Source organism: Coregonus lavaretus (genome assembly GCF_964263955.1).
Source record: "Coregonus lavaretus genome assembly, contig: HAP1_SCAFFOLD_569, whole genome shotgun sequence".
Lineage (NCBI taxonomy): Eukaryota > Metazoa > Chordata > Actinopteri > Salmoniformes > Salmonidae > Coregonus > Coregonus lavaretus.
In genome coordinates, this window is record NW_028162988.1 from 32,956 (window position 1) to 105,044 (window position 72,089).

General features: G+C 43.5%; 2 long non-coding RNA genes across 2 annotated transcripts; one reads left to right on the forward strand and one right to left on the reverse strand.

Moving 5' to 3' along the window:
* Window positions 1–18,887: 18,887 nt before the first annotated feature.
* LOC311118612 lies at window positions 18,888–21,757 on the reverse strand. Its single transcript, XR_014611822.1, has 3 exons — window positions 19,712–21,757; window positions 19,424–19,495; window positions 18,888–19,227 (listed from the first exon to the last, which is right to left on the reverse strand). It is a non-coding gene; the product is annotated as an uncharacterized lncRNA (long non-coding RNA).
* Window positions 21,758–25,310: 3,553 nt separating this feature from the next.
* LOC311118614 lies at window positions 25,311–26,329 on the forward strand. Its single transcript, XR_014611823.1, has 3 exons — window positions 25,311–25,392; window positions 25,603–25,893; window positions 26,085–26,329. It is a non-coding gene; the product is annotated as an uncharacterized lncRNA (long non-coding RNA).
* Window positions 26,330–72,089: the final 45,760 nt, after the last annotated feature.

The following is a 72,089-nucleotide window of genomic DNA, read 5'->3' on the forward strand; positions in this document are numbered from 1 at the left end:
GAGAATATAAGGGTAGCACTGTAAATAATTAATAATATGCTGTCTTCCCTGCTCCTCTGTTCTTACCTCTTTCCCTTTGTCTTTTACACTTGTTCTCACACCTCTTTCTTCCTCTGTTTGTATAATGATGTGCATTGAAGTACAGATTGAACTTGTATTTGTAATATAATATTACAATTATAATATTTATAATGCATGTATTATGTATTTTAAACACTTGGATAATTAACTTATTTCAATAAAGTGTTTCATATTCTCTACAGGTTGAAATTAAGTCTCTCATTTGATGAAATACTACACCTATCCTGTATCCTCAGATCAATGCAGTTGAAGGAAATTAGATAGTGAGATTAACTGGTTTTAGAGTATTTACATGATGCATAGGGAGTGTAGTGTACTGATTTTTTGTGTTTCTGTATATATGAATTACAAATCAGCCTTTAACTAGTTAAATCATATTTGTAGTCTATTGCATAGTTACAATGTGTAACCATTGATGTCCCAGGACCAGGATTGGTAAACACTGTTGAAGTGTATAATTGTAACACATACATGCAGACACAGCATCACTCAAAGACTCGAATTTGATACTCCTGGTATTGGACATGACTGAATGTCTCACAGACATTCATACCCTAACTGCACCTTTATTTGCCAAGGTAGAGTACATGATCAGTGAATATATTCAATGTACAGGCTACAATGTGGTGATCTCATGCATGGTTTTAACTACATGTATATACGACTTGCATCCTTGGCACAAAGTTATATTATATTCTACTCAATCCATAGGCTTCATTAATGTCATTCAGACTGTTTTGAAGTTGATACAACCGGCTATGATAGCTGAGGTTCATAGCTAGGTTCTGAACTAATATTTATACCAAACGTTTTAGGGTCCATACACAGATCGGCTACATAGCTAGCTACACATCCATAGGCATACAGGTATTTTTTATCCTCCACTACATAATAAGCAATACAATTGTTAGATAGCTACGTTACTTCAGATGCATTGCATAGCAAATATCAGCAAGGCAAGCATAAACAATTGTACATTCAATTTGCACTAAATGGTTTAGCTAGCTAGATTCTTTACATCCACTGTTTCACAAGGCGACAGCCTGGTTTGCTGGTTGTTTCAGGAGTCCCTAAAACATTAAACAACCAGAATTATAATTTCATACACATGTCAAAACGCCAATAAAGCTAGCCAGCTAGCTGGCTAATGTTAGCTAGTCAGCTAGCTTGCTAAATAGCAATTTTCGTAAATTAACTTTATGACAAAAAAATATGCATAAACGTTTGTCTCTACATTAACTAACATATTCCTCTTAACTGTACATTTTTTGCATGATTCGTTATGACGTTATAATTACTTACATTTGCTTCCATCCCAGTATTGTTGTCACAACATCTTTGCTGAAGAAAGTTTACCAGCCTTGGGTCGCATAGCGTAAATTTGACACAGGGCCGGGGCGGGGCTGATGATTCGAGTAGTCATTGCAGTGAAATCTATGCCCAGCTGTAGTATGGATCACTGACTCTCGGAAAAGATAATAAACTTCATCTACTCATTTAAACTTCATCATTAGGCGACTGAACTTTGACAGAAGAAGGCAGAGTATTAGGCGACTGAACTTTGACAGAAGAAGGCAGAGTTAATCTCTCAATTTCAAAAGAAAAATGAATATTCTTGGGCTTCTTCTTCTATGGCTAGGTATCACCACAGGTAACCTATTCATTATATTAATTATATTGTGTGGAGGAATCACTTTTGATTTTGGATTTGAACTCTAGAAATAATACTTCGTGCACATAACATGGGTAATTGGAAAAGTTTTGAGTTTAGGTAGCAAATTACTTACTGACTCAATTTGTACATTAATGTCAAATGACTGTCAGTGAAATGCTAAATGTGATCTTTGTCCTCTCTCATTAGGAATCAGGGGGGAACCTTCAGTGGACCAGTATGGGTTGAAGGGGGGTTCAATATGTCTGGCTGTTCCAGAACCTCCTGAGATGATCAAAGGACTTAAATGGATGAGGAACAGTGATGTAATAGTTGGAGACAAAGAGATCTCTCCTAAATACAAGGAGAAGGTGGACTATAACAACGCAAACCATTCTCTGTGCATTAACAATCTGTTGAACACAGACAGTGGAATTTACAAGGCAAACTACCGGAAAAAATGGAATGAATCAACTACTACATATAGACTATCAGTGCAGGGTGAGTTTTGTAAGGTTTCAGTTCTGGTAATTTTGCCGTACATTTAATGTGTCTGATTAGGTTCAATAATGCATGTAGGCCTAATCAAGTTTTTGTGCTGGTAGTCATCTTTTTGTATATTTAATACAATTATAGTCTCTAGACCACTCATGGATGTATGGATCTCTTTCCCAACTCCATTGGTTCTTGTAGATCATGTTCCCAAACCAGTTATGGATGTCACGTCTCTCTTCAACACAAGTGTGGGACTCTGTGACGTCACAGTGAACTGTTCAGTTAAAGATGGCTGGATGTTGTCTGTCTGTGGCGGGGGTCAGTGTACACGGTCACAACAGTTACTGTCTCTGTCTGGGGTCAACATCATCATCTCCAATGGCAACGGGACTATCCAATGCACCACCAGCAACCACGTCAGCACACAGACCATCTCTCAACCCATGGAGGGCTGTAAGTACCATTTAGCCATCACCTTCACTGCATACCTCTATCACTGTTTAATAACCTACTAATAATATAATATGAATAAAAGTTAAATTCATCGGCATAAAAATAAAATATGACCAAAGTTTTGATATTATGATTGTAATTCTTCTCTAGTTAAGATTGGAATAATTCTGCCTGTATGAAACTATTATCTTATGAACACTTTTCTTAATCTGTGTGTGTGTGTGTGTGTGTGTGTGTGTGTGTGTGTGTGTGTGTGTGTGTGTGTGTGTGTGTGTGTGTGTGTGTGTGTGTGAACAGGTAGTGGTGAGGATTGGAAAGCCATTGTGGGTAGTGTTATTGGTGTATTATTAAGCTTAGTTGTTGGATACATCATACATGCCAGAAAAAGGAAAATCCCTAAAGAACAACATTCACTAGAAGAGGTACCTGCTATTTCATTCATAATCTATGCATTATATAAATCAATAGTTTTAAAGAACGGTCATTTGAATAATTTAAATGTTCTAATGTTTCATCTCCAAACAGGACACTGAGCTTACAACTCAGTGAACACTTCACCAGGGAGAGAGGCCAGAACCACAGCACTCTCCTGGCCAGAACCACAGCACTCTCCTGACCAGAACCACAGCACTCTCCTGACCAGAACCACAGCCCTCTCCTGCGATGCACTGTCTACTTCACTGTGAAGAACCAGCACCAGCAGAACACCTCCAAGTTGAAACAGGAAGCGCATCATCAGACATGAGAGTAGAAGCACAGAAAAGGTGGACCTCTGAGGTCACGTCATACAGTTCAAGACATTACACAGAAACTGTGGGTCTATTGCACCACCCAGTGGACATGAATCAAATAATACCAGCAGAGTAAACCTGTGCGCTTCATTCATCAACATGTCATAAAGTTGTTTTATACAAAAATCTTTATATGTGCTAGTATGTTATTACTATACCACAGAGCCCACATTTTCCTAGATTTGTGGCCAATCCCAAATTAACCCCTAGCTCAGGCTTACGCCCTATACATTGTAGAATCAGATAGTTGTACCAGTCAGCAATAATATGGTATTAGTTCCACCTACCCATCATTGTTGTGTATATGAGAGGGCAGCCTTGACCTACTCAGGCCACCGTAGACGGATTCTTTGACACATTTTATCAAGCCATCAAAGGAAAACGTGTTTATATCAATAATATTTTAAACTGGAACAGAAGTATTTATTGTCTCTGTAACAATAACCTACTACTTTTTAGTGTGCCTTGTCCTTCCTCTGAATTTGGAAGATACCGGTAGCTATTAGTTACCATACCCTATAATGTTGGAACATGCTACATAGAGATGTTAAACTTATACTCAGTGGCGGCTGGCCGATAGAGGGCGCTAGGGCGCCGCCCCCTTAAATAAAATTATTAAAAAATAAAAATAAAAATAAAAATAATAATAATAATAATAATAATAATAAAAACATCAGTATGTCAATATTTGTGTGTTTGAAATATGGAATGCACACAGTAATATGTGTAAGATATGATAGAAAATCATATTCGCAACCTTTCCTCTGCCTGTCAAACGCCTCGTCAGCTCTGGGCGATACAGAAAGTGCCCCGAGGAGGCGGGTCTACGTAGCAGTTAAGCCAATTGCTAATTTAAGATATGAATGTATGACATAAAATGTAGCTAATCAGCGATTTTAATTCGGATCCAAGGAGGGCGATTATTTTATCGCCCCAAGCTCGCCCCTGATAAAATAAGGACCAGGCTCCAGTGGCGCCATTTTTACTAGACGACAATGGCGAACGCAAACGTTACTCCTCCAAGACCCAACCCTAACTCGGTGAAATCTCTCCTCCAAGATCCGTTTGAGAGGAGAACTTTGTCAGAGAAAGTTCGGGTGAAAGAGCTGGGCCCAGATCAACCTGACCTCTCAATCAGACAGCAGGCTAGCGAGAAAGGGAAGCAGTATATGCGCGGCTTCTCCCGTAGCTGGTACACCAGGAAGGCTTGGCTAGCTGGGTGCACTGATGCTAATGCTTTATTTTGCTTTCCGTGCTTGCTTTTTAAAACGACGGGGTCAGATTCAGCATGGACAGGTACCGGAGTGAGGGATATGAAGCACCTGTCAGAGAAGGTAAAGAAACATGAGAACACCAGGGCACACATGGACAACTCTGTAAAGCTAGCTGTATTAGGAAGGGTGAACATTGCTACGCAGCTGGATGACGGCCACAGGATTGCGGTGAGGAAACACAATGAGGAGGTGGATAAAAACAGGCACATTCTATCCAAAATTATCGATTGTGTGAAGTTCTGTGGGGCTTTTGAGTTGGCCTTGCGTGGGCACGAGGAGACTGACTCCTCGGACAACCCCGGCATTTTCCGGGGCTTAGTGGATTTTGTTGCCTCCCTCGACAGTGTGCTGGAGGAGCACCTGAAGACAGCTACCGTTTTTAAGGGCACGTCAAAGACAATACAGAACGAGCTGTTGGAATGTATGCTGTCAGTGCTTAAGGATTACATCCTGGAGGAAGTAAAGAGTGCTGATTTTATCGCCATTCAAGCTGACGAGACGACTGACGTTTCCACCCACTAACGTGTTTCCAGACCATCAGAGACTCTGGGAACTTTGATGCCCCGACTGTCAGAGAGGCGGGGGGCTTTGTGAGGATGCTCGAAGACGAGGCTTTCTGTTTTTTCCTGGCACTGTTCCACAAGATCATGCCAAATGTGGACATGCTTTTCAGCCAGCTGCAGAAGAGGAACATCGACCCTGTCTTCATCAGGTAAATAACTATATTTACTATTGGCTGATAAAGATGTTGTTAGAAAGATGAATAGTTCACTTACAACAGTTTAAAAGCCTAAATGTGTCTGGTCATCAAAGTGAGTGATTATCATAGAGCCGTCACAATTATATTTGTTTTAGTATTTTAAAAGGAAAGAGAAGACATTTACATTACATTTTAGTCATTTAGCAGACGCTCTTATCCAGAGCGACTTACAGTTAAGAGTGCATACATTTTTTCATACTGGCCCCCCGTGGGAAACGAACCCACAACCCTGGCGTTGCAAGCGCCATGCTCTACCAACTGAGCTACACGGGACCACATTAGTTTTGGCAAGATCTGAAAAAAGAAGTTGGTGGAGTGCAACCCTCAAACATTGAAGAATTACAGCAGTTTGCTGCTGAAGAATGGGCCAAATTGCCAGCAGAAAAGGTGCAGCAAGCTCATTGATGTCTACAATAAGCATATGTTGGCAGCTATCTTGGCCAAAAGCTGTGCAACCAAGTACTAGCTCCAGGGTGCCAATAATTTAGTCCATGACATTTGTCTATATTTTCTAAATTACAATTGTAAACTTAAGTTTACAGAAATATAATTAAAGGTGTGGAGACCCTTTTTTTCCTCTCAAATTTCAACTGATTTTAGAAGAAATAGGGAATTATTTAAGAAAAGCCCAAGGGTGCCAATATATTTGGACACAACTGTATGCCTTCAGTCTAATTGGAATGTATGGCAGTAGAGTTGTTTGTATTTCTCCCTAACCAAAATGGCTGCCATTAGGATACCATTCAGGATTTTTTTTCACCTGTGTTACCACGACAATCACGCCAAATGAGCATTGCATTTGTGTGCTCCTTCAGTGTGAATGCGCAAATTTGATATGGGTCACATGTAAAACTGATACATAATTGATACAGATTTACGGTATGTTGCCTATATATTACTATATACCGGTATTGATGCACAGACCAGTTTGGGTTTTTACTTTACCTTCTATAACGGTATTTCAATGTTTGGTTTGTTAAATGTGGTAATGCCACTCCGCCATGTGTAACGTCCGTTTTTCTAGTTTACTCCGCAATTTGGGTCGTCTCTCTCCCTCTCTCACCAAGTACCACCCCGTCACTCAAGGAGCGCAGTTGTTGTTACTCGACCACGAGAACAAGTGTTTGTCCAAAAAGACACAATCAGACGTTGATAATAATGCAGGAAAGTACTACACAGTTTGTAATAATTATTCAGGTGTCCACCAGGTCAATTTCTAGAAGAGGCCTAGTTGTTATTGAAGATTAACTTTATTGCTAAGTGCACAGCAGAACAAAATTATGTTGCATCCCTCTCACAAATGTAATAGAAAAAGGCTTTAAAACGTAATAACATCAGTTAATTATGTACATCACAGGTTAAAAGCAGTTACTAGACATAGTTTGTGTGTATATACACACTATCTGTCTGTCTGTCTGTCTGTCTATATATATATATATATATATATATATATATATATATATATAAGTCACTGGTTGTGTGTTGAGGGGGAATTACAGTGAGTTAAGAAGTCTGATTGCAAGTTATCAAATTAAACTTTATTTTTTGGACCCAGGGCCTCAATTCCCTCTTTGTGTGGGGACAGCGCATCTGACGAGCAGCAACAGCCCATCAAGCGACGGAGGATGCTGGGACCAGGAGAACAACAGAGGTTGGCTATAGAGGTAAGTTGTGATGTAATTGTCAGTGTTTCCCCATATAACTTTTTTCAGGCCTGGTAGTATGTAGCCAAAACCCTGAACAATCAGCACCTTGGTAATCATATACTTGAGTTGGACATAGGCATGTGTCAGTCAGGATCACTTGCATCAAAATAGCTTAATTGCAAATTAAAGCTGATGATGTATCTTTTACAGGTATGTGATACCATCCTGAGTCATGCCAAAGAGAGGTTCTCCTTCACCCAGCACCTCATCAGCGCAACACTATTGCACGGAGAGTTGTTCCCACAACACAGTGTGAAGTTCCCCGATACAGCGCTTGAAACAACCGTGGAGGCGTACCCCATGTTGAACAAGGCCAAGCTCAAAACCGAACTGTCCCTCATCTATGAGAACAGTGAGTTCAAGGCTTGTAGTGGTGCAGTGCCCCTGTACCAGTTCTTCATGGAGAACAACCTTCAGAGCACTTTCACAGAGACTGCCAGCCTCCTCAAGATCCTCATCACCACACCCATGACAACTGCTGAGTCAGAAAGGTGCTTCTCTACACTGAAAAGGATCAAGACCTTCCTGAGAAACAGCATGACACAGGATCGCCTGAACGCTCTGGCCATGCTCTCCATGGAGAAGAAACTTGTCAGGGACATTCCTGACTTTAATCAAAGGGTCATTGAGAGGTTTGCCACTCAGAAGGACAGACGGGCAAAATTCCTGTACAAATAAGATGACAGACACACACACACAGAGCAGCTCTGGCCGCATGTTTCTTTGTATATAGTTGACCTTAGCATAAAAAATCCAGTTATATATGGTACTCTAGAAAGTCTTAATAGTGTCTTTGCTAATATTACTGTATATATGTTGTTTTGTATCAATTAATTGTTGCAGTTCTGGAGCACATTAACAATTAGTCACATTTAGTATGATCATAAAATACTGTATGCTATTCTTCCAGTCAAAGGTTTGAGTTCATCCACTTGATATCCATTTCTATATTATACATCCTTTTATACAGTGTAAGATTTCCTATAAACTTTATAATAATTTCATGTTATTGTCCACTTTCCACTCTGTTCTGACAGCATGCCTGTTGCGTTGCCTGTTTACTACCAATGGTAAAAAGTTCACTTTAAATGCAAATGAAAGGCTTGGGTTTGTGTAATATGTTTTTGTGTAAGAATGCCTCAACTTTTTAATATTGGCATTAAATAATTACTGAATGTTTCACTGAGCACTGCTGTCCTGCAGTTTGTGTTAAAATATATCGCGATGGTTACAGGAAAAAAAAAGTATGGCACAGCCCCACCGAGAATATTTTTCACCAGCCGCCACTGCTTATACTTCATTCTTCTGTGGTACTTGAAAGGGGCAATCTAGGATTCATAAAACAAGAAAATGGTCACCATAGCATTAGCAATTAGAACGATAGGATATTGTTCTATTTAATAGGATCTCTATGGCGGTCACCCGTCACTTGTTTTGGTAAACAATTGAGGAATAGGGCTGGAGAAATGTAACTACTCTCAAATGTATAGGCTGAGCTATGGATGGAAAGACTGACCATCCATGATATCAACATGATAGTTTTAACCATGTTTAACCATGTTTGTTTGCAATTACATTGTTTACCAACAATGGAGTAAAGCAGCTGATATTTTGGGTTGTGATGGGGTACGGCAGTTACATTGAGCTCACGAGGCATCAACCTGAACTTGCGCTTTTTTGTAAGATCATTTTTGTATCTCGGCCTTCTTGATTTTTCTCCTTTGATGACCTGTTGACCTGATGACCTGTTGAATAGCTTTTTAAGATTCTCGTCACTTTATATCCATATCAATAACCAGTTGCACACTTTTGGAACACAATGCAGTTGGAAATAGTAGAAATCCCCATTTTATCCGTTTACCTGGGTCACATCCTGAGTCTGATACAGATATAGAAGAAGGTCATTGATAGAGAATAATGTTTGTTCTATGAGCTAATATCTAAGAGTCTTTGCTGTGTGGGTTGTGTTGCCGTGTGGGTTGTCCCCAGGAGGGTCTGATAGCTCTGCTAGATACCATGTTTAGCCAGCAGGTGACTCACGTCCAGAGTGTATTATCTCTGAGGTATCCAATCTCCTCTATGGTTTACACCAGGGCTGCCCAACCCTCTTCCTGGAGATCTACCATCCTGTGGGTTTTCAGTCCAACCCTAATTTAACACACCGGATTCTACTTATTAGCTGCTCAACAAGACCTTAACTAGCTAAATCAGATATGCGAAATTAGGATTGGACTGAAAACCTACAGGACAGTGGAGGTTACCATGGTAGCGCGACTGCAGTCGTGTGTGTGTGTGTGTGTGTGTGTGTGTGTGTGTGTGTGTGTGTGTGTGTGTGTGTGTGTGTGTGATGTAAGCAGTGGTTTCTTCGTCATTCAGGTCAGGTGGGGTGGAGCAACAAAAAATGTGAGGCTCAACATTTTTCAAATCTACCAGCCACTAAAAAATGTTTCCTGGCAAAATGTTTTTCCCTGCTAAAATTACCCCAACAACAAACAAAAAAACTTATGATGTGTACTTCTGAGTGGCGCAGTGGTCTAAGGCACTGCAACGCAGTGCTAACTGTGCCACTAGAGATCCAGGCTCTGTCGGCCGCACAATTGGCCCAACCCAAAATTGTCCACCTGCCCCTTCAAGTGCTGGGAGGTTACCATGGTAGCGTGACTGCAGTCACTGCCGAAACCCAAAATTGTCCACCTGCCCCTTCAAGTGCTGGGAGGTTACCATGGTAGCGCGACTGCGGTCACTGCCGATTGAGTCTGACTCATAGAGCCTCTACTATAGAGGCGTTGTCTTCTCTTCCCTAGCAGTTGAACATAGAAAAACAACCTAGCTTGTGAACAAAACATTCTAAATATCCACGGACAAAGTCTCACTTCAGTAGACTTTATTTTCAAGTAAATTAGACCAACTTTTATGCTGTGCGCGCACAGCCCCCAGACAGGCAGCGTCGCAGCGCGAGGTGAAATAGGCCATATAGGATTCGTAGTTCTTTGACTTTGTGCGATTAATTTACCACCTATGCAGTGGCGATTTTAGCATGTAAATCGTGGTGGGGCAACCAACAAAAAAAGTGGGATGCATGCCAGCAAAGCCACTACACAACACAACACTAAACAATACATTAATTGCACTATAACGGTGACAAGCGGTGCCCACAAACTGTTAGGGTCTACTTAAAGCTGTCCCTACAGCAGTCCCAACACCTTACCACTGCTACACCTGGCTATCAGCGGAGCCTTGTCTGGCAGCCTCATTTATTGCCTTTGAAAAAACATAGCTGATATGGCTGACTTTCTTAAACAAATGTGGTTTCTACTGATAATTGAGATGTACAAACTATGGCATAAGGGGATGACAAGCTGATAAGAGGCAATCCGTAATTTCAATTAAGACATTAATGAGCGAGGTAGGATGGAGGAAGTCAATATTACTATTTGTTTAGCACTTTTGAAATGTACAGCGACAGAATTCAGAACATGGGCTGTTCTTAGTGTTCTTCCTGTACACCAAGTCAGAACCATAGGATAAAAAAGGGGACATATAAGCAGACAATGAAAGCTCTTACAATATTCGATTATTACATTTCTCTAAAACAGGCTATAGGCTACATGTGCATCACAAAGTCAGAACAGTAAGCTATATGCCTCATGTACACTACGCGGTGCCTCGCGGTGAAACACCGCTTCCCATTAATTTTCATTGGAAGGAAAGCGGTGATAAGCGGAGAGGGCGGGGACCGTTGGGCGGCGCGAACGTGGCGTGGGAGGCGGTGAAAAAATTTACAGTTGAGAGGAATATGTTTGCAGTGGCGGCTGGTGAAAAATATTCTCGGTGGGGCTGTGCCATACTTTTTTTTTCCTGTAACCATCGCGATATATTTTAACACAAACTGCAGGACAGCAGTGCTCAGTGAAACATTCAGTAATTATTTAATGCCAATATTAAAAAGTTGAGGCATTCTTACACAAAAACATATTACACAAACCCAAGCCTTTCATTTGCATTTAAAGTGAACTTTTTACCATTGGTAGTAAACAGGCAACGCAACAGGCATGCTGTCAGAACAGAGTGGAAAGTGGACAATAACATGAAATTATTATAAAGTTTATAGGAAATCTTACACTGTATAAAAGGATGTATAATATAGAAATGGATATCAAGTGGATGAACTCAAACCTTTGACTGGAAGAATAGCATACAGTATTTTATGATCATACTAAATGTGACTAATTGTTAATGTGCTCCAGAACTGCAACAATTAATTGATACAAAACAACATATATACAGTAATATTAGCAAAGACACTATTAAGACTTTCTAGAGTACCATATATAACTGGATTTTTTATGCTAAGGTCAACTATATACAAAGAAACATGCGGCCAGAGCTGCTCTGTGTGTGTGTGTCTGTCATCTTATTTGTACAGGAATTTTGCCCGTCTGTCCTTCTGAGTGGCAAACCTCTCAATGACCCTTTGATTAAAGTCAGGAATGTCCCTGACAAGTTTCTTCTCCATGGAGAGCATGGCCAGAGCGTTCAGGCGATCCTGTGTCATGCTGTTTCTCAGGAAGGTCTTGATCCTTTTCAGTGTAGAGAAGCACCTTTCTGACTCAGCAGTTGTCATGGGTGTGGTGATGAGGATCTTGAGGAGGCTGGCAGTCTCTGTGAAAGTGCTCTGAAGGTTGTTCTCCATGAAGAACTGGTACAGGGGCACTGCACCACTACAAGCCTTGAACTCACTGTTCTCATAGATGAGGGACAGTTCGGTTTTGAGCTTGGCCTTGTTCAACATGGGGTACGCCTCCACGGTTGTTTCAAGCGCTGTATCGGGGAACTTCACACTGTGTTGTGGGAACAACTCTCCGTGCAATAGTGTTGCGCTGATGAGGTGCTGGGTGAAGGAGAACCTCTCTTTGGCATGACTCAGGATGGTATCACATACCTGTAAAAGATACATCATCAGCTTTAATTTGCAATTAAGCTATTTTGATGCAAGTGATCCTGACTGACACATGCCTATGTCCAACTCAAGTATATGATTACCAAGGTGCTGATTGTTCAGGGTTTTGGCTACATACTACCAGGCCTGAAAAAAGTTATATGGGGAAACACTGACAATTACATCACAACTTACCTCTATAGCCAACCTCTGTTGTTCTCCTGGTCCCAGCATCCTCCGTCGCTTGATGGGCTGTTGCTGCTCGTCAGATGCGCTGTCCCCACACAAAGAGGGAATTGAGGCCCTGGGTCCAAAAAATAAAGTTTAATTTGATAACTTGCAATCAGACTTCTTAACTCACTGTAATTCCCCCTCAACACACAACCAGTGACTTATATATATATATATATAAATATATATATATATAGACAGACAGACAGACAGACAGATAGTGTGTATATACACACAAACTATGTCTAGTAACTGCTTTTAACCTGTGATGTACATAATTAACTGATGTTATTACGTTTTAAAGCCTTTTTCTATTACATTTGTGAGAGGGATGCAACATAATTTTGTTCTGCTGTGCACTTAGCAATAAAGTTAATCTTCAATAACAACTAGGCCTCTTCTAGAAATTGACCTGGTGGACACCTGAATAATTATTACAAACTGTGTAGTACTTTCCTGCATTATTATCAACGTCTGATTGTGTCTTTTTGGACAAACACTTGTTCTCGTGGTCGAGTAACAACAACTGCGCTCCTTGAGTGACGGGGTGGTACTTGGTGAGAGAGGGAGAGAGACGACCCAAATTGCGGAGTAAACTAGAAAAACGGACGTTACACATGGCGGAGTGGCATTACCACATTTAACAAACCAAACATTGAAATACCGTTATAGAAGGTAAAGTAAAAACCCAAACTGGTCTGTGCATCAATACCGGTATATAGTAATATATAGGCAACATACCGTAAATCTGTATCAATTATGTATCAGTTTTACATGTGACCCATATCAAATTTGCGCATTCACACTGAAGGAGCACACAAATGCAATGCTCATTTGGCGTGATTGTCGTGGTAACACAGGTGAAAAAAAATCCTGAATGGTATCCTAATGGCAGCCATTTTGGTTAGGGAGAAATACAAACAACTCTACTGCCATACATTCCAATTAGACTGAAGGCATACAGTTGTGTCCAAATATATTGGCACCCTTGGGCTTTTCTTAAATAATTCCCTATTTCTTCTAAAATCAGTTGAAATTTGAGAGGAAAAAATGGGTCTCCACACCTTTAATTATATTTCTGTAAACTTAAGTTTACAATTGTAATTTAGAAAATATAGACAAATGTCATGGACTAAATTATTGGCACCCTGGAGCTAGTACTTGGTTGCACAGCTTTTGGCCAAGATAGCTGCCAACATATGCTTATTGTAGACATCAATGAGCTTGCTGCACCTTTTCTGCTGGCAATTTGGCCCATTCTTCAGCAGCAAACTGCTGTAATTCTTCAATGTTTGAGGGTTGCACTCCACCAACTTCTTTTTTCAGATCTTGCCAAAACTAATGTGGTCCCGTGTAGCTCAGTTGGTAGAGCATGGCGCTTGCAACGCCAGGGTTGTGGGTTCGTTTCCCACGGGGGGCCAGTATGAAAAAATGTATGCACTCTTAACTGTAAGTCGCTCTGGATAAGAGCGTCTGCTAAATGACTAAAATGTAATGTAAATGTCTTCTCTTTCCTTTTAAAATACTAAAACAAATATAATTGTGACGGCTCTATGATAATCACTCACTTTGATGACCAGACACATTTAGGCTTTTAAACTGTTGTAAGTGAACTATTCATCTTTCTAACAACATCTTTATCAGCCAATAGTAAATATAGTTATTTACCTGATGAAGACAGGGTCGATGTTCCTCTTCTGCAGCTGGCTGAAAAGCATGTCCACATTTGGCATGATCTTGTGGAACAGTGCCAGGAAAAAACAGAAAGCCTCGTCTTCGAGCATCCTCACAAAGCCCCCCGCCTCTCTGACAGTCGGGGCATCAAAGTTCCCAGAGTCTCTGATGGTCTGGAAACACGTTAGTGGGTGGAAACGTCAGTCGTCTCGTCAGCTTGAATGGCGATAAAATCAGCACTCTTTAGTCTTTACTTCCTCCAGGATGTAATCCTTAAGCACTGACAGCATACATTCCAACAGCTCGTTCTGTATCGTCTTTGACGTGCCCTTAAAAACGGTAGCTGTCTTCAGGTGCTCCTCCAGCACACTGTCGAGGGAGGCAACAAAATCCACTAAGCCCCGGAAAATGCCGGGGTTGTCCGAGGAGTCAGTCTCCTCGTGCCCACGCAAGGCCAACTCAAAAGCCCCACAGAACTTCACACAATCGATAATTTTGGATAGAATGTGCCTGTTTTTATCCACCTCCTCATTGTGTTTCCTCACCGCAATCCTGTGGCCGTCATCCAGCTGCGTAGCAATGTTCACCCTTCCTAATACAGCTAGCTTTACAGAGTTGTCCATGTGTGCCCTGGTGTTCTCATGTTTCTTTACCTTCTCTGACAGGTGCTTCATATCCCTCACTCCGGTACCTGTCCATGCTGAATCTGACCCCGTCGTTTTAAAAAGCAAGCACGGAAAGCAAAATAAAGCATTAGCATCAGTGCACCCAGCTAGCCAAGCCTTCCTGGTGTACCAGCTACGGGAGAAGCCGCGCATATACTGCTTCCCTTTCTCGCTAGCCTGCTGTCTGATTGAGAGGTCAGGTTGATCTGGGCCCAGCTCTTTCACCCGAACTTTCTCTGACAAAGTTCTCCTCTCAAACGGATCTTGGAGGAGAGATTTCACCGAGTTAGGGTTGGGTCTTGGAGGAGTAACGTTTGCGTTCGCCATTGTCGTCTAGTAAAAATGGCGCCACTGGAGCCCGGTCCTTATTTTATCAGGGGCGAGCTTGGGGCGATAAAATAATCGCCCTCCTTGGATCCGAATTAAAATCGCTGATTAGCTACATTTTATGTCATACATTCATATCTTAAATTAGCAATTGGCTTAACTGCTACGTAGACCCGCCTCCTCGGGGCACTTTCTGTATCGCCCAGAGCTGACGAGGCGTTTGACAGGCAGAGGAAAGGTTGCGAATATGATTTTCTATCATATCTTACACATATTACTGTGTGCATTCCATATTTCAAACACACAAATATTGACATACTGATGTTTTTATTATTATTATTATTATTATTATTATTTTTATTTTATTTTATTTTTTTAAATAATTTTATTTAAGGGGGCGGCGCCCTAGCGCCCTCTATCGGCCAGCCGCCACTGTATGTTTGTTAATGTAGAGACAAACGATTATGCATATTTTTTTGTCAAAGTTAATTTATGAAAATCTTTATTTAGAAAGCTAGCTGACTAGCTAACATTAGCCAGCTAGCTAGCTTTATGGGCGTTGGGACATGAGTATGAAATTGTAATTAGTGTTGTTTTATTCTCCACTGCTTATTATGCAGTGGAGGATAAAAAATACCTGTATGGCTATGGATGTGTAGCTAGCTATGTAGCCGATCTGTGTATGGACCCTAAAACGTTTGGTATAAATATTAGTTCAGAACCTAGCTATGAACCTCAGCTATCATAGCCGGTTGTATCAACTTCAAAACAGTCTGAATGACATTAATGAAGCCTATGGATTGAGTAGAATATAATATAACTTTGTGCCAAGGATGCAAGTTGTATATACATGTAGTTATTACCATGCATGAGATCCCCACATTGTAGCCTGTACATTGAATATATTCACTGATCATGTACTCTACCTTGGCAAATAAAGGTGCAGTTCAGGTATGAATGTCTGTGAGACATTTAGTCATATCCAATACCAGGAGTATCAAACTCCAGTCTTTTGAATGATGCTGTGTCTGCATGTATGTGTTACAATTATACACTTCAACAGTGTTTACTGTGGGCCCCGTGTAGCTCAGTTGGTAGAGCATGGCGCTTGCAACGCCAGGGTTGTGGGTTCGTTTCCCACGGGGGGCCAGTATGAAAATGTATGCACTCACTAACTGTAAGTCGCTCTGGATAAGAGTGTCTGCTAAATGACTAAAATGTAAAATGTTTACCAATCCTGGTCCTGGGACATCAATGGTTAAATCAAATCAAATGTTATTGGCCACATGCGCCAAATACAACAGGTGCAGACATTACAGTGAAATGCTTACTTTGAGCCCTTAACCAACAGTGCATTTATTTTTTTATAAAAAAGTAAAATAAAACAAAAAAGTGTTGAGAAAAAAAGAGCAGAAGTACAATAAAATAACAGTAGGGAGGCTATATATACAGGGGGTACCGGTGCAGAGTCAATGTGCGGGGGCACCGGCTAGTGGAGGTAGTTGAAGTAATATGTACATGTAGGTAGAGTTAAAGTGACTGCATAAATAATTAACAGAGTAGCAGCAGCGTAAAAATATGGGGTGGGGGTGGGGGGCAGTGCAAATAGTCCGGGTAGCCATGATTAGCTGTTCAGGAGTCTTATGGCTTGGGGGTAGAAGCTGTTGAGAAGTATTTTGGACCTAGACTTGGCACTCCGGTACCGCTTGCCGTGCGGTAGCAGAGAGAACAGTCTATTACTAGGGTGGCTGGAGTCTTTGACAATTTTGAGGGCCTTCCTCTGACACCGCCTGGTATAGAGGTCCTGGATGGCAGGAAGCTTGGCCCCAGTGATGTACTGGACCGTACGCACTACCCTCTGTAGTGCCTTGCGGTCGGAGGCCAAGCAGTTGCCATACCAGGCGGTGATGCAACCAGTCAGGATGCTCTCGATGGTGCAACTATGCAATAGACTAGAAACATGATTTAACTAGTTTAAAAGGCTGATTTGTAATTCATATATACAGAAACAGAATTTAGAAAAACAGTACACTACACTTCTTATGCATCATGTAAATACTCTAAAACCGGTTTATCTCAATATCTAATTTCCTTCATCTGCATTGATCTGAGGACACAGGATATGTGTAGTATTTCATCAAATGAGACTTATTTTCAACCAGTAGAGAATGTGAACCGCTTTATTGATAGAAGTTAATTATCCAAGTGTTATAAATATATAATACATGCATTATAAATATTATAATTGTAATATTATAATTTAAATACAAGTTCAAATCAAATCAAATTGTATTGGTCACATGCGCCGAATACAACAGGTGCAGACATTACAGTGAAATGCTTACTTACAGCCCTTAACCAACAGTGCATTTATTTTAAACAAAAAAGTAAGAATAAAACAACAAAAAAGTGTTGAGAAAAAAAGAGCAGAAGTAAAATAAAGTGACAGTAGGGAGGCTATATATACAGTAAAATAAAGTGACAGTAGGGAGGCTATATATACAGGGGGGTACCGTTGCATAGTCAATGTGCGGGGGCACCGGCTAGTTGAGGTAGTTGAGGTAATATGTACATGTGGGTAGAGTTAAAGTGACTATGCATAAATACTTAACAGAGTAGCAGCAGCGTAAAAAGGATGGGGTGGGGGGGCAGTGCAAATAGTCCGGGTAGCCATGATTAGCTGTTCAGGAGTCTTATGGCTTGGGGGTAGAAGCTGTTTAGAAGTCTTTTGGACCTAGACTTGGCACTCCGTTACCGCTTGCCGTGCGGTAGCAGAGAGAACAGTCTATGACTAGGGTGGCTGGAGTCTTTGACAATTTTGAGGGCCTTCCTCTGACACCGCCTGGTATAGAGGTCCTGGATGGCAGGGAGCTTTGCCCCAGTGATGTACTGGGCCGTACGCACTACCCTCTGTAGTGCCTTGCGGTCAGAGGCCAAGCAGTTGCCATACCAGGCGGTGATGCAACCAGTCAGGATGCTCTCGATGGTGCAGCTGTAGAATTTTTTGAGGATCTGAGGACCCATGCCAAATCTTTTTAGTCTCCTGAGGGGGAATAGGCTTTGTCGTGCCCTCTTCACGACTGTCTTGGTGTGTTTGGACCATGATAGTTCGTTGGTGATGTGGACACCAAGGAACTTGAAGCTCTCAACCTGTTCCACTACAGCCCCGTCGATGAGAATGGGGGCGTGCTCAGTCCTCTTTTTTTTCCTGTAGTCCACAATCATCTCCTTTGTCTTGGTCACGTTGAGGGAGAGGTTGTTGTCCTGGCACCACACGGCCAGATCTCTGACCTCCTCCCTATAGGCTGTCTCATCGTTGTCGGTGATCAGGCCTACCACTGTTGTGTCGTCGGCAAACTTAATGATGATGTTGGAGTCGTGCCTGGCCATGCAGTCATGGGTGAACAGAGAGTACAGGAGGGGACTGAGCACGCACCCCTGAGGGGCCCCCGTGTTGAGGATCAGTGTGGCAGATGTGTTGTTACCTACCCTTACCACCTGGGGGCGGCCCGTCAGGAAGTCCAGGATCCAGTTGCAGAGGGAGGTGTTTAGTCCCAGGGTCCTTAGCTTAGTGATGAGCTTAGAGGGCACTATGGTGTTGAATGCTGAGCTGTAGTCAATGAATAGCATTATTCTCACGTAGGTGTTCCTCTTGTCCAGGTGGGAAAGGGCAGTGTGGAGTGCGATAGAGATTGCATCATCTGTGGATCTGTTGGGGCGGTATGCAAATTGGAGTGGGTCTAGGGTTTCTGGGATTATGCTGTTGATGTGAGCCATGACCAGTCTTTCAAAGCACTTCATGGCTACAGACGTCAGTGCTACGGGTCGGTAGTCATTTAGGCAGGTTATCTTAGAGTTCTTGGGCACGGGGACTATGGTTCAATCTGTACTTCAGTGCACATCTGGTGTGCATTATAAAAACAGAGGAAGAAAGAGGAGGTGGGTAGATTGGTGTGAGAACGAGTGTAAAAGACAGAAAGGGAAAGCGGTAAGAATGGAGGAGCAGGGAAGACAGCATATGATTAATGAATTACAGTGCTACTAAACTTAATATTCTCTCAATTCATCACAATTAAATAAATGTCTCTTAACCAGCCTTGGACCCCCAGTTGGCCCAAGAGCGGTTGAGGTGGCGATGACAGGACTGGGGGTTGGCATCCTCTTTCACATCAAAACACACCTGCAGACGAGAGACAGCATGATTAAGCCTTGTGTTCCTTTATTCTAACACTGTCCGTCATCATAATCATCAGGAGGTGAAATGCAAAATTCACCCTGAATCATTAACTCTGGGACTACTACATCTCTATCTGTATTTCAATGTAAAGCATCTCTTTAATAATACTTCCTGTTGACCCGAACAAGTGACCTCTCACCTCTGATCATGCTGTGCCCTATATGTAGCCAGTTCAGATGCGGGAGGGGTTCACCGACACAGCTGATATAACCTAGAGGATTTAGGGAGAAGACGGATGAAGTGAAGGAGAGAGACTGTTATGGAGAAAATAAGGTAGTTAAAGAGACAGTGTTCAACAGGAATCTCTGTGCCTCACCTGGTGTCCACACTAAGTGGCTGCAGAGTACTTTATACTGAAAAACATGCAGACACACGAGGACAAACAATATAGCGTAGTTATATAAATAGAAATAATGAAGTGTCTTACTATTCGCCATGGTTGGTCCTCTTGCCTATTCTTTGAAGGTGGAAGGAGCCACAGTTATACACCTGAGCCTGCTTACTGCACATGACAATCCATCAACCAGATTGATACACGAGTGTGTGGGTTATATCACCCTTACCTGAACAGCATCCTCACCTGAGAAGTAGAAATCAAAGGGAAAGAAACTGGGAATTGAATAACTACAGTTGACATAGCTAAGTAAATGGAAGAATACTCTTATTGCCATGTGGATGGCTCTTAAAAGAGCCTTTGGTTGTGCATAGTGTAGTCTATGGTGTTGTCAGGGAACTGCACCCTCTTCGAAAGAAGTAGGAGGGAAAGATCTCCCGCACACGGATTACCTCCCGCGCTGCGTTGTTGGCCCCCATCCTTGAAACATCCTGCAGAGCAGCAGACTTCTCCTCTGGCACATGGCGGCGAGCTGCAGGTTCCCTCCTGGTCCATGAAGTTATGCAGGACACAGGTAGCCTTCACACGCCTGAATTCCACCCAGGAGGCAGTCCCAGATGGCCCTGGTCACCCAACCTTGCAGTAACTGTAGGCAATCGTTTTAAAGGAATCTCCAGTTACAAGGTATCTGTAGGAATATGGAAGATAATGTCATTATTAGACTTTTACATTACCAGGTCATTGTGGATTACTAAAGTATAATATCCCTAATAACAAATCATGATAACATTGGATAGATAGATGCATGTGTAGCATGTGACAACAGCAGGACCATATCAAGGATAGCATCACAAATGAATACATAAATATAACTTGAAGCTTGATGATGAGTTGATCATTTTAAAACAGCTGTGTAGCACTAAGGCAAAAAACAACAATGTGCACCCCTTTGAGTCCCCAGGACCAGGACTGAGAACCACTGCTCTTCATTGGGACCTCTTCATCTGCAGACAAGCTTTCACAGATCTCTGTATCTGAGGACAGAAAACCTCACAAGAAACTGACTTCATTATACTCAAATTACACAGCACTGAATATTACGTTACTATTATCTCCGTCCTCACTTCTATGGACTGGAACTATACAAAAGTACCTGCCCTATCCAGAACACCCTACTCTCTCACTTTGACAGTTGCGGCTGCTATCCGTTCACCCTCCTCCATGGCAGTTAGCTAGCTAACGTTACCTACAAATGCATTTGGAGTTTGTTTTTTACAATGATAATTACATCATGTCGTAGTAAATATAATTGGTTAATTATGTGTTCACCAACAATCAAGATAGCTAGCTAATAAAGTTAGGTAGCTGGTGGTATTTAATTCACTTAGCTAGCTAGCTATACAGTATGTCAAGTTGGCTAGATAGCTAGCTAGCTAACGTTACGTTAGCAGCTAATTTGAGTTAGCCTGCACTGTAGCTAGTTAGCTAATAATATATCGGGGTTTTTTTCATTTTCGAAATGCATTTACTTAACTTTACTTGAATAGGTTCTCCCAGCCATGTGGACGATTGTAAACAAGGCAGCAGAGTTTGTTTGTCCCCGGAGCGGTTTAGAGCAGGGTTCTTCAATTCCGGTCCTGGAGGGCCGAAACACTTCTGTTTTTCATTTCTACCTGGTAGTTAATATCACTCACCTGGTGTCCCATGTCTGAATTAGCCCCTGATTAGAAGGAGAGGATGAAAAACAGAGGTGTTTCGGCCCTCCAGGACCGGAATTGAAGAACCCTGGTTTAGAGCATATTACTATTTACGTGTGAATAAATTCATGAAATGGAGAATGGATTACACCATTTGCTCATTTAATATTCATACAATTTGCTTTGCTCATTTAATATTCATACAAATTCGCTATGCTGAAATCTTGACGCACAATCGAACGTGCTGCTGTATGCTGCTAGCGACGCTGAACAGTTTGTTCAAGTTCACGCCAAAGGAGGGTAAAAATAGAGACGAGCTCAGCCATCCACAAAAAGAGTTGCGTGCTTCAATTAGGTTTAATGGCGGTTGGCATCCAATTTGTTGCATTACCGCCACCTACTAGACTGGAGTACAACTCCCTTATATTTTGCTTGAAAAATAAAATAAAGAAATACCCTACCATCTAACACAGGGGTGTCAAACGTACGGCCCGCGGGCCGGATCAGGCCCGCAAACGGGTTTAATCCGGCCCGCGAGATGATAAAAAAAAAATATATATATATATATTATTTGTAAAGTATAAAAATGCGCTGCAATTTTTAAATAAAATAAACTGCTGTTCCAATTGCGTCCACTTGATGGCGCAATAGCAATTGTGTTAAGCAAGCAAACTGTTTATACCGGGGCAGAGCAAGTAGGTCAAGCACGTGCAGCCAATGAGCTACTTTGTTTTGCCCGCGATATTTATTACGGCTTCTACTTTTAACATTATGTGCTTTGGCACCCTCATTGCCCCAATATGTCTCTGTCAAAAAAGAGAAAAGTGGACGCAGAGTGCAGAGTGTTCCAAGAAAAATGGTCATCCTATTTAATCACGGAATTGAATGGGAAAGCTGTATGTTTGGTGTGTTCAGAGCATGTTGCAGTGCTGAAAGAATATAACCTTCGTCGCCACTATGTGAGTCTTCATGCCGACAAATATGACAACTTTCAAGGACAGCGGAGATGAGAGAAGGTGAATGAACTGTTGGCGGGTCTGAAGAAGCAGCAGTCTGTGTTTACTCACAGCCGAGACATCAGTGACGCTGCAGTGAAAGCTAGCTACCTCATTGCTAATGAAATCGCAGTGGCTTCAAAACCATTTAGTGAGGGTGAATTTGTAAAAACATGCATGATGAAGGCAGCGGAGATTGTGTGCCCTGAAAAGCGGCAGGCTTTTGCAAATATCAGCCTGACAAGAAACACAGTTGCAGACAGGATTTCCGATCTTTCAGTGGATTTGGACAGCCAGTTGAAGCAAAATGTAAAGTCATTTATTGCGTTTTCGGTTGCAATTGATGAAAGCACGGACATTACAGATGTTGCACAACTGGCCATTTTTTCATCCGCGGAGTTGATGACACATTGACCGTCACCGAGGAGTTCGTGGAGTTGGTGCCGATGACAGATACAACGACAGCAGCTGATATTTTTACCGCACTCGTCGGCGCGCTGGACAGGGTCGGAGTGGACTGGTCCCGCGCTGTCAGCCTGGCTACAGATGGTGCGCCCTCAATGATCGGGAAAAAAGCAGGCGTTGTGACAAAGTTCAGAGAGAAAGTGCAATCTGCAAATGGAGGACGTGGTTTTTTGACTTTTCACTGTATTTTGCACCAGGAGGCTTTGTGTTGCAAGTCATTAAAGATGGATAACGTCATGAAGGTGGTCATCCAAACTGTTAATTTCATCCGATCCAGAAGCCTGAATCACCGTCAGTTTGACAGCCTTCTCAGAGAGAAAGACCACATCTATGGCCTGCCATACCACACTGAGGTAAGATGGTTAAGCCGAGGTGCTGTGCTGAGGCATTTCTTTGATTTACGAGAAGAAATTGAACAGTTCATGGAAGAAAAGGACAAACCAGTGTTAGAATTTCATTCCGCAGAATGGATGCCGGACCTTGCATTTATGGTGGATGTTACAGAGCACCTGAATAACTTGAACAAACAGCTGCAAGGGCGCAACAAAGTTGTCACGCAGTGTTATGACAGCATACGTTGTTTCAAGTTGAAGCTGTCATTGTGGGAGACGCAACTTGCCGGTGGTGATGCAGCTCACTTCCCCTGTCTGAAAAATGTGTGCGCGACCCAACATGTGGCAGACATGAAGCGGTTCAAAGATAAAATAACGGGACTGTTACGGGAGTTTGAGCAACGCTTTCAGATTTATGTTTATATGTTTTTATGTTGATGTGCTATTGTTTTTAATTGATTTTAATTGATTTGTATATTTAACCTATTCTTGACTCTGTGGTTCTTGCACTTGTTTGGGGAACAGGATTTCATTATTTTTATCTACATTTCTGCCTGAGAAATGACACCCTGATATAGTTCTGTGATCTGTGATATACTTCTGTGAATCACTGAGGCATTGTGTGTTTGTGTGTTCTTTGTCCTCAGAACTTTCAAATAACTTGAGGTGTTTTATGATTAATAGTGATGTTGTGGTTTTGGACACTGTCCTCAGGCTCCAGCTTTATGTTGTATGTTGATCGTATTAAAACAAAGAAAACAATCTGAAGTTGTTGTTTTTAAGTTATATATATACCATGATTTTTCCGGTCCGGCCCACTTGGGAATAGATTTTCCTCCATGTGGCCCCTGAGCTAAAATGAGTTTGACACCCCTGATCTAACACTACACTCACAAATTCAAAAGTATTATTAATAATTAACACCACCCTTCTTCACTATTTAAATATATTCATTCCTACCTCATGCCCTCAACCTGAAATGATGGGACATCACCACTTAACACTCCCTGTAACTCTTCTGATGTGAAGTCTCGCACACCCAAATACCTCTCTGCAGCTGCCACCACAACCTCAATTTTCTTCGACTTACGTTCCATCACTGCAGTACAATTAATAACCATTGCTATAAACGCTAAAAATCCAATCTTACTGAAACATATATCACTTGTTGGCCTATCCCTCTGTACTGGTACAAATCTACTACTCTCCCCCATTTGTTTAACTCTGAGCTCCTTCTCCCTCTGACCAACAGAAACACAAACAATTATCACTAGACAACTTCTGGTTACCCTCACCGATTCCACTATATCCAACGCTTTTTTCACCCATCTTGAAACCACAAAAGGCAAGGGTCCACTTTTTCCAAAAACGTCACTCCTACTGTCACAGACTCATTTTTATCCTGACCCTCTGTGCCAGCCTCTGGCTCCGAGTACTTCACCACACCTACCACCTCCGATACTTCACCCTCATTCACTTCCATTTCTCCTCCTGTCTTCAGCTCACTTTGCTTACATTTCCTACCATTCTTCTTTACCAAACCTTCTCGCTTTTCCCCGCCATTTTCCCCCCGACTCAATCTTACAATCTTCCTCCCTCTCTCTCTTAGACCTCCTCTGCCGCTCTTTTTCCTTCCATTCCTCCTCCGTCATCCAAGTATACGTCTCCTTATCCCACAGCTGTCTGTTAGACATCGTTTTTCCTCCACCTTCAGCCACCAACTAGTTAATTTAATTAAATTTTTAATTTAATATGCCATTTAGCAGACGCTTTTATCCAAAGCGACTTACAGTCATGCGCGCATACATATTTTATTTTTTTTGTGTATGGGTGGTCCCGGGGATCGAACCCACTACCTTGGCGTTACAAGCGCCGTGCTCTACCAGCTGAGCTACAGAGGACCACCCATACACCCATAGTTAACCCTGCGCGCGCTGTGTAAAACGTGCAATGAATTATTGAACTGGGAACAGTTCACAATACAATACGATTGGGCACTATTTCAGGTTGGGAAGATTTTTTACATGACACACGAGGCTGATGATTGGATTATTAATTGTAGGGCGTTATGCAGTGTAGGCACCATCCAATGAAATCTATGCCCCATGTAGAGGTGGAGCCTTCTGAAAAGATCTGGTGAAAAACTTCCACTTCCACTGAGTAGGAGTTTAAAATTGCCTCATTAGGTGACAACTTTGACAGAAGAAGGCAGAGTTAGTCTCTCAATTTCAAAAGAAATATGAAAATACTTGGGTTTCTTCTTCTATGGCTAGGTATCACCACAGGTAACCTATTAATTATATTAATTATATTGTGTGGAGGAATCACTTTTGATTTTGGACATTTACTCTAGAAATAATACTTTGTGCACATAACACGGGGAATTGGAAAAGTTTTGAGTTTAGGCAGCAAATGACTTACTGACTCAATGTGTACATTAATGTCAAATGACTGTCAGTGAAATGCTAAATGTGATCTTTGTCCTCTCTCATTAGGAATCAGGGGGGAACCTTCAGTGGACCAGTATGGGTTGAAGGGGGGTTCAATATGTCTGGCTGTTCCAGAACCTCCTGAGATGATCAAAGGACTTAAATGGATGAGGAACAGTGATGTAATAGTTGGAGTCAAAGAGATCTCTCCTAAATACAAGGAGAAGGTGGACTATAACAACGCAAACCATTCTCTGTGCATTAAGAATCTGTTGAACACAGACAGTGGAATTTACAAGGCAAACTACCGGAAAAAATGGAATGAATCAACTACTACATATAGACTATCAGTGCAGGGTGAGTTTTGTAAGATTTCAGTTCTGGTAATTTGCCGTACATTTAATGTGTCTGATTAGGTTCAATAATGCATGTAGGCCTAATCAAGTTTTTGTGCTGGTAGTTGTCTTTTTGTATATTTAATACAATTATAGTCTCTAGACCACTCATAGATGTATGGATCTCTTTCCCAACTCCATTGGTTCTTGTAGATCATGTTCCCAAACCAGTTATGGATGTCACGTCTCTCTTCAACACAAGTGTGGGACTCTGTGACGTCACAGTGAACTGTTCAGTTAAAGATGGCTGGATGTTGTCTGTCTGTGGCGGGGGTCAGTGTACACGGTCACAACAGTTACTGTCTCTGTCTGGGGTCAACATCATCATCTCCAATGGCAACGGGACTATCCAATGCACCACCAGCAACCACGTCAGCACACAGACCATCTCTCAACCCATGGAGGACTGTAAGTACCATTTAGCCGTCACCTTCACTGCATACCTCTATCACTGTTTAATAACCTACTAATAATATAATATTAATAAAAGTTAAATTCATCGGCATTAAAAATAAAATATGACCAAAGGTTTGATATCATATGATTGTAATTCTTCTCTAGTTAAGATTGGAATAATTCTGCCTGTATGAAACTATTATCTTATGAACATCTTTCTTCATCTGTGTGTGTGTGTGTGTGTGTGTGTGTGTGTGTGTGTGTGTGTGTGTGTGTGTGTGTGTGTTTGTGTGTGTGAACAGGTAGTGGTGAGGATGGGAAAGCCTCAGTGTTACCAGTTATCACCATTGTGGGTAGTGTTATTATAGTAGTTGCTGTACTTGGTGTTGGATACATCATACATGCCAGAAAATGACAAATCCCTAAAGAACAACATTCACTAGAAGAGGTACCTGCTCTTTCATTAATTAATCTATGCATTATATAAGTCAATAGTTTTAAAGAACGATCATTTGAATAATATAAATGTTCTAATGTTTCATCTCCAAACAGGACATTGTTCCAAGAGTTTACAACTCAGTGAACACTTCACCAGGGAGAGAGGCCAGAACCACAGCACTCTCCTGGCCAGAACCACAGCACTCTCCTGTCCAGAACCACAGCACTCTCCTGGCCAGAACCACAGCACTCTCCTGGCCAGAACCACAGCACTCTCCTGGCCAGAACCACAGCACTCTCCTGGCCAGAACCACAGCACTCTCCTGGCCAGAACCACAGCACTCTCCTGGCCAGAACCACAGCACTCTCCACCAGGTGGACCTCTGAGGTGACATCATACAGTTCAAAACATTACATAGAAACTGTGGGACTGTTGCACCACCCAGTGGACAATAATCAAATAATCAAATCATATCAAATACAACAGGTGCAGACATTACAGTGAAATGCTTACTTACAGCCCTTAACCAACAGTGCATTTATTTTTAATAAAAAAGTAAAATAAAACAACAACAAAAAAGAGTTGAGAAAAAAAGAGCAGAAGTAAAATAAAATAACATTAGGGAGGCTATATATACAAGGGGGTACCGGTGCAGAGTCAATGTGCGGGGGAACCGGCTAGTTGAGGTAGTTGAAGTAATATGTACAAATAATAATAACTTGGCAACCGCCAAACCACAGTTGAGCAGTTGTTGCTCCTAGATATTTCCATTTCACAATAACAGCACTTACAGTTGACTGGGGCAGATCTAGTACGGCAAAACATTTGACGAACTGACTCGTTGGAAAGTTGGTATCCTATGACGGTGCCACGTTGAAAGTCACTGAGCTCTTCAGTAAGGCCATTCTACTGCCAATGTTTGTCTATGAAGATTGCATGGCTGTGTGCTCAATTTTATACACCTGTCACGGTGTTGCTGAAATAGCTGAATCCACTAATTTGAAGGGGTGTCCATATACTTTTGTATATATAGTGTATTAGTTACCATGCCCTGTATTGTTGGAACATTTTTTTTATTTTTTATTTTATTTCACCTTTATTTAACCAGGTAAGCCAGTTGAGAACAAGTTCTCATTTACAACTGCGACCTGGCCAAGATAAAGCAAAGCAGTGCGATAAAAACAACAACACAGAGTTACATATGGGGTAAAACAAAACATAAAGTCAAAAATACAACAGAAAATATATATACAGTGTGTGCAAATGTAGCAAGTTATGGAACATGCTACATAGAGATGATAAACTTATACTTCATTCTTCTTTGGGACTTGAAAGGGGCGATCTAGGAATCATAAAACAACATAGCAGTCACCATAGCATTAGGATTAGAACGATAGGATATTGTTCTATTTAATAATAATAATAATAATAATAATTTATTACACTTTTATAGTGCTTTTCATTAGACAGAATCTCAAAGCGCTTGTTAAGCAAAATAAACAACAAGAAGTCATTTAAAAAGAAATATAGGCTACAACAGTAGCTAGGTCATCCAAATCAAGTGTATTTGAGTGTTTCCTGAAACCTCCAGCAGATGGACAGTCGCGGTCATTAGAGGATCTGGAAGCTCATAGCTAGATGGTCAGTAGAGGTGCTGGTCGGAGGTGCTGGTCAGTTCCAAGGGCAGGCAGGTAGGCAGGCAGCTCAATCCTCCACCCTGATGAGGATCCTGAATAGGATCTCTATGGCGGTCACCCCGTCACTTGTTTGGTAAACAAATGAGGAATAGGGCTCGAGAAATGTAACCACTAAAATGTATAGACTTCTGGATGCAAAGACTGAACATCCATGAGATGAAATGATAGTTTGAACTATATTTAATCAGTGTTTGTTTGCAATTACATTGTTTACCAACAATGGAGTAAACCATCTTATATTGTGGGTTGGGATGGGATAGTAACACTAAGCTCATGAGGCATTAACCTGAACTAGCTCTTTTTTGTAAGATCATTTTTGTATCTCGGCCTTCTTGATTTTTCTCCTTTTGATGACCTGCTGACCTGTTGACCTGATGACCTGTTGACCTGTTGAATGTGCAGCCTTGAAAGAACCTGTAAGAAGTGTGAATGATGTAAACATACCTTGCTATTTCAATGTATCTGTTGACTATGAATTTACCTGACCTTTGAACCTTTTATCGTGATGAAATGTAAGTTTAAAATAACTATGTGATACATCCACCACTGAACTGTGTTGTGATTGAATCTATGTGAAAACTGTAAAAATAAATAAATATGAATCTTTAAAAAGTCAGATTTAACCACTAGATGTCAGCACATGTTCAAAAATATATCAGTAGGCTAAGAGGGGTCCAGTGCTTTAGATCAGTGGTTCCCAAACTGGGGTCCGTGGCCAGATCGAAAAATAATATTGCTAGCAAAAACAGATGAAACAAATTTGACCGAGGGATCTGTGGAAGAAGTTTAGAGGGTACAATACAATACAATGTCATATTATTCATCTACAATATACCCTTAGATGCACAACAGGGCCTGGTTGGCTAACAGGGATCCACACTACTCCATCAAGGATCCAGTTTTCAACAAAATGTTTATTCTATTCCCCCAAAATATTGTTTTTAACAGAAATGCTCTGTAATTTAAAGCTGCAATTCATAGCAATCCATAACGTCAAAGTGGAATTTTGTATTTTGAAAATGTACAAATTAATAAAAAATGAAAAGCTGAAATGTCTTGAGTCAATAAGTATTCAATCCTTTTTTATGGCAAGCCTAAATCAATCCAGGAGTAAAAATGTGCTCAACAAGTCACATAATAAATTGCATGGACTCTGTGTGCAATAATAGTGTTTAACATAATGTTTTTATGACTACCTCATCTCTGTACCCCAAACATACAATAATCTTTAACGTCCCTCAGTCACGCAGTGAATTTCAAACACAGATTCAACCACAAAGACCAGGGAGGTTTTCCAATACCTTGCAAAGAAGGGCACCTATTGGAAGATGGGTAAAGAAAAGCTGACATTAAATATCCCTTTTAGCATGGTGAAGTTATTAATTTCACTTTGGCTGGTGTATACACCCTGTCACTACAAAGATACAGGCGTCCTTCCTAACTCAGTTGCCGGAGAGGAAGGAAACCGCTCAGGAATTTCCTCAAGAGGCCAGTGGTGACTTTTAAACAGCTACAGAGTTAAATGGCTATGATAGGAGAAAACGGACGATGGATCAACAACATTGTAGTTACTCCACAATACTAACCTAAATTACAGAGTAAAAAGAAGGAAGCATGTACAGCAAAAAAAGGGGTCCAACAGAAATGGAGTGTGCCTTTAGTGGTTCATCGACCTGTCATTCTGGTCTTGTGAGCCACAACCGACGTAGCTAGTTTGTTAGCGAAGCTAGACAGTAACTCCTCCAGTATGTGTTGACATCATTTCACAGGATTTGTTTTTGGGCAGAAGCTGTAGAGCTCAGTAAGAAATGACACTTGTGTGTTCAAGTATCTTATTAATCAATGTTTTGTTTTTAAGCATTAAATGACCTAGTATGATGGTGCATTGATCAGTTGTACAGTTTAAATACGTTATTTTTGTGTTTTGGCCGGAAGTCGACCTTTAAGGTTTCTGTGCACACTCTATAACGGCATATGACATGGTTATGCCACCCATCATTCCATTAAATGTAATAATGTGGCACAGAGCTTAGTAAATGACATAACACCTTGTTATAACATCTGGAACGTAGACTCTTATGTAGCATGTAGTAACACGTTACATAAGTTGTCATGCAGACTGTACATACCCAGCATTCACCTGTGTCTTGAGACGTCTTAAGACACGGCTGTTCTGAAGACATGTCTTAAGACATCTTAAGATGACTCGAGAAACATTTTGAAGACATGTTTTGTGACATGTCTTGTGGCTCAAGATGTCTCAAGACACCCCATGCAATGCAATTCTATGGGACAAGCCTCAAGGCACCATTGTTATTTAATGCCATGTCTTGAAGCTTTGCACACTCTTGGTATTCTCTCAACCAGCTTCACCTGGAATGCTTTTCCAACAGTCTTGAAGGAGTTCCCACATATTCTGAGCACTTGTTGGCTGTTTTTCCTTCACTCTGCGGTCCGACTCATCCCAAACCATCTAAATTGGGTTGAGGTCGGGGGATTGTGGAGATCAGGTCATCTGATGCAGCACTCCATCACTCTCCTTCTTGGTAAAATAGCCCTTACACAGCCTGGAGGTGTGTTGGGTCATTGTCCTGTTGAAAAACAAATGATAGTCCCACTAAGCCCAAACCAGATGGGATGGTGTATCGCTGCAGAATGCGGTGGTAGCCATGCTGGTTAGGTGTATCTTGAATTCTAAATAAATCACAGACAGTGTCACCAGCAAAGCACCCCCACACCATAATACCTCCTCCTCCATGCTTTACGGTGGGAAATACACATGCGGAGATCATCCGTTCACCCACACCGCGTCTCACAAAGACAATTCGGACTCCAGAGCAAAGGACATATTTCCACCGGTCTAATGTCCATTGCTCGTGTTTCTTGGCCCAAGCAAGTCTCTTCTTCTTATTGGTGTCCTTTAGTAATGGTTTCTTTGCAGCAATTCGACCATGAAGGCCTGATTCACACAGTCTCCTCTGAACAGTTGATGTTGAGATGTGTCTGTGACTTGAACTCTGTGAAGCATTTATTTGGGCTGCAATTTCTGAGGCTGGTACCTCTAATGAACTTATCCTCTGCAGCAGAGGTAACTCTTGGTCTTCTATTCCTGTGGCGGTCCTCATGAGAGCCAGTTTCATGACAGCGCTTGATAGTTTTTGCGACTGAACTTGAAGAAACGTTCAAAGTTCTTGAAATGTTCCATATAGATTGACCTTCATGTCTTAAAGTAATGATGGACTGTCGTTTCTCTTTGCTTATTTGAGCTGTTCTTGCCATAATATGGACTTGGTCTTTTACCAAATAGGGCTATCTTCTGTATACCCCCCCCCCCCTACCTTGTCCCAACACAACTGATTGGCTCAAACGCATTAAGAAGGAAATAAATTCCACAAATTAACTTTTAAGAACGCACACCTGTTAATTGAAATGCATTTCAGGTGACTACCTCATGAAGCTGGTTGAGAGAATGCCAAGAGTGTGCAAAGCTGTCATCAACGCAAAGGGTGGCTATTTGAAGAATCTCAAATATAAAATATATTTTGATTTGTTTAACACTTTTTTGTTTACAACATGATTCCATATGTGTTATTTCATAGTTTTGATGTTTTCACTATTATTCTACAATGTTGAAAATAGTTTTTAAAAAACAAGTAAAAAAAAAACAGGAATGAGTAGGTGTGTCCAAACTTTTGACTGGTACTGTAGCTCAAAGGTAGTAAGTAGTTGCAAAGTAGCTAATTAGCTAAAATTATCCATGATGAGATTCGAACACATAACCTTTGGGTTTCTAGATGTTCGCGTTACACCATCCACCCTCCTATCGTTTCTGTCTGAAGTAACCTACTGCCTTTATCTGTGATTGAAATGCACTGTACACAAAATCGTGTACTGCACATGAAAAATATACTTTTTCGTGTGCTTGTCACAAATTTCCAATAAGCAATTTGTGTCTATTTCACAATAATCTGTGATACTGGGTTGCAATACCCTCTGAGTCATTTACATTTTTTCAGAGGGAGAGCAGCTTGTGGCTTACTGTTCACATCCAGACTGTGATGCAGATGTAGTTTTAGAATTAAGTAATAGATAGAGAATAACATCAATTGCATTGTGTAAATATGTTTGTGTGTGTTCACGTTTCTGTAAACTATTGTATAAGTAGTGAGAAATGACACATCTATATTTCTGTTTTGTGAATGTTATGTAGCAGAAGTACATTGAAAGTGATCAAGTTATTTAGCTTTTACTGTAGGCACAGCTGCTAGGCACTATTCTGTTATTGGACTCTCCTTCTGTATTTTACAGAGTATTTGATTGTTTTTCAAAGACAGAGATACATATCAAATGAAGGGGAGACGGAGAGAAGGAGGTACAGAGGAGGCCTGGTAGGTGCCAGGACTCGTACCAACGCAGGCAGGGAAAATGTACATGTGCCAAGGCAGCGGCCTTAACCACAAGGCCAAGTTCAGAAACAAAGATACTATTTTTATTTAGACAGGATGTGGAGCAATTCCACAGCGCACTGTATTGACTGTGTAAACTTGAGGCTGAACAGTGATGGCTCAATTAATCATTTATTTCAATTCATTGATTCAATTAATCATGTATTCATTTTTTGTGTGTGACAACAACAAACATAAAAAGTTTGACATTCAACATTCCAAAAACACAACAAAAGTGGGACATTCAACATTCCAAAAACACAACAAAAGTGGGATATTCAACATTCCAAAAACACAACAAAAGTGTGACATTCAACATTCCAGAAAAACAACAAAAGTGTGACATTCAACATTCCAAAAACACAACCAAAGTGTGACATTCAATGTACCAAAAACACAACCAAAGTGTGATATTCAACATTCCAAAACACAAGTTGCATTAAACTGAGACTTAGCGATATGACGTTGCGACGACCGGCAGAATGAACCACAGAAGCAAGACGTTGTACTCACAGAGTATATGTTCATGTGTAGGGTGTGCTTCACATCAGAACATGCAGAGTTTAGCCTCATGCTTCAATGCTCTTAGTTGTTGTGGAAGTCGACTGTCAAGGCGTGCTGAAGGTGGGTGTGGTGTATGAATCATGCACAGGACGCAGAGGCTCAGTCCAAAGGCTTTAGTGCAATATATATCAAAGACAGAAGCACAATAAGCCCGAAGGCGAATACACGGCGCACACAGGCGACAAAACAAACGGCGCACAAACATGTGCAAAAATAACCTCTCCAAAACACTGGAGGGAAAATGTAGCTCCAAACACGAAACAGAAGCGCAATCACACACAACGACAAGCACACACAACGAGAACTAAATAGGACACTAACGAGGACTAACAAGACACAGGTGTACAACATCCAGACAAAACCAAACGAACATGAAACATAGATCGGTGGCAGCTAGTACTCCGGGGACGACGACCGCCGAAGCCTGCCCGAACCAGGAGGAGGAGCAGCCTCGGCCGAAACCGTGACAGTACCCCCCCCTTGACGCGCGGCTCCAGCCGTGCGCCGACCCCGGCCTCGGGGACGACCAGGAGGACGCGGAGCAGGGCGCGCGGGATGGTCCCGGTGGAACTCTGACAGGAGAGATGGGTCTAGGATGTCCCTCCGCGGCACCCAGCACCGCTCCTCCGGGCCGTACCCCTCCCACTCCACGAGATACTGGAGACCCCCCATCCGGCGTCTAGAGTCCAAGATGGACCGAACGGTGTACGCCGGAGCCCCCTCGATGTCCAGTGGGGGCGGAGGAGTCTCCCCTATCTCATTGTCCTGGAGTGGACCAGCTACCACCGGCCTGAGAAGAGACACATGGAACGAGGGGTTAATATTCTTATACTCAACAGGTAGATGTAACCTATAACACACCTCGTTCAATCTTCTCAGGACTTTAAAGGGCCCCACAAACCGCCGACCCAGCTTCCGGCAGGGCAGGCGGAGGGGTAGGTTCCTGGTAGAGAGCCAGACTCGATCTCCGGGTGCGTACACCGGCCCCTCACTGCGGTGGAGATCGGCGCTCGCCTTGTGACGAAGGACGGCCCGCTGCAGGTGGACGTGGGCAGCGTTCCACGTCTCTTCCGAGCGCCTCATCCAATCATCCACCGCAGGGGCCTCGATCTGGCTCTGCTGCCAAGGTGCCAGAACCGGCTGGTAACCTAACACACATTGGAAGGGGGTTAGGTTAGTAGAGGAGTGGCGGAGAGAGTTCTGGGCCATCTCGGCCCAGGGAATGTACCGTGCCCACTCCTCCGGCCGGTCCTGGCAATACGACCTCAGAAACCTACCCACATCCTGGTTGACACGTTCTACCTGCCCGTTACTCTCCGGGTGGTACCCTGAGGTAAGGCTAACCGAGACCCCCAAACGCTCCATGAACGCTCTCCAAACACGAGAGGTAAACTGGGGGCCTCGATCAGACACTATATCCTCGGGTACCCCGTAATGCCGGAAGACGTGGGTAAATAGGGCCTCAGCGGTCTGTAGGGCAGTAGGAAGACCCGACATAGGGAGAAGACGACAGGCCTTAGAGAACCGGTCCACAACGACCAGGATGGTGGTATTCCCCTGAGAGAGGGGAAGGTCTGTCACAAAATCCACCGATAGGTGGGACCATGGTCGTTGTGGAACGGGCAGGGGTTGTAACTTACCCCTGGGTAGATGTCGGGGCGCCTTACACTGGGCACACACCGAGCAGGAGGAGATATAAACCCTCACATCCCTAGCCAAAGTGGGCCACCAGTATTTAGTGCTAAGGCAATGCACCGTCCGGCCGATACCCGGATGTCCAGAGGAGGGTGACGTGTGAGCCCAGTAAATGAGTCGATCCCGAATCTCGAGCGGAACGTACTTCCGACCCTCAGGACACTGTGGAGGGCTGGGGTCGGTACGCAACGCTCGCTCGATTTCGGCATCGACCTCCCACACCACCGGTGCCACAAGGCAAGACTCCGGTAGTATGGGAGTGGGCTCAACGGACCTCTCCTCCGTGTCATACCGCCGGGACAGCGCATCCGCATTACCATTCTGGGACCCAGGGATGTATGTGATTTTAAATACGAACCTGGTGAGAAACATACTCCATCGAGCCTGGCGAGGGTTCAGTCTCCTCGCTGCCCGGATGTACTCCAGGTTCCGATGGTCAGTCAAAATGAGGAAAGGGTGTTGAGCCCCCTCAAGCCAATGCCTCCACACCTTAAGGGCTTGAACTACAGCTAACAGCTCCCTGTCCCCAACGTCATAGTTACGCTCCGCCGGGCTGAGCTTCTTTGAGTAAAAAGCACAGGGGCGGAGTTTAGGTGGCGTGCCGGACCGTTGAGAGAGAACGGCCCCTATACCAGCCTCAGACGCGTCTACCTCAATCAATCAATTTCAATCAATTTTATTTTATATAGCCCTTCTTACATCAGCTAATATCTCGAAGTGCTGTACAGAAACCCAGCCTAAAACCCCAAACAGCTAGTAATGCAGGTGTAGAAGCACGGTGGCTAGGAAAAACTCCCTAGAAAGGCGAAAACCTAGGAAGAAACCTAGAGAGGAACCAGGCTATGAGGGGTGGCCAGTCCTCTTCTGGCTGTGCCGGGTGGAGATTATAACAGAACCATGCCAAGATGTTCAAAAATGTTCATAAGTGACAAGCATGGTCAAATAATAATCAGGAATAAATCTCAGTTGGCTTTTCATAGCCGATCATTAAGAGTTTGAAAACAGCAGGTCTGGGACAGGTAGGGGTTCCATAACCGCAGGCAGAACAGTTTAAACTGGAATAGCAGCAAGGCCAGGCGGACTGGGGACAGCAAGGAGTCACCACGGCCGGTAGTCCCGACGTATGGTCCTAGGGCTCAGGTCTCTCAGTTGGCTTTTCATAGCCGATCATTAAGAGTTGAAAACAGCAGGTCTGGGACAGGTAGGGGTTTCGTAGCCGCAGGCAGAACAGTTGAAACTGGAATAGCAGCAAGGCCAGGCGGACTGGGGACAGCAAGGTGTCATCATGCCCGGTAGTCCTGACGTATGGTCCTAGGGCTCAGGTTCTCAGAGAGAAAGAGAGAACGAGAGAATTAGAGAGAGCATACTTAAATTCACACAGGACACTGGATAAGACAGGAGAAGTACTCCAGGTATAACCAACTAACCCCAGCCCCCCGACACATAAACTACTGCAGCATAAATACTGGAGGCTGAGACAGGAGCGGTCCGGAGACACTGTGGCCCCATCCGAAGAAACCCCCGGACAGGGCCAAACAGGAAGGATATAACCCCACCCACTCCGCCAAAGCACAGCCCCCGCACCACTAGAGGGATATCCCCAACCACCAACTTACAATCCTGAGACAAGGCCGAGTATAGCCCACAGAGGTCTCCACCACAGCACAAACCAAGGGGGGGGCGCCAACCCAGACAGGAAGATCACGTCAGTAACTCAACCCACTCAAGTGACGCACCCCTCCCAGGGACGGCATGAAAGAGCACCAGCAAGCCAGTGACTCAGCCCCTGCAACAGGGTTAGAGGCAGAGAACCCCAGTGGAGAGGGGAACCGGCCTGGCAGAGACAGCAAGGGCTGTTCGTTGCTCCAGCCTTTCCGTTCACCTTCACACTCCTGGGCCAGACTACACTCAATCATATGACCTACTGAAGAGATAAGTCTTCAGTAAAGACTTAAAGGTTGAGACTGAGTCTGCGTCTCTCACATGGGTAGGCAGACTGTTCCATAAAAATGGAGATCTATAGGAGAAAGCCCTGCCTCCCGCTGTTTGCTTAGAAATTCTAGGGACAATTAGGAGGCCTGCGTCTTGTGACCGTAGCGTACGTATTGGTATGTACGGCAGGACCAACTCGGAAAGATAGGTAGGAGCAAGCCCATGTAACGCTTTATAGGTTAACAGTAAAACCTTGAAATCAGCCCTTGCCTTAACAGGAAGCCAGTGTAGGGAAGCTAGCACTGGAGTAATATGATCAAATTTCTTGGTTCTAGTCAGGATTCTAGCAGCCGTATTTAGCACTAACTGAAGTTTATTTAGTGCTTTATCCGGGTAGCCGGAAAATAGAGCATTGCAGTAGTCTAACCTAGAAGTAACAAATGCATGGATTAATTTTTCTGCATCATTTTTGGACAGAAAATTTCTGATTTTTGCAATGTTACGTAGATGGAAAAAAGCTGTCCTTGAAACAGTCTTGATATGTTCGTCAAAAGAGAGATCAGGGTCAAGAGTAACGCCTAGGTCCTTCACAGTTTTATTTGAGACGACTTTACAACCATCAAGATGAATTGTCAGATTTAACAGAAGATCTCTTTGTTTCTTGGGACCTAGAACAAGCATCTCTGTTTTGTCCGAGTTTAAAAGTAAAAAGTTTTCAGCCATCCACTTCCTTATGTCTGAAACACAGGCTTCTAGCGAGGGCAATTTTGGGGCTTCACCATGCTTCATTGAAATGTACAGCTGTGTGTCATCCGCATAGCAGTGAAAGTTAACATTATGTTTTCGAATAACATCCCCAAGAGGTAAAATATATAGTGAAAACAATAGTGGTCCTAAAACGGAACCTTGAGGAACACCGAAATGTACAGTTGATTTGTCGGAGGACAGACCATTCACAGAGACAAACTGATATCTTTCCGACAGGTAGGATCTAAACCAGGCCAGAACTTGTCCGTGTAGACCAATTTGGGTTTCCAGTCTCTCCAAAAGAATGTGGTGATCGATGGTGTCAAAGGCAGCACTAAGGTCTAGTAGCACGAGGACAGATGCAGAGCCTCGGTCTGACGCCATTAAAAGGTCATTTACCACCTTCACAAGTGCAGTCTCAGTGCTATGATGGGGTCTAAAACCAGACTGAAGCATTTCGTATACATTGTTTGTCTTCAGAAAGGCAGTGAGTTGCTGCGCAACAGCTTTTTCTAAAATTTTTGAGAGGAATGGAAGATTCGATATAGGCCGATAGTTTTTTATATTTTCCGGGTCAAGGTTTGGCTTTTTCAAGAGAGGCTTTATCACTGCCACTTTTAGTGAGTTTGGTACACATCCGGTGGATAGAGAGCTGTTTATTATGTTCAACATAGGAGGGCCAAGCACAGGAAGCAGCTCCTTCAGCAGTTTAGTAGGAATAGGATCCAGTATGCAGCTTGAAGGTTTAGAGGCCATGATTATTTTCATCATTGTGTCAAGAGATATAGTACTAAAACACTTAAGTGTCTCTCCCGATCCCAGGCCCTCGCAGAGCTGTGCAGATCCAGGACAGCTAAGCCCTGGAGGAATACGCAGATTCAAAGAGGAGTCCGTAATTTGCTTTCTAATGGTCATGATCTTTTCCTCAAAGAAGTTCATGAATTTATCACTGCTGAAGTGAAAGCCATCCTCTCTTGGGGAATGCTGCTTTTTAGTTAGCTTTGCAACAGTATCAAAAAGAAATTTTGGATTGTTCTTATTTTCCTCGATTAAGTTGGAAAAGTAGGATGATCGAGCAGCAGTGAGGGCTCTTCGGTACTGCACGGTACTGTCTTTCCAAGCTAGTCGGAAGACTTCCAGTTTGGTGTGGCGCCATTTCCGTTCCAATTTCCTGGAAGCTTGCTTCAAAGCTCGGGTATTTTCTGTATACCAGGGAGCTAGTTTCTTATGACAAATGTTTTTCGTTTTTAGGGGTGCAACTGCATCTAGGGTATTGCGCAAGGTTAAATTGAGTTCCTCAGTTAAGTGGTTAACTGATTTTTGTCCTCTGACGTCCTTGGGTAGGCAGAAGGAGTCTGGAAGGGCATCAATGAATTTTTGTGTTGTCTGAGAATTTATAGCACGACTTTTGATGCTCCTTGGTTGGGGTCTGAGCAGATTATTTGTTGCGATTGCAAACGTAATAAAATGGTGGTCCGATAGTCCAGGATTTTGTGGAAAAACATTAAGATCTACAACATTTATTCCATGGGACAAAACTAGGTCCAGAGTATGACTGTGGCAGTGAGTAGGTCCAGAGACATGTTGGACAAAACCCACTGAGTCGATAATGGCTCCGAAAGACTTTTGGAGTGGGTCTGTGGACTTCTCCATGTGAATATTAAAATCACCAAAAATTAGAATATGATCTGCTATGACTACAAGGTCTGATAGGAATTCAGGAAACTCAGAGAGGAACGCTGTATATGGCCCAGGAGGCCTGTAAACAGTAGCTATAAAAAGTGATTGAGTAGGCTGCATAGATTTCATGACTAGAAGCTCAAAAGATGAAAACGCCATTTTTTTTTTTGTAAATTGAAATTTGCTATCGTAAATGTTAGCAACACCTCCGCCTTTGCGGGATGCACGGGGAATATGGTCACTAGTGTAACCAGGAGGTGAGGCCTCATTTAACACAGCAAATTCATCAGGCTTAAGCCATGTTTCAGTCAGGCCAATCACATCAAGATTATGATCAGTGATTAGTTCATTGACTATGACTGCCTTTGAAGTGAGGGATCTAACATTAAGTAACCCTATTTTGAGATGTGAGGTATCACAATCTCTTTCAATAATGGCAGGAATGGAGGAGGTCTTTATCCTAATAAGATTGCTAGGGTGAACACCGCCATGTTTAGTTTTGCCCAACCTAGGTCGAGGCACAGACACAGTCTCAATGGGTATGGCTGAGCTGACTACACTGACTGTGCTATTGGCAGACTCCACTAAGCTGGCAGGTTGGCTAACAGCCTGCTGCCTGGCCTGCACCCTATTTCACTGTGGGGCTAGAGGAGTTAGAGCCCTATCTATGTTGGTAGATAAGAGGAGAGCACCCCTCCAGCTAGGATGGAGTCCGTCACTCCTCAGCAGGTCAGGCTTGATCCTGTTTGTGGGTGAGTCCCAGAAAGAGGGCCAATTATCCACAAATGTTATCTTTTGGGAGGGGCAGAAAACAGTTTTCAACCAGCGATTAAGTGCTGAGACTCTGCTGTAGAGCTCGTCACTTCCCCTAACTGGGAGGGGGCCAGAGACAATTACTCGATGCCGACACATCTTTCTAGCTGATTTACACGCTGAAGCTATGTTGCACTTGGTGACCTCTGACTGTTTCATCCTAACATCGTTGGTGCCGACGTGGATAACAATATCTCTATACTCTCTACACTCGCCAGTTTTAGCTTTAGCCAGCACCATCTTTAGATTAGCCTTAACGTCGGTAGCCCTGCCTCCTGGTAAACAGTGTATGATCGCTGGGTGATTCGTTTTAAGTCTAATACTGCGGGTAATGGAGTCGCCAATGACTAGGGTTTTCAATTTGTCAGAGCTAATGGTGGGAGCCTTCGGAGTCTCAGACCCCGTAACGGGAGGAGTAGAGACTAGAGAAGACTCAGACTCAGACTCCGACTCGCTACATAATGGGGAAAACCGGTTGAAGGTTTCTGTCGGCTGAATGAGCGACACCGGTTGAGCATTCCAACAGTATTTCCCTCCAGAAGCCATGAGAAAGTTGTCCGGCTGCGGGGACTGTGCGGGGGGATTTATACTAACGTTACTGTCTGTACTTACTGGTGGCACAGACGCTGTTTCTTCCTTTCCTACACTGATATTGCCCTTGCCTAACGATTGCGTCTGAAGCTGGGCTTGTAGCACAGCTATTCTCGCCGTAAGGCGAGAATTCTCCTGTATATTATGAGTACAGCGACTGCAATTAGAAGACATCATGTTAATGTTACTACTTAGCTTCGGCTGTTGGAGATGTTGAAGATGTTGATGAACCACGTCCAGATAAAGCGTCCGGAGTGAAAAAGTTGAATAAGGGAAAAAAGTTGCGATGGAAAAAATGAAAATAACGTAAAGTTGGCAGCTAAAACGCACAGGAAAATGACTCTTCTGTCTCGGGATAAACGTCCGGGATGAAAAAGTTTAACGAAAAAAGATGAGTGAGGACAAAACTAAAAAGTTGGTAAATTTGTTGAACACAGAGATTGATTAAACGTTTATTAAAAGTAAAACGTGAATAGTTTGGCAGGTAGCCAAGTAGCAACAAACAGCACAGCAACAACAGTACGGAGACAATGCGGAAGCGAGACGGAAGTCACGTGTTCAATCGGAAGTCGACCTGAAAGGGTAATGCGGGATCCGGATGCGCCAGCACCGGAGCCGACGTAAACAAGTCCTTCAGTCTCCTAAAGGCCCTGTCCGCATCGGCTGACCACTGCAGGCGCACCGGACCCCCCTTCAGAAGGGACGTGATGGGAGCTGCCACCTGTCCAAAACCCCGGATAAACCTCCGGTAGTAATTCGCAAAGCCCAAAAACTGCTGCACCTCTTTTACAGTAGTTGGGGGTTGCCAATTACGCACAGCGGACAAACGATCCACCTCCATTCTCACCCCTGACGCGGACAACCGATAACCCAAAAAGGAGACAGACTCCTGGAAAAACAGACATTTCTCTGCCTTGACATATAGGTCGTGCTCCAACAGCCTCCTCAATACACGACGCACCAGGGTTATATGCTCGGATAGACGAGTACACCAGAATGTCATCAATGTACACGACCACCCCTTGTCCCTGCATATCCCTGAAAATGTCATCTACGAAGGATTGGAAGACTGATGGAGCATTCATCAACCCATATGGCATGACGAGATATTCGAAATGACCTGACGTGGTACTAAACGCTGTCTTCCATTCGTCAACCTCCCTAATGCGCACCAAGTTATACGCGCTCCTGAGATCCAGTTTTGTGAAAAACCGCGCTCCATGCAATGACTCCGTCATGGTCGCAATCAGACGGAGTGGATAACTGTATTTCACAGTAATCTGATTGAGACCACGGTAATCAATGCACGGGCGCAACCCTCCATCTTTCTTTTTCACAAAAAAGAAGCTCGAGGAGGCGGGAGAAGTGGAGGGCCGAATGTATCCCTGTCTCAAAGATTCGGCTATGTAAGTCTCCATAGCTTTTCTCTCCTCTTGAGACAAAGGATACACATGGCTCCGTGGGAGCGCTGCTCCTGCCTGGAGATCAATCGCACAATCCCCCTGTCTATGAGGAGGCAACTGCGTCGCCCTAGTTTTGCTAAACACGAGAGCTAAATCCCCATATTCAGGCGGAATGTGCAGTGCGGGCACTTGGTTTGGACTTTCCACCGAAGTCGCCCCCACGGAAACACCCAGACATCGCCCCTCGCACTGAGCAGACCACCCATCGAGAGCCCTCTGTTGCCACGAAATAGCAGGGTTATGGGTGCTTAACCAGGGAATCCCCAGCACCACTGGGTACGCAGGAGAGTCGATCAGATACAGCTGTATAGTCTCCTCATGACCCCCCTGCGCACACATCCGAAGTGGCGCTGTGATCTCCCTGATCAACCCCGACCCCAACGGGCGGCTATCTAAGGCATGAACGGGAAAAGGTTTGTCAACAGGTAGGAGAGGGATCCCTAACTCAAAACAAAACTTTCGATCAACAAAATTCCCAGCTGCGCCTGAATCTACTAGCGCCTTATGCTGGGAATGAGGTGCAACCTGTGGAAAACAAACAGGTATACAAAAGTGCGCAACAGAAAGCTCTGGGTAAGTGGGACGTCTACTCACCTGGGAGGCCCCCCCAGTGCGTGGCCTGTTGTCTTCTCCCCTGGAGAACCCTCCCCAGCACCTGGCCGCAGTGTGCCCTCCACGACCGCACTTGGTGCAGGAGACAGGCCCCCTCGGGCTCCTCCTCCTCCGTTCTCTAGCGCCGGCACCCCCGAGATCCATAGGGCTCGGCTCGGAGGTGCCGGAGGGCGGAATGGACGGACTCCCCTCGGGACGTCCACGGGTGGCCAGCAGGGTGTCCAGACGGATGGACATATCGACCAACTGGTCGAAGGTAAGATGGGTATCCCTGCAGGCCAACTCACGTTGAACGTCCTCTCGTAGGCTACATCGAAAATGGTCGATGAGAGCCCGTTCATTCCACCCTGCATCCGCCGCTAGAGTCCGGTACTCTAGAGCGAACACCTGAGCGCTCCTCTTCCCCTGTCTCAAATGGACTAGACGCTCCCCCGCCGCTTTGCCCTCAGGTGGATGGTCGAACACGGCCTTGAAGCGGCGGGAGAACTCGGCGTAGGTGATGGTGTTGGCGTCCATCTTCCTCCACTCGGCGTTAGCCCACTCCAACGCCTTGCCCGTGAGACAGGAGATGAGGGCGGAAACGCTCTCGTATCCCGAGGGCACCGGGTGTACAGTGGCCAGGTAGAGCTCCACCTGCAGGAGGAACCCCTGACACCCGGCAGCTGTTCCGTCATACGCCCTCGGGAGCGAGAGCCGAATCCCCCTGGGTTCCGAACCTGGGACTGGTGGACCGACCGATGGGGTGGGCAGGGTAGGTGGAGGTGTGGGTACCCTGCTGGCCTCCCATCGGTGCAAGGTGTTGATTACCTCCTGTAGAGAGGTCTCCAGTTGTCTTATCTGGCCCTCTTGCCCACGGAGATGCTCCTCGAGCGACACAGGTGTCACTGCCGATCCTGCTGATTCCATTACGGTGTGTGATTCTGTCAAGGCGTGCTGAAGGTGGGTGTGGTGTATGAATCATGCGCAGGACGCAGAGGCTCAGTCCAAAGGCTTTAGTGCAATATATATCAAAGACAGAAGCACAATAAGCCCGAAGGCGAATACACGGCGCACACAGGCGACAAAACAAACAGCGCACAAACATGTGCAAAATAACCTCTCCAAAACACTGGAGGGAAAATGTAGCTCCAAACACGAAACAGAAGCGCAATCACACACAACGACAAGCACACACAACGAGAACTAAATAGGACACTAACGAGGACTAACAAGACACAGGTGTACAACATCCAGACAAAACCAAACGAACATGAAACATAGATCGGTGGCAGCTAGTACTCCGGGGTCGACGACCGCCGAAGCCTGCCCGAACCAGGAGGAGGAGCAGCCTCGGCCGAAACCGTGACATCGACCCGACACGGCTCTCCCTTTAAGCGAAACACTGCAGATAATACTAAATGAAATATGTGTTCAATATTTGTCCCATGATATTACAGTCTGTAATAAAAAATGCTGGTCAGTTGGGTGAAGTCCATTTATTGTTGCTGTCCTGGTTTCTGCATATTTCTGTAAAGTGTTTCTACCTCAGGAGGGCCAAGTGGTTCTGGCCTCACCTCTGCTGAATCATTCACTGAGGTGTCAACGATGACTTCCTAAAGATGAGACATTACAATTACATCAAATCTTCATTCAACAAAGCTTACAAAGTAAAACAATTTAAAATTAAATTAAAATAATATATTTATAAAAAGTCAAATGCATTTCACAGGAAGTACCTGAGTTGAGTCAACTTCTTTTGAGGATATCCATCTTTTGACCTTTATGATGGCTATTATGGTGCCTGCCAATCCAACATAAACAAACACTGATCGAACAGTATTGGCCACAATGGTCCTGACTGATAATGCTGAAGCTTTGCCGTCCTTCTCACCAATACCTGGGACACACAATCTGGGTTACCCTCTCAGAGCCAAAAATACAATATTTCATTAACACGTTTGGTCTAATTTGATGTTAATTGTTTTTTTTTCTTTTTTTTTTTTGTTTTTTTCGGGGGGATGGATCAGCTTAATATTGCAGATAGATTGTATCTTCTATCAATGTAATTGTCTGCATCACTTCCAATCCCCCATGTTTTTTTTTTTTTATATATATATATTCCCCTTTATTACTTTTCAACCCCACCATCCTTTCCCTACTTGGAGTAAATTAGTGAACAACAACGCCCAGGCCTCTACTTCCGGTCTATACTTACTATCTACACCTTATGGACAGAGTTAATTTTACAATAATTCTATATCTATATATATATATATATATATATATATATATATATATATATATATATATATATATATATATATTTATTTATTTATTTATTTTTTTGCTCCTGAACTTCTTCTACTCTCAACCTCTCCGATCATTTTCATGATGTCCATCCGGTTTGCTTCTATATGCCATATCTTTCTAACTGTGCTCTTTCCCAAAAGCTCCCAACATACAACCTATATACTTATTATGGACACAGTATGCTTACATTATTAGCTATCTTTATTATTATTTGTTGTTATTTGTTATTAGTCCCATCCTTCAACTCTATTCAATACCTCCCATCTATCTCTTAACACCATCCATATAGGATTTCTATTTGCCATATATATTTCAACCATACTGTGATGTTTTACAAAAGTTCTGAACCTTTCTATTCTCATTGCTTCTACAGATTGTGAATTAAAAATAAACATTTTTGCTAAAAGTATTATTATATTATTGATTGATTGACTATGACTTTTCAGATCACCCAGTAATGCTATCTGCAAGGTTAGTTCCAGGTAAATATTGCAATCCTTTAGCCATTCCTGGACCTGTGTCCAAAAACAAGCTACAAATGGACAGAACCAAAACAAATGATCTAATGATTCTATCTCTTCACAGCAAAATCTGCAGAGCTGGGAAGATTGTATAAATAACATTCTATTGGTAGCAAGAATTTTATATAATAATTTAAATTGAAAGATTCTAATTTTTGAATCCGGTGTCGTTTTGCGTGTCAGTTCATAAACACTATGCCATGGGATCGGTACGTCAAAGATCTCTTCCCAACTATTTTGCAATCTATATGGGACTGCTGTCAATCCTTTGGTCCTTAAGTGAAACTGATATACTTTTTTATTTATCACAGTTTTCCTTAACCAATTATGTTCTTTAATGCAAGGCCGACAGACAAGTTCCTTACTTTCTCCCCCTTCAACTTTCCTCTTCCACTTTTGCGGTAAGGCTGCAATTATTTGGTTGTAATTTTGGGTAGAGCAGACATTTCCATATATTTTTGTTAGCTGCATGTGCGACATAACTCCACCAGTCCTACCGATGATATCATTTACGAAGATTATACCTTTTTTAAACATTCTGTCAAAAAATAAAGGTTTTTTGCCAATTAGTATATTTGAATTTAACCACAATATTTGTTGCATTATTTGTTCTGTCGTTTCTGGAGGATTAAATTGAAATTGCAACCAACTTTCTATGGCTTGTTTTAGAAATAGTGACATTTGGGAGATTATTTCCTTTTCAAATAACTGAAAGTGAGAGGTTGTAATCTGAATAAAGGGAAAAAGGCCTTTCTTGAACAGTGGGTGAGATAATCTTACTAATTTGCTTGAGAACCAGTTCGGATTTAAGTATAACTTTTGGATGACTGAAGATTTTAGTGATAGGTCTAATGCTTTAATATTTAATCATTTCTGTCCTCCGAATTCATATTCATTATATAAATATGCTCTTTTAATTTTGTCTGGCTTGCCATTCCAAATAAAATTGAATATTTTTTTCTCATATAATTTAAAAAACTGTTTGCTAGGCGTAGGCAAGACCATAAGCAAATAGGTAAACTGGGATAATACTAAAGAGTTAATCAGGGTGATTTTTCCACAAATTGACAGGTATTTTCCTTTCCATGGTAGTAAGATCTTATCTATTTTTGCTAACTTTCTATTAAAATTTATTGAAGTGAGATCATCTTATTTCCTTTGGGATATGTATTCCGAGTATATCCACATCACCATCAGACCATTTTATTGGTAAACTACATGGTAATGTAAAAATTGTATTTTTTAGTGATCCAATACGTAATATAGTACATTTGTCATAATTTGGTTTTAATCCAGAGAGGTTAGAAAATGTATCTAGATCCTCTATGAGGCTGTGGAGGGATTCTAGTTGTGGATCTAAAAGAAAACATGAATCATCTGCGTACAATGACACCTTTGTTTTTAAACCCTGTATTTCTAATCCTCTGATATTATTATTGGATCTGATTTTAATAGCTAACATCTCGATGGCCACAATAAATAGATATGCCGATAGTGGACAACCTTGTTTCACTCCTCTTGACAGTTTGAAACTTTCTGAGAAATAGCCATTATTTACTATTTTACACCTAGGGTTACTATACATGATTTTAACCCATTTTATAAGAGATTCTCCAAAATTGAAATGCTCCAGGCATTTATATATAAATTCCAGTCGAACTTTATCAAATGCGTTTTCGAAGTCTGCTATGAATAGCAGGCCTGGTTTCCCATATTTTCCATAGTGTTCTATTGTTTCCAATACTTGCCTTATATTATCTCCAATGTATCTTCCATGTAAAAAACCTGTCTGATTAGAATGAATAATATCCGACAATACCTTTTTAATTCTATGCGCTATACATTTTGCTAGGATTTTTGCATCACAACACTGAAGTGTAAGGGGCCTCCAATTTTGTAAATGGACTGGATCTTTATATTTTCCACTTGTATCCTGTTTCAGTAATAATGAGATCAGACCTTCTTCTTGAGTGTCAGATAATCTACCATTTACATAGGAGTGGTTAAAACATGCTAATAACGGTCCTCTTAGTATATCAAAAAAGGTTTGGTATACCTCGATTGGTATGCCATCCAACCCTGGAGTTTTCCCGGACTTAAAGTCTTTAATTGCATCCAGAAGTTCCTCCTCTGTAATTTCACCTTCACATGAGTCTTTCTGTGTGGCTGTTAATTTGACATTATCAATAGGAAAAAAATCTCTACAATTAGCTTCAGTTAGAGGAGATGGAGGCAACTGAAAAGAAAACATATGCTTAAAATACTTTGTTTCTTCCTTCAAAATATCATTAGGTGAATTATGGGTGACTCCGTCAATTGTAACCAGTTTCATTAAGTTCTTTTTGGTAGCATTCCTATGTTGAAGATTAAAAAAGAATTTTGTGCATTTTTCCCCATATTCCATCCAGTTTGCTTTATTTTTATAATATATTACACTTGATCTTTCTTGAATAAGTTTTTCCATTTCTTTTTGTTTTTCCTCTAATTTATTCTGAGCCTCTATGTTACAGTTTTTATTGCCATCTATCTGTTCTGTTAGACTTTCTATTTCCTTTCTTAGTATAAACTCTTTTGACCTAAATTGCTTTTGTTTTCGAGATGAGTACTGAATTGCATGGCCTCTAAAGGCACATTTAAAGGTGTCCCATACAATAAGGGGATTCGCTGTACCTATGTTATGTTGGAAAAAGTCAGTTATAAATTCCTTTGTTCTAATTATGAATAAATTATCATCTAATAGGCTTTGATTAAATTTCCAATATCCTCGCCCACGTGGAAATTCAGTCAGAGTAATGTATATGCCTATTATATGATGGTCCGACCGCATTCTGTCCCCTATCAACACTTTTTTTACTTTTGGTGCCAACGAGAATGAGATAAGAAAGAAGTCAAGACGACTAGCTTGATTCAGTCTCCGCCATGTATATCTCACTAGATCAGCATATTTAAGCCTCCATATATCTACTAGTTCTAATGTATCCATGACATTCACAATTTCCTTAAGAGCATGTGGGTGATTGTTTGTGGTGTGATTTCCTTTTCGGTCCATTGAGCTATTTAAAACAGTATTATAATCCCCCACCATAATAATATTGTCTTGAGTTGCTTGCAGGCTTGATAATGTATTATATATATTGTCAAAGAATTGTGGATCATCATTATTTGGTCCGTAAAGGTTAATGAGCCATATCTGTTTATGGTCCAATACCATATTTAAAATAATCCATCTACCTTGCGTATCTATTTGGACAATTTGCACATTCGGATCTAAATTACTATTAATTAATATCATCACCCCTTTTGAATTTCTTTGCCCATGGGAGAAGTATATTTCCCCCCCCCCATTCTTTTTTCCACGCTACTTCATCTCGAATTGTTGAATGAGTTTCCTGTATACAATAGATATTATATTCCTTCTCTTTGAGCCATGTAAATATTGTTCTTCTTTTGTTATTATCAGCTAAGTGTCACGATCGTCTGACGAATGAGTAGACCAAAGCGCAGCGCGTTGAGCGAACATGACTTTATTTAATTAAAGCCTGGAACAAAACAACAAATAAAGAACGATACGTGAAGTCCTCTGTAACACTGACAGAACATGGAACAAAAACCCACAAACACAAGGTGAACACAGACAGTTTAAATATGGCTCCCAATCAGAGATAACGAGCCGACAGCTGACACTCGTTACCTCCGATTGGGAGTCATTTGACCAAACAAGGAAAACACAACCAATGACAACCCAACCAAACAAAACACAACCAAAACGAACACACCCTGGCTCAAAATACAAAGTCCCGGAGCCAGAGCGTGACAGTACCCCCCCCTAAAGGCGCGGACTGCGACCGCGCCTCAAAACCCCAAATAGGGGAGGGCTGGGTGGGTGTTGCTCCTCGGAGGCGGCTCCGGCTCCGGGCTTGACCACCACCCTACTTCAATCCCCCCGTAATGGCCCCGATCCGATCTGACCCAGCTGGCTGGATCAGGACTGACGACGCGCACCCCTGGCTTAGCGCGTGAGGCAGGAACGGACCGGACCTGGCTGACGATACGCACCCTAGGCTTGGTGCGTGGAGCCGGAACGGACCTCACCAGGCTGACGACTCGCATCCCTGGCTTGGTGCGAGTAGCAGGAACGGGCTGGACCAGGCTGACGACTCGCACCCTTGGCTTGGTGCGAGTAGCAGGAACAGGCTGGACCAGGCTGACGACTCGCACCCTTGGCTCGGCGCGTGAGGCAGGAACGGACCGGACCTGGCTGACGATACGCACCCTTGGCTTGGTGCGTGGAGCCGGAACGGACCTCACCAGGCTGACGACTCGCATCCTTGGCTTGGTGCGAGTAGCAGGAATGGGCTGGATCAGGCTGACGACTCGCACCCTTGGCTTGGTGCGAGTAGCAGGAACGAGCTGGACCAGGCCGACGACGCACCCCGTAGGCTTCGTGCGTGGAGCAGGAACAGGCCGGGCTGGGCTGGCGACGCACACCGCAGGCTTAGTGCGTGGAGCAGGAACAGGCCGGGCAGGGCTGGCGACGCACACCGTAGGTTTGGTGCGTGGAGCAGGGACAGGCCGGGCCGGGCTGACGACGCACCCCGTAGGCTTGGTGCGTGGAGCAGGGACAGGCCGGGCTGGGCTGGCGACGCACACCGTAGGCTTAGTGCGAGGAGCAGGAACAGGCCGGGCAGGGCTGTCGACGCACACCGTAGACTTGGTGCGTGGAGCAGGAACAGGCCGGGCAGGGCTGTCGACGCACACCGTAGACTTGGTGCGTGGAGCAGGAACAGGCCGGGCAGGGCTGTCGACGCACACCGTAGACTTGGTGCGAGGAGCAGGAACAGGCCGGGCAGGGCTGTCGACGCACACCGTAGGTTTGGTGCGTGGAGCAGGAACAGGCCGGGCAGGGCTGTCGACGCACACCGTAGACTTGGTGCGTGGAGCAGGAACAGGCCGGGCAGGGCTGTCGACGCACACCGTAGACTTGGTGTGTGGAGCAGGAACAGGCCGGGCAGGACTGGCGACGCACACCGTAGGTTTGATGCGTGGAGCAGGGACAGGCCGGGCTGGGCTGGCGACGCACACCGTAGGTTTGGTGCGTGGAGCAGGGACAGGCCGGACCGTACTGGGAACACACACCACTGGCTTTAAACGGGGATCAGGAACGGGCCGGACCGGACTGGCAATCCACCTCAGTCCCTCTCGCCGTGCCTCTACGAACTCCTTCCCTCCTCTCGCCAATGGCTCCCGTAACCCGGTGGCCTTCTCTCCTCTTCTCCTATTTCGCCCTGTGGCAGCCTCCTGCTGCCCAGTCGCCCATGCCGTGTGCCCCCCCTAAAAAATTATTGGGGGTGCCTCTCGTCCGTCCGACGATGGCACTGCTGACGCCGCTGCTCCTCTCTCGCCAGGGCCTTGATCCTACCCCAAGGTCCCTTGCCCCCGAGCATGTCCTCCCAGGACCACACTTTGCCCACCTGGGCCATCGCCAGCCTCTCTATCTCCTTTCCTGGCGCTTCCTCCCATGACCAGGCTGCCTGCTCCTGGACACGCTGCTTGGTCCTTGTACGGTGGGTTTTTCTGTCACGATCGTCTGACGAATGAGTAGACCAAAGCGCAGCGCGTTGAGCGAACATGACTTTATTTAATTAAAGCCTGGAACAAAACAACAAATAAAGAACGATACGTGAAGTCCTCTGTAACACTGACAGAACATGGAACAAAAACCCACAAACACAAGGTGAACACAGACAGTTTAAATATGGCTCCCAATCAGAGATAACGAGCCGACAGCTGACACTCGTTACCTCCGATTGGGAGTCATTTGACCAAACAAGGAAAACACAACCAATGACAACCCAACCAAACAAAACACAACCAAAACGAACACACCCTGGCTCAAAATACAAAGTCCCGGAGCCAGAGCGTGACACTAAGCCATTACAATTATAACTGGCTATACTTATTTCACCATACACCATAATGAGATACAAGTTTCAAGTCTATTTATCATTATATATGTTTGTAAATTTACCAATAAAAAATAGCGTAATGATTGAGTGTCCATATAGCTGTACCGTGATATTTGCATTGCTACGGAGTAACCCTTCAATTGTTCTCCACTAATTCCCCCGCTAAAGCCCCTCCCCATCCCAAGTTGAGCCGTCATCCCAGTGATCAGCATCCCCCCCACGTCCCTCCGTATCCCTAAGGCCCCGAGAGGCCAGGACCCATCCATCGAAAACAGCACACAGTGCCACCCACAAAACAGAAGCAGGTTAACCGCCAAAAGCATTTCCAATGCTTTCACCTCTCTCTCTCTATATATATATATATATATCTATATAACTATTATTTATTTTTTTATTATGCATATCCTATTTTCCATCATTATCAATTAATATGCGTAATAATGTCGGCAGTTCACGCATAGGATTCTAACATATAACCAGGATTGCCATTGTATTACATTTAATTCATTGACAAGCAATTATTATCCTAGCAAATAATTCCCGCGGTCCATCCCATACCCCCCCCCCCAACATCCCCACCCCCCCCACAACAGATGCCAGACCAGCACACACGCACATACTCACATACTCCAACACACTCAACCCCCCTCCTCCACAATCCACCATAAAATCCGATACTCAACGGCTGTTATATCCCAGAGCCCAACTCGAGAAATAACTTGATCTACGAGTTAAAGCTGATTGAGAAAGCATGCAAATTGAGCAGAAATTGACAACAATGTGAGATTTGATTAATCTACTTAATCTATGTCAAGTCCTAGGTGATGGAGATCAGATCCACCCTCTTCACCTGAGACACAAACACTCTAATCCCCTGTTGTAACCATTTTCCCAAGCATCTCCGTGCGGTCAGACCTTTGATTATTTTGTGCCACCTGGGCCACAATGATAAACCCCCTCTCTGATTGTCCGAGTGTGACCCCCTCCCCATGGGTTACTGCAGCCAGTGTTGCCAGCACTGCCACTACCTGGGTGGGCGTACCCCACCGGAATCCCCACCGGCTAGGTAAAAGGTCGTCAAGGTTCTCATTAGCAGCTTTGAGAATTTCCTTGTATATTATGCTCTCCCATCAGGGGGCTCTGGCTTTGTAGGACCAACCCTGCCAGGCAGGCTCAGAATCTTGAGGGGGCGGTGCTGCTCAAGTAGGTCTCTGACCGCATTTATTTCTCTATTTAGGCTGCATATTCACAGCAGGTCCATAAAATAGATGGGAACTTCTCTTTGGTGTATGGGTCGCTCAGGTGGGTGTCCAGGTTATAGGGTTAGGGATCTTTCCATCATGATAGGACAATGAATAATTAGATTAGATGTATACTATATTTAAAAATGTATATCCCTCATCTACACAAAATTGAAAGCTCTCTCTCTCACTACCCCTGTTCATAGACCCCCGGTCGGCTCTGGGATATGCAACCATTTCCCCTCTCACTCACTTAACGCCGTACCTTTTCAAACACAAAAATGCACACCACATGGTTGACTGCGGAAGAAATGGGCCGAGCGTGCAAACGCACCCGCTTCCACATCTGCTGCAAGGGGGAAAGGACGCCAGAGAGAACACAGGACCAACCACAACAACCATCCGCCAAAACAACAACCTCCCGCCAAAAAATCCATGTTCTAATTATTTGTATATAAAGATGTATTATTCTGCTTGTTATATCGTTTTATCCATTTATAAAATACTATACTTACTATAAATATTATTTAATATTACAATCCCTATCATTGCTAGTATCAGGTGCTCCAATATTTGACTCCTCCATTACAACTTTTAGAATAGCCATGGAGTAGTCTTTGTGTCTCTGAACATTTGGTTGTCAATATATAATTTATCCACCACTAGTGCAACACGTTTCCCTTTTAATCTGTTTTCCTTGAAGATTGGATACAGAACTTTGCGCCTTTCTACAATCTCCTTCGGGAACTGATCATTCATGCCTATTTTCGTGCCAGCAAGTCTTTTTCCCAGGCTTTTCACCATAGCTTTGTCCTTAAAAAAAGCAAATTTGGCAACGATTGGGCGCTCATATTTCTGTCCTCTTTTTCCGAAACGATGTACACGTTCGAGTTGGATTTTATCGACAGCCTCGAGTGGGATTTGTAGCGCTGTATGCAGGAAGTCCTTCATAATATTCTCTGTTATTTCTCCCTCCTTTTCCTGAATACCCGTAAGTACTAGATTTTCCCTCATCGATCTAGTTTGGATGTCTAGTAAGGCTTCTCTCAGAAGATTGTTCTCCTTTTTTAATTCCCTAACGTCCGTTTCCATTTTAGAGACTGTCACTTTTATTTCTTTGGTTTCTTTCTCCATTACCAAAGCTTTTTCGTCACTCATTTGAAGACTCGCTTTCAACTCTTTTACGTCTTTACTGACCAGTTCTAATATGCCCAATTTGTCATTTATCGACTTCAACAGGTCGCTTTCCACACTTACCATACCTAGTGGTGAAAAGCATATATCATCTGTATCTGTCGATGAGTCGCGTTTTCTTTTGGGGATCGGCTCTCCACGCTTGTCTTCAGTCATGTTTGGGTGTTGCTTGTTGTAGTAATATTTGTCGATATATTTCTCTAGCCTTATAATCTTATTTCTGTTATTATCCAGATTGAATTATATTAACTGCGAATATATGAAATGCTAATATTTAGTCTAACTTACAGATTTTGAATATTATGTTTTTATCTTGAGGTGTTTTGTACCGATTTCTATTCAATACGCCACCTGAGTTGAGTCAACTTCTTTTGAGGATATCCATCTTTTGACCTTTATGATGGCCATTATGGTGCCTGCCAATCCAACATAAACAAACACTGATCGAACAGTATTGGCCACAATGGTCCTGACTGATAATGCTGAAGCTTTGCCGTCCTTCTCACCAATACCTGGGACACACAATCTGGGTTACCCTCTCAGAGCCAAAAATACAATATTTCACTAACACGTTTGGTCTAATGTGATGTTAATTGTTTCCAACAGTCAACATTACTTTATGGCAGGTACCATTTACAGTGGGGAAAAAAAGTATTTAGTCAGCCAACAATTGTGCAAGTTCTCCCACTTAAAAAGATGAGAGAGGCCTGTAATTTTCATCATAGGTACACGTCAACTATGACAGACAAAATGAGGAAAAAAAATCCAGAAAATCAGATTGTAGGATTTTTAATGAATTTATTTGCAAATTATGGTGGAAAATAAGTATTTGGTCAATAACAAAAGTTTCTCAATACTTTGTTATATACCCTTTGTTGGCAATGACACAGGTCAAACGTTTTCTGTAAGTCTTCACAAGGTTTTCACACACTGTTGCTGGTATTTTGGCCCATTCCTCCATGCAGATCTCCTCTAGAGCAGTGATGTTTTGGGGCTATCGCTGGGCAACACAGACTTTCAACTCCCTCCAAAGATTTTCTATGGGGTTGAGCTCTGGAGACTGGCTAGGCCACTCCAGGACCTTGAAATGCTTCTTAAGAAGCCACTCCTTCGTTGCCTGGGCGGTGTGTTTGGGATCATTGTCATGCTGAAGGACCCAGCCACGTTTCATCTTCAATGCCCTTGCTGATGGAAGGAGGTTTTCACTCAAAATCTCACGATACATGGCCCCATTCATTCTTTCCTTTACACGGATCAGTCGTCCTGGTCCCTTTGCAGAAAAACAGCTCCAAAGCATGATGTTTCCACCCCCATGCTTCACAGTAGGTATGGTGTTCCTTGGATGCAACTCAGCATTCTTTGTCCTCCAAACACGACGAGTTGAGTTTTTACCAAAAAGTTATATTTTGGTTTCATCTGACCATATGACATTCTCCCAATCCTCTTCTGGATCATCCAAATGCACTCTAGCAAACTTCGGACAGGCCTGGACATGTACTGGCTTAAGCAGGGGGACGCAGGATTTGAGTCCCTGGCGGCGTAGTGTGTTACTGATGGTAGGTTTTGTTACTTTGGTCCCAGCTCTCTGCAGGTCATTCACTAGGACCCCCGTGTGGTTCTGGGATTTTTGCTCACCGTTCTTGTGATCATTTTGACCCCACGGGGTGAGATCTTGCGTGGAGCCCCAGATCGAGGGAGATTATCAGTGGTCTTGTATGTCTTCCATTTCCTAATAATTGCTCCCACAGTTGATTTCTTCAAACCAAGCTGCTTACCTATTGCAGATTCAGTCTTCCCAGCCTGGTGCAGGTCTACAATTTTGTTTCTGCTGTCCTTTGACAGCTCTTTGGTCTTGGCCATAGTGGAGTTTGGAGTGTGACTGTTTGAGGTTGTGGACAGGTGTCTTTTATACTGATAACAAGTTCAAACAGGTGCCATTAATACAGGTAATGAGTGGAGGACAGAGGAGCCTCTTAAAGAAGAAGTTACAGGTCTGTGAGAGCCAGAAATCTTGCTTGTTTGTAGGTGACCAAATACTTATTTTCCACCATAATTTGCAAATAAATTCATTAAAAATCCAACAATGTGATTTTCTGGATTTTTTTTCTCCCAATTTGTCTGTCATAGTTGACGTGTACCTATGATGAAAATTACAGGCCTCTCTCATCTTTTTAAGTGGGAGAACTTGCACAATTGGTGGCTGACTAAATACCTTTTTTCCCCACTGTATGTATCATATCGTTCAAACAAAAGTCCTTGCAGCCAAGATTAAATCAACTGTTCCAAGTAGATGTTTGCGGTGCTAATTCCAAAAAAGGTCAATGGGAGAAAAAAGAAGAAGCCTGCACACTGCTCCTGATAGTATAACTGCTCCTGATAGTATCACTGCTCCTGATAGTATCACTGCTCCTGATAGTATCACTGCTCCTGATTGTGTCACTGCTCTTTAATAAGCTTTACGTATCGGCCTCAAGGCCTTCGTCAGAGCTTTTGTCAAATTGAGAAATTCATTTAAAAAAAGACCTAGTCAAAATATTGGGTGTTTATGTGTTGGCTCTAAATAAATAAAAATACTAAACATATAACTTTGATATCCTGTGTGTGCTTTTCCCTGTGGATATATTTTTTACAATGTATGATATCGCATCATTTAGTATTAAACAATGACAGAGATATTACAGAATGACTACACAATATCAACATGAGGTTCAGCTTCTAACCTCACGGGTAGATCTCCAAATGAATGCTAGAATGGACCTTACATATGTCCTCCATGGGTTGAGAGATGGTCTGTGTGCTGACGTGGTTGCTGCCGGTGCATTGGATAGTCCCGTTGCCATTGGAGATGATGATGTTGACCCCAGACAGAGACAGTAACTGTTGTGACCGTGTACACTGACCCCCGCCACAGACAGACAACATCCAGCCATCTTTAATTGAACAGTTCACTGTGACGTCACAGAGTCCCACACTTGTGTTGAAGAGAGACGTGACATCCATAACTGGTTTGGGAACATGATCTACAAGAACCAATGGAGTTGGGAAAGAGATCCATACATCTATGAGTGGTCTAGATACTTTAATTGTATTGAATAAACAAAAAGACGACTACCAGCACAAAAACTTCACAAAACTCACCAAGCACCTTTAGTCTGTATGTGGTAGTTGAATCAGTCCAGTCTCTCTGATTAATTGCACTTCCCATGTAAATTCTACTGTCTGTGTTCAGCAGATTCTTAATACACAGAGAATGGTTGACAGAGTTATAATCCACTTTCTCCATATATTTAGGAGTAATCTCTTTATCACTAACTATTACATCACTGCCCGTCTTCCATTGAAGTCCTTTGAGAATCTCAGGTTCTGGAACAGCCAGACATATTGAACTCCCCTTCAACCCATACTGGTCCACTGAAGGTTCCACCCTGATTCCTAATGACAGAGGAACGGGGTCACATTTAAACCAACCATTGTTAGCTGGGCTGCTGGGATTACCCAAATATGTTTTAAAGTATCTAATCTATACCAATCTATGGCATGTGTTCAGATCACTCATGTTCAAAGTATCTCATCTATACCAATCTATGGCATGTGTTCAGATCACTCATGTTCAAAGTATCTCATCTATACCAATCTATGGCATGTGTTCAGATCACTCATGTTCAAAGTATCTCATCTATACCAATCTATGGCATGTGTTCAGATCACTCATGTTCAAAGTATCTCATCTATACCAATCTATGGCATGTGTTCAGATCACTCATGTTCAAAGTATCTCATCTATACCAATCAATGGCATGTGTTCAGATCACTCATGGTTTAAAGTATCTCATATATACCAATCTATGGCATTTGTTCAGATCACTCATGTTCAAAGTATCTCATCTATACCAATATATAGCATGTGTTCCAAAAGGATGAATAATTAGGCCTACAGCAGGATACCCAATAGCTACCTCCAAATCCCAGAGGGTTTACCTCCTTTAACTCTAGAATTCATTACATGTAAAAGGTATGAAGAGTTTAGATACCTGCGATGATTTCCAGCCAACAGATGTGTAGCAGAAACAGAGATTTCATTTCCAAATATTGATAGATTAAGTTTGACTTCCTGTCTATGTCGAAATGTTGAGACCCTGTGGTGGTAAACTACAAGTAGTATGCAGTTCAGGATGTAACTAGGTGCTCGCTCAGTCAAAGTAGGATGTAGACCGTGGCTTAGTAAACTCCCCTTCCCCCTCAAAGCATTTTCTATATTTCAGAAAAACAATGTGGTTTCTGCTGTGGAGGTTTGATGGAAGGAAGTACATAGTGATGTGGTATCGGTAGATACACTGTTCTGAGCATTGTTCAATATGTTAACATCTGAAATACTGTAGTTATTTAGAATTATGTTTAATAATTACATGTATTTATCAATCTGACTCCATTATCATGTGACTAAATGCAATAGAACCTATGCGTCTCTGCCGGAACATCACACACACATTCTGTAATCTAATTATCAAATTCTTACATTTCAGTTTGAGGACAAGACAGGATTTTTCCCATCTGATAAGCGGCCAGCTCAACACAGACAGATTCGACGCAGTCACTCCAAAAAGGGAATTCCATTACACATACAATACAACAACACATGTCAAACTGTTCATCTCTTTATGAGCTATTGAAATAATAATAATAATAATAATAATAATAAATAAATATTATTAATAAATAATCCGTGAATGTTTGTATGAATGCCATGTGTGGCAGCCTGGGAAAGCACTATGCCCATGTCCCCATATAGACTGTGTTTCACCATTCATTTCAGATGTGTACGGTGCTGGTTACCTCCCTCTCCCACGCTCTTCCCTTCATACATAATGAACACAGACAGTGGAATTGATATGGTAAACTACCGGAAAAGTTGGAAAGAATCAACTACTACATATAGACTATTAGTGCAGGGTGAGTTTTCTAAGGTTTCAGTTCTGGTAATTTGCTGTATTCTAGAAGATTCAACGTAGCATTGCAGCTTCAGCCATCAAACATGTATGTTGATTGATACATTTGACATTGGGTCCATCTCAATAGTCAGTGACCTTTCCTTTTCTCCTCTCTTTCATTTACACTGATTTTGAAGTTGCATCAGGTTCTAGAGTTGCATTATGGGTGAATGCAATATGGTGGACACCTTAAAAATCTCCAGATCAGTAATGCATGTAGGCCTAATATTTCTCAACTCTTCTTTGGTTCTCTTATAGATCATGTTACCAAACCAGTCATGGATGTCACACCCCTCTACTTTAATAACAAGAGTGTGGGACTCTGTGATGTCACAGTGAACTGTTCAGTTAAAGATGGCTGGATGTTGTCTGTCTGTGGCGGGGGTCAGTGTACACGGTCACAACAGTTACTGTCTCTGTCTGGGGTCAACATCATCATCTCCAATGGCAACGGGACTATCCAATGCACCACCAGCAACCACGTCAGCACACAGACCATCTCTCAACCCATGGAGGACTGTAAGTACCATTTAGCCGTCACCTTCACTGTATACCTCTATCACTGTTTAATAACCTACTAATAATATAATATGAACAAAAGTTACATTCATTGGTATGAATAATAAATATAAACAGTTTTTATATAAATGCAGTTATAAATCCTCTCCAGCGAAAACATCTTAATAATTCTGTCTATGTCAAACTATTGGTCTATGATGATTATTTGACCGAATCTATTGTTATTTAAGTAATTCTATAAGGATTAAACTGTCTGTTCTCTGTGTGTGACCTCAGGTAGTGGTGAGAAGGATGGAAAAGCTTCAGCAATACCAGGCGCCATTGTGGATGCTGTTATTGGTGGATTAATCTTAGTTGATGTGTTAGCTGTGATAGCTGTGTTATGGGTTAGATACATCAAACATGCCAGAACAATGGCGACTCCTAAAGAACATTCACTAGAAAAGGTACTTTCTCTTTCATTCATTTATGAATACATTATAACTACAAAAAAAAAGAGGAATACAAATGTTATTGTAATATTTAATGTTTTATCTTTAAGCAGGTCATTGTCCACGTGCTTACAACTCCAGAACCATAGCGTCCTCCTGAGACACTTCCTGTCTTAGTCACTGAGAAGAAACCAACATAACTCAGTTGACACAGGAAGCGCATCACCAGGTCTAAGGACCGCAGAATAGGACTTCCTCTGAGGTAACATCATACATTGGGTTCCATCTGTTCTAGACATTGCACAGAAACGGTGGGACATTTCACTATGGCCTATGAACTACATGGATCTGAATTGGACAGGTATTAGCAATATCCCACTGGGCAAAAACTGGTGAATCAATGTTGTTTCCACATCATTTCAATCAACGTGGAAAACAGATTGGATTTGCAAAAAGTAATCGAATTTTATCTTTTTTTCACCCAACGTTTAACCTAAATCCAATGACTTGGTGAAATGTTTTGTTGATTTCACGTTGAATTCATGTTCTATATCGTGGAGCTCCGCCCCATAGGGGAGCTCTGCTCCTAGTGGTTTACCCTCTGCCCTAAGGCAGCATCAGCCTGAGACAAAATTATGCACACACCTGCAGCCAATAGGAGTACAGGTGTCCCTATAAGAGGGGATGCCTCCCCTCAATCAGCCTCCCTTTATCTTCAGCGACTGGACTAGACTGAAGAAGCCGAGAAGAGACGAAGAGAAGACTCAGGACGAAGAAAACGCCGTCGATTTTCCAGATCATCGACGTCGTCCTACAATGAGCACACCAAGCTTATCCATAGGGTAAGCATTTAACAAAAGCTATTTTCAGAGCTCAATGTCGCTGTTCCCCTTGGCGGCTGTCACCCCCCCCGACATATGTTTCGTGGGTTGAGGGACACAGCACGCCAGGGACGGCCTCATTAATCCCCCACTATGCGCCAGCTGCGCCCTCCTTTTTTGAAGGAGTGGAAGCAGCGTTGGGCATTTTTAGGGAGGATATTCCTCTTGAGGATGTGCTATCAGTGTTAGCCTCAGCTTCTGAGGCATCATCTGAAGGCGCTGACTCAGGAGATGACAGGGCTATTGGGGAAGAAATGAATATTCTATTGGAACAATTCATTACACTGACCCAGAAGCGTCATCCTGGCATCACCCGAAGGGCGGCCAGAAGAGACGCCGTTTATGACAGGCGAGGGGGAGAGAACGGAAGATGGCGCAGCGCCTGCTGTAACCGAGCCCACTGTCCCCCCCCCACCCTACCGTTGAGTGTATGGAGGAGAATGTTTTTTGTTGATGTGTGTAATAAAGAGTTGGCTCTACTTGACACTGTCAAAAAAAGAGCCCCTTTTCCATAATACATCCGAGAGCGTTCGACCTTCCTCACTCTCGCTCTCTCTCTTACCACTATGAGTGCAGCTCAGCCCACCATGGTGCGTTGCTGAACGCACACATAAGGCAGGTATATAAAAGGTATTAAGTGTACCTTATAAATACCTCACTTTACAGACTCCTAGGAGTGCTGTAGTGAGTGTCTCACATAGCAGGCTGCAGTCTCAGCCAGATAATGGCATGATGACGCGACCGCTATTCGGGACGGCGCTCTGTCTCAGGCTAACGCCTCAGTCAGTGCAGTTCAGACCCGTGCTGCGTTCACGGAGGGCCTGATTACTACGGTTACGGGCGTAACCAACGTATCGGCGCCCCCGTTTCTCTCAGAACGCGCTGATAATAACCACACTGAGTGTGGCTCAGCCCACCAGGAGTGCAGAGCTGAGCACACACAGGAGGTGAAGATAAAAGGGTATCAAGGCGCCGCCTTGTGTTACCTCATAGAGACCTCACGTCACAGACTTCTAGGAGTGCTGTAGTGAGCGTCTCACACAGCAGGCTGCAGTCTCAGCCAGAGAATGGCATGATGACGCGACCTATATCTGGGGATGGCGCCCTGTCTCAGGCTAGTGCCTTAGTCAGGGCGGCTCAGAACCGTGCTGCGTTCAAGGAGGGCCGGAATACTAGAGTTACGGGTGTAACCAACGTATCGGCGCCCCCTGTTCTCACAGAACGTATTGATTCTCACCACTCTGTATGTAGCTCGACTCACCAGAGGTGTGTAACTGAGCATACACAGGAGGCGAATGTGAGGAAGGTATTAGGGCACAGCCCTGTGTTACCGAGGAGAGACCTCATGTCACAGACTCCTAGGAGCTCTGTAGAGAGAGTCTCACACGACAGATTGCAGTCTCGGTCAGAGTATGACATGATGACGCGATCTACATATGGGGATGTCGCCCTGTCTCAGGCTAATGCCTTAGTCAGTGCAGTACAGACTCATACTGCGTTCAAGGAGGGCCGGAATACTAGAGTTACAGGACGTAACCAACGTATCGGCGCCCCCGTTTAACACAGAACGCAATGATACCCACTACTCTGAGTGTAGCTCAGCCCACCAAGAGTGCGCAGCTGAGCAGACTCATGTGACTAGTGATAAAGAGGTATCATGGCGCCACCTTGTGGTAACAGTTAGAAGGTGCCCAGTGAATCGGCCCACTTCTCTCTGAACGCGCCATTACTCACCACACTGAGTGTAGTTCAGCCCACCAGAGGTGCAGAGCTGAACGCACACAGGTGGTGAAAGGAGAAAAGATACCGAGACGCCATCTTGGTATATCTCAAAGAGACCTCACATTACAGACTCCAAGGAGTATTGTAGTGAGTGCCTCTCAGAGTAGGCTACAGCCTCAGTCAGGTGACATGAGGACACAGCCACTGTTTGGGGATGGCGCACTATCGCAGACTAAGGTCTCGGTTAGTGCGATTCAGACCCACGCTGCGTTCACGGAGGGCCAGATTACGAAGGTTACGAGAATAACTGACGTATCTGAGCCCCACTTCTCACATAACGCGCTAATACTCACACTGAGTGTGATTCAACCCACCAGGGGTGCAGAGTTGAACACACACAGAAGTGAAGGCTAAGAAGGTATCAAGGCGCCGCCTTGGGTTACTTCATAGAGACCTCATATTACAGACTCCTAGGAGTGTTGTAGTGAGTGGCTCTAATAGCGAATTGCAGGCATCTACGATGACGCAATCGCTTACTGGGGATGGTGCCCTGTCGCAGGCTGTGGCCTCGGTCAGTGCAATTCAGACCCGTGTTGCGTTCACGGAGGGCAGGAATTCGACGGTTACGAGATTAACTAACGTTTCTGCACCCCCTTTGGGTTCAGAACGCACCAATGTTTCCTCTCCCTTTCATGGGAGGCCCGCCTTGGGCTGTTCCACCTCCTCAGTGTTGGGGAACAGCGGCGGCAAGGGCCATAGAGGAATACAGGTCCTTCCTACTGAATGTACCACAGCTTCGCGCTCGGCCGCTTTCTCTGTATTGCTGGCAGTGGCAGCGACGCTGCACCCTCTCACGCTGGCTAGATCAGACGTTGCAGAAGGGTTATGCTCTCCAATTCCATCGGACCCCACCCCCATTCAGGGGAGTGGTGGAGACGGTGATGAAAACGCCAGAAAAAGTGGCCGTTCTGGTTTCAGAGATTACGTAACTTTTGGCGAAGGAGGCGGTCACAGTGGTTCCCCAGGAGCAAAGGAACAAGGGGCTATATTCACCCTACTTCCTAGTGCCCAAAAAGACGGGGGGAATGAGGCCGATATTGGATTTACGCATTCTCAACGAGAGCGTAACCAAACGGCCCTTTCGAATGCTAACGACAAAACGTCTACTGGAATGTGTCCAGAAAGGAGACTTTTGTACGAGCATAGACCTAAAGGACGTGTACTTTCATGTGCCGGTACAGCCGCGTCACAGGAAGTTTCTGCGATTCGCTTTTCAAGGGGTGGCGTACGAATACGAGGATGCCATTTGGGTACGCCCTGGCACCTCGCACGTTTTCCAAGTGTGTAGAGGCGGCATTGGAGCCGTTGCGTCGTCAGGGAATACGGCTATTAGCCTACCTAGACGACCTACTGGTTCTCGCCCCGTCAGCAGAGCTGACGTTCATTCACACGACACAGACAGTGATTCATTTCACGCGTCTGGGGTTCGCTGTGAATTGGAAAAAGAGCACGCCCTGGCCCAGTCATCAGATTGTCTACCTGGGGATACAGCTAGACACTGTAATGATGAGGGCTCTTATCCCCCTTAAAATGTTATTTTGAAGACACTGCTGCTCGCTTTGACCACTGCTAAACGTGTCAGTGATTGTGGGCTCTTTCGACGAGATCCGACTGCTTGGCCATTTATGGCGATTGAGCAGGACGGTGTTAAGTCTTTACCCGGTATTTATACCTGAGGTTATTAAGAGCTTATATAGATTACAGACCGTAGAGCTGTGGGCCTTCTCTCCCTCTCGCCAGGTTGAGAGGAGAGAGGAACGGCTCTATCGCCTGTGCCCAGTGCACGCCTTGGCCCGCTACGTGGAGCGCAAGGCGGTGATTAGGTCATCGCCTCAGCTGCTTTTTGTGTGTCACGGTGCGGCTGCACTCGGTAGACCACATTATAAACAGCGTCTGTCTCATTGGGTTTGTAAGGCATTGAGACGGTTTATGAGGCGGCAGGGCGGCAATTGCCTTTGGGTAGAAGAGCCCAACCCACTCGTGGAGTAGCGGGCTTCTATTACCTTTTCAGAGGAACATGTGTAGAGGATAATTGCGCAGCGGCGTCTTGATTGTCACCGTCTCCTTTTATCAATTTCTACCTGTTAGATATGTCTTCTAACTCTCTGGTTCAGTCTGCACTCAGTGTAGCTGATGGAAGGACTGGAACTAAGGAAATAAGATGCAGGACCAGGGGGCTGGGTTCCCATTAGGCCGGCTTTTTTCTGAGAGAGATATGACTCCTGACTGAGGTTATCAGTACAATAGAGGTAATGTATTTTGACCTGCCCACCAGTGTATAACTGTGTTGGAGCGGGAAGATGAGGGAAATAGTTTTTGTAACCTTGTATTACATTACTATTAAACTCAAGTATTACGTTCCTGCCCACTAGTTTTGGGTTTCCTTGAACTAGGGGCGGCGGGTTACTGAAGGCACAGTGTTCAGCGACATTTTGTGTTGCGACGCTGTAATACCAGTAGTTATAGGGATATTAGAGTAATAACTGTCTGCTGTGTTCAGTTCAGTTTTTAGCTCATGTCCTCAATTCTAGAGATGTCTTTTAACTCTCCCGTTCAGTTTGTACTCAGCGTAGCTGATGGGAAGACGTGAACTAAGAGAAAAGAATGCAGGACTGTAGGGGCTGGTCTCCATCAGGTCCGCTCTTTTTCTAGGAGAGAGACATATATAATAATAATAATATGCCATTTAGCAGACGCTTTTATCCAAAGCGACTTACAGTCATGCGTGCGTAATTTTTTTTGGGGTGTATGGGTGGTCCCAGGGATCAAACCCACTACCTTGGCGTTACAAGCGCCGTGCTCTACCATCTGAGCTACAGAGGACCACATATGGCATGACTCCTGACTGACGTGTTTCAGTACAGTAGTAGGCATGTTATTGATCGGCCCACCAGTGCATAACTGGGTTGGGGCGGAATGATGAGGGGAAATAGTGTTTGTAACTTTGTTTACATTACTATTAGACCGGTCATATATATTGACGGAATTGTGACGTCATTTATCTGCTTGTTCAGATTAGTATGACTCATGTTCTGGAGTCTACCCACTAATCTTTGGGGATCCATAGATTGAGTGTGGTGGATTACCGAATTCACAGTGTAGAGTGACACTTTGTGTCATTCCATTAGTGATCGGTTTTGTTTTGACAGGATATGGAGGCACCATCTATCTGCTAGTTCAGATTAGTATGGTTAATGTTCTGGATACTACCCACCAATCTTTGGGCATCCATAGATTGAGTGTGGTGGGTTACCGTATACACATTGTAGAGTGACACTGTGTGTCATTCCATTAGTGGGCGGTATGGTTGTAACAGGATATCTGTGCAGCGGCGTCGTGGTCGTCACCGTCTCCATTTATCCGTTTCTATCTCTTGGATATGTCTTTTAACTCTTTGGCTCGGTCTGTACTCAGCGTAGCTGAAGGGAGACCTTGAGCTAGAAGGAGAGGAAAAGCAGGACTGTGGACACAGGTTTCCATCAGGTCCGCTTTGAATAGGAAGACATGTTTTGTAGATATGCCTTTTAACTCTTTCGTTCGATCTGTACTCGGCATAGCTGAAGGGAGATCTTGAGCTAGAAGAAGAGGAAAAGCAGGACTGTGGACATAGGTTTCCATCAGGTCCGCTTTGGATAGGAAGGCATGTTTTTTGGCATGACTCCTGACTGACTGGTTCAGTACAGTAGAGGGCATGTATTGATCTGCCCACCAGTGATTCACTGGAGTGGGGCGGAATGATGGGTGATAATAGTAGTAACTTGGTTACGATACTATTGGATCTGTCATAACAATGTAATGGAATGTGAGGTCATCTATCTGCTTGTTCAGTTTAGTATGACTCATGTTCTGTTTTCTGCCCACTAATCTCTGGGGTTCCATTGAGTGAGTGAGGCGGTCTACTGTGTACACAATGTAGAGTGACACTTGGTGTCATTCCATTAGTGGTCGGTAGTTTTTTCACAGGATATCGAGGCACATCTATCTGCTAGTACAGATTAGTATGGCTTCTATTCTGGTGATCTGCCCACTAGTCATTGGCATTGCCATTGGACTAGGTGGGGCGGGTCTTTAACCGATGACGCGGTATATTGTGACGCCCGTATGGGTTCAGTAGTTGCGGTACTGCGGGACTTGGTTGCAGCCATTGCTAGGCCTGACCTTTTCATTTTGATGGGAAGTGTTGGGCTCGGAAGGGAGTACATTTTGGAGCGCTACGCTCCGCCTTAAACCACTAGGAGCAGAGCTCCCCTATGGGGCGGAGCTCCACGATATAGAACGATTAGTTACCGGAGTGTAACTCCAGTTCTATGAGTGGAGCGGAGCTCCATAGGACTTAAGGCCCTGCCGACCCTCTCTAGTCTCGCTGAAGATAAATATCTCGGGAGGCTGATTGAGGGGAGGCATCCCCTCTTATAGGGACACCTGTACTCCTATTGGCTGCAGGTGTGTGCATAATTTTGTCTCAAGCTGATGCTGCCTTAGGGTAGAGAGTAAACCACTAGGAGCAGAGCTCCCCTATGGGGCTCCGCTCCACTCATAGAACTGGAGTTACACTCCGGTAACTAATCGATTAGTTGACAACTCAACCAAATGTAAATCAAAACAAGATGTTGAACTGCCGTCTGTGTCCAGTGGGACGGTATCAGCTTGCTAGATGGAATTTCCACCATATTCAATACTACACAAGGGGGTTGGGGCATGGAGATGATTTGGGATTGGGCATCCCACAAAATGTAAGAATTCCATTGTAAATGGAAGAGGAATGGAGATGTTCTGTAGCTTACATACTGGTCTCGTTTACTACCATGACAGGCCACAGACACTGTTGAACAGTGTGTTCACGTCTTACAGCTACTGCAAAATCCCTAGCCCATCACTGTCATGTTGCAAACCTGAAAACTGAAATGTACAAATATTTGCTTCTGTCATGTTTATACCTGTGTAAACCAGACAAAAGTAACCATTATATATATACATATTTAAACTGAAGCCTGGCTTTATAAAACTGAAATATAGTTGCTCGAAAAGATTTTAAAAAATGTTTTTGATTGTGTTGTTGTTGTATTGTATTTTACTCTGTATGATCGACTGCTGTTTCCTCTTGGCCAGGGCTCCCTTGAAAAAGAGAGTCCTATCTCAATGGGAGTCACAAGGATAAATAAATAATAAATACTCTCTAATCACGTCAAGTAGGCCTGTGCTGCAATGTTGCAGTTTGTTATAAGGCTTAATTGATACACTTGAAAGAAATAGCAGTTGAATTACCATAACATAAATCCCTTTCATCAGTTCAAAACATCAGCTGTGCAGTTTTGAGGAGAACACACCCAGGATTCCATGAGATCATGTCAAATCTAGATATGTATTAGGGTAAAAGTTCAGATACTGAACCAAAAACTCAACACTAGACCAAACATTAACTCTCCCCAGCTATCACACTGACTCTGATGCAATACGTTCTCTTCCAATGAGTATCCCTCAGTAAAAATAGATCATTACAGTGGGGAAAAAAAGTATTTAGTCAGCCACCAATTGTGCAAGTTCTCCCACTTAAAAAGATGAGAGAGGCCTGTAATTTTCATCATTGGTACACGTCAACTATGACAGACAAATTGAGAAAGAAAAATCCAGAAAATCACATTGTAGGATTTTTAATGAATTTATTTGCAAATTATGGTGGAAAATAAGTATTTGGTCACCTACAAACAAGCAAGATTTCTGGCTCTCACAGATCTGTAACTTCTTCTTTAAGAGGCTCCTCTGTCCTCTACTCGTTACCTGTATTAATGGCACCTGTTTGAACTTGTTATCAGTATAAAAGACACCTGTCCACAACCTCAAACAGTCACACTACAAACTCCACTATGGCCAAGACCAAAGAGCTGTCAAAGGACACCAGAAACAAAATTGTAGACCTGCACCAGGCTGGGATGACTGAATCTGCAATAGGTAAGCAGCTTGGTTTGAAGAAATCAACTGTGGGAGCAATTATTAGGAAATGGAAGACATACAAGACCACTGATAATCTCCCTCGATCTGGGGCTCCACGCAAGATCTCACCCCGTGGGGTCAAAATGATCACAAGAACGGTGAGCAAAAATCCCAGAACCACACGGGGGGACCTAGTGAATGACCTGCAGAGAGCTGGGACCAAAGTAACAAAGCCTACCATCAGTAACACACTACGCCGCCAGGGACTCAAATCCTGCAGTGCCAGACGTGTCCCCCTGCTTAAGCCAGTACATGTCCAGGCCCGTCTGAAGTTTGCTAGAGTGCATTTGGATGATCCAGAAGAGGATTGGGAGAATGTCATATGGTCAGATGAAACCTGAACTTTTTGGTAAAAACTCAACTCGTCGTGTTTGGAGGACAAAGAATGCTGAGTTGCATCCAAAGAACACCATACCTACTGTGAAGCATGGGGGTGGAAACATCATGCTTTGGGGCTGTTTTTCTGCAAAGGGACCAGGACGACTGATCCGTGTAAAGGAAAGAATGAATGGGGCCATGTATCGTGAGATTTTGAGTGAAAACCTCCTTCCATCAGCAAGGGCATTGAAGATGAAACGTGGCTGGGTCTTTCAGCATGACAATGATCCCAAACACACCGCCCGGGCAACGAAGGAGTGGCTTCGTAAGAAGCATTTCAAGGTCATGGAGTGGCCTAGCCAGTCTCCAGATCTCAACCCCATAGAAAATCTTTGGAGGGAGTTGAAAGTCCGTGTTGCCCAGCGACAGCCCCAAAACATCACTGCTCTAGAGGAGATCTGCATGGAGGAATGGGCCAAAATACCAGCAACAGTGTGTGAAAACCTTGTGAAGACCTGTGTCATTGCCAACAAAGGGTATATAACAAAGTATTGAGAAACTTTTGTTATTGACCAAATACTTATTTTCCACCATAATTTGCAAATAAATTCATTAAAAATCCTACAATGTGATTTTCTGGAAAAAAAATTCTCATTTTGTCTGTCATAGTGGACGTGTACCTATGATGAAAATTACAGGCCTCTCTCATCTTTTTAAGTGGGAGAACTTGCACAATTGGTGGCTGACTAAATACTTTTTTTCCCCACTGTAACTTACTATTAAAGTAGTTCAAATTAATATACTGTCTATTTATTTTAATTTATTTTACTATTATTTATTATTCATATGGTAGCTGTGACTTCTCCATTTGTGGGGTAAAACTTTAGAAGCAATTTGTTTTACACTCAATTCATGAAAAATATTGAATGTGGCTATTAGTGCCGCTTTCATAAATATAGAGGATGGGTGACTTTGTTACCCGAATCTAGTTAACCTGTACTGCATGCACTGTGGCGCTCCCTGTCCTCAGAACTACATCTTCATGCTAGTATAATAATAATACAATTCATAATAATAATTTGGTGGATGCTTATATTTGTCCTAATGTTAATCATAATAATATGCTATTTAGCAGACGCTTTTATCCAAAGCGACTTAGAGTCATGTGTGCATACATTTTTACGTATGGGTGGTCCCGGGGATCGAACCCACTACCCTGGCGTTACAAGCGCCATGCTCTACCAATTGAGCTACAGAGGACCACATAATAATTTGGTGGATACTTATATTTGTCCTAATGTGTATTTTTTGCATATCCCAAATTCCCCTGAGACACCCTAGGAGAGTGGGGTCATGGCTAGGTTAATGACATTATCAGCTATAATTTCTAAATACCAGGTCTGTCTTGAGGACAAAATATTTCCAGTGACATAACAAAAAGAAGAAGAAGAACAAAGAAGAACAAAGAAGAAGAACGAAGAAGAGGAAGAAGAAGAACGAAGAAGAAGAACGAAGAAGAAGAGGTTTAAAAAATCCACTAATCCCAGACTTCACCTTTGGTTCAACACTATCCTGAAAAAAAAAGGAATAACTTACTTTATTAAAATAGACTGGACTTTGGGCCTTGACGTTGCAGTCTCCCTGTTTAAGTCCCCCTTCAGGTACTGGTTACCTGCCTGTCTATTCCACAGGCCAGGACTGAGTAAGGCTGTCTCCACTCTCTAAACAGCCTGACCCACCTCCCAGACAAACTTGTGGCGCCTCTCCTGGTCGTCTAGTCTCCTCAAGCGACAATAAAACATTCTAGATAGCATATAGTCCTTTGCCTCTTCACAGACTAACACACCAACATGCTTGACCATTACCTTGTCAGGATGTTTTCCATCAAGGCAAATTACCAACTATCCTGGAACAGGTGTGAAAACACATCATTGGTGATAAACTGAGGGAAGAGACCATCCAGTGCATCGTATCTTTCAAGGCCATCTTTTTTAACCTGGCCTCCTACTGCAGAATGTACCTGTCCTCATGCTGCAGAATTTACCTGTCCTCCTGCTGAAGAAGGTACCTGTCCTCCTGCTGAAGAAGGTACCTGGCCTCCTGCTGAAGAATGTACCTGTCCTCCTGCTGAAGAAGGTACCTGGGGCGGCAGGTAGCTTAGTGGGTAAGAGCGTTGTGCCAGTAACCGAAAGGTCGCTGGTTCTAATCCCCAAGCCGACTAGGTGAAAAATCTGTCGATGTGCCCTTAAGCAAGGCACTTAACCCTAATTGCTCCTGTAAGTCGCTCTGGATAAGAGCGTCTGCTAAATGACTAAAATGTAAATGTAAAATGTACCTGGCCTCCTGCTGAAGAAGGTACCTGGCCTCGTGCTGCAGAATGTACCTGTCCTCCTGCTGAAGAAGGTACCTGGCCTCATGCTGCAGAATGTACCTGTCCTCCTGCTGAAGAAGGTACCTGGCCTCCTGCTGAAGAATGTACCTGTCCTCCTGCTGAAGAAGGTACCTTGCCTCATGCTGCAGAATGTACCTCTCTCTGGCCTGCAGAGATAACAGGAGATCATTATTTTTAGGCAAGTTAGATACCTGAGGCAGCTGGAATCGTGGCCAGTACACCTCAACATCGTATGGACTCTATTCGGAGTTGGAGGTCTGGTATATCAGTCCAGACACCATGCACTCTGATGCACCGAACAAGTTCACAGAAAAATGGTTCTCTCTGATACTACTGTTACCGCTAACCCAGTGGATACTACTGTAACCACTAACGCAGCGGTGACAAATTCCATTCCTGGAGGGCCGTGTGTCTGCTGGTTTTTGTTATTTCCTTTCGATTGGTGTCCAATAAAGACCTAGACAACTAGGTGAGGGGAGCTCCTAACTAATCAATAAAGACAACCAGGTGAGGGAGGCTCCTAACTAATCAATAAAGACCTAGACAACCAGGTGAGGGGAGCTCCTAACTA